General features: G+C 44.0%; 2 protein-coding genes across 2 annotated transcripts in view; one reads left to right on the forward strand and one right to left on the reverse strand.

The window, feature by feature from the left end:
- The window catches only part of FAM162A (family with sequence similarity 162 member A), a 24,910-nt gene extending 19,168 nt beyond the window's left edge, over nt 1-5,742 (reverse strand). The window contains exons 1-2 of the mRNA XM_024212054.3: nt 5,546-5,742; nt 1,967-2,098 (exon numbers count right to left, since the gene is read on the reverse strand). Of these exons, the coding sequence (XP_024067822.1) occupies nt 1,967-2,098; nt 5,546-5,564 (151 nt within the window). The 5' untranslated portion in view covers nt 5,565-5,742. The remainder of the gene's footprint in view (nt 1-1,966; nt 2,099-5,545) is intronic.
- A 13,882-nt stretch (nt 5,743-19,624) lies between these two features.
- Nucleotides 19,625-52,671, forward strand: CCDC58 (coiled-coil domain containing 58). Its single transcript, XM_024212074.2, has 5 exons — nt 19,625-19,698; nt 24,582-24,707; nt 26,271-26,417; nt 43,124-43,183; nt 52,380-52,671. The coding sequence occupies exons 1-5, from the start codon at nt 19,648-19,650 to the stop codon at nt 52,428-52,430; spliced, it is 435 nt and encodes a 144-aa protein (XP_024067842.2). The 5' UTR covers nt 19,625-19,647; the 3' UTR covers nt 52,431-52,671.
- Nucleotides 52,672-67,392: the final 14,721 nt, after the last annotated feature.

Below are 67,392 nucleotides of genomic sequence, written 5' to 3' on the forward strand. Positions count from 1 at the left end.
CTTTTGTAGCCGGCATCGCAAGATATTTATGTGCCAGATGCACTAAAGATTCATATGTCCCTTCATGCTTCAACCACCCTTCAAGAGGATGTGTGTCCATGCCAATGATGGGTTCTGCTCAATAACGATCCAAAACAGTGTGGACTAATGCATTTTCATTTTCATCATCTGAGTCAGATGCCACCAGTAGAAGGTTGATTTTCTTTTTTGGTGGTTCAGTTATGTAGTTTCCGCATCGCAGCATTGCTCTTTTAAGACTTCTCAAAGCATGCTCCACACCTCATCCCTCTCAGATTTTGGAAGGCGCTTCAGATTCTTAAACCTTGGGTTGAGTGCTGTAGCTATCTTTAGAAATCTCACATTGGTACCTTCTTTGTGTTTTGTCAAATCTGCAGTGAAAGTGTTCTTAAAATGAACATGTGCTGGGTCATCATCTGAGACTGCTAGAACGTGAAATATATGGCAGAATGCGGGTAAAACAGAGCAGGAGACAGACAATTCTCCACCAATGAATTCAATCACAAATTTAATTAACGCGTTTTTTTTTAAACGAGCTTCATCGGCATGGTAGCATGTCCTCTGGAATGGTGGTTGAAGCATGAAGGGGCATACAAATGTTTAGCATATCTGGCACGTAAATACCTTGCAATGCCAGCTACAAAAGTGCCATGCAAATGTCTGTTCTCACTTTCAGGGTGACACTGTAAATAAGAAGCAGGCAGCATTATGTCCTGTAAATGTAAACTTGTAAGTGTAAATGTAAATTTACAAAGTTCAACTTTCATGATAAAGAGATCGCACTACATTATTTGTATTAGGTGAATTGAAAAATACTATTTCTTTTGTTTTTTACTGTGCAAATATTTGTAATAAAAATAGTAATATAAAGTGAGCACTGTACAATTTGTATTCTGTGTGGTAATTGAAATAAATATATTAGAAAATGTAGAAAACACCCAAAAATATTTAAGTAAATGGTATTCTATTATTGTTTAATAGTGCAATTAATTGCACGATTAATTTTTTTAATCACTTGACAGCCCTACTTTTTACCCATTGGCACTGACAGTCAAGTCAATAATTGGTCTGTTGCAGTATAGATTATCCAGTATAGATTATCACTGTCCATTCTAATCTTAAAAATATAATCTGACACCAGACCTACCACTGACTTGAAAGAAAAAGGAATCCCATCTTTAAGGATGAACTAGGTCAGTGGCAAACTCAAAATGATCCTGCAGTGCAGAGACAGCATACTTCTAGTGGATCACTGCCTGCTGTGGGAAGGGCTCTGCTAAGGAATTCCCAACACTATCATAACACTCACAAATATAAAAACAGACTGACTGTGGGAGGAAGTGGTTAGTTATAGAATGCAACTGGGAGATTCTGAATGCATAAACAATCAAACAAGAATTTCTCTTAACCTACTAAGAATAGAAGGCTATCCCTAAAAAGAAAAAAAAAAAAAAATCTCTCCTTTGATTAGGAATACAGACAGTCTTGGATTTGACATGTAAGTTTAATGTCCTGTCTTTTGAATGGGAGGGAAAACTTAAGTCCTTTTCAAAAGAGCAGGGCCTTGCATTTGATTAAATTCTTGCTCAGTACATTCTGGCTACCTGCTGAAGTTTTCATTGTGCAAGAAATTTTTCACTTTCTGAACCAACTTGTTGGCTGGCATTGCTATGAGCTTCTGAACTACCACGTTCCTTCCCAGAGATAGCTGCATTTCAGAGTGATAATGATCCCTAGGTATGGTTTGAATGCTTGGTTGACACACAAATCACATTGTGAAGAGTATCCTTTAGAATGAATGTGCTATATAAACTATATAAATGTAAGACATTTGATCTATGTTCTCGATTTCATGATTGTTAAGCAGTTCTTTATACCTGTTCCTCAGTCTGGTAGCTACTCTAATAGGAACACTGATACGTTTGAATTTCAGAGAAAAAAAGCTTACCCCCTACTTCAGGCTTTTGTTTGCTCCCCTCCTGTGACTGACTGCAAAAACCTCTCTTGATCTTCAGATCCATTCCTTTAGTTGGTCTCAGAATTGAAGAAACATTCCTTTCCAACATCTTAGTAGCTCTGCCTAGAAAACAGAAGGAAGGGGCAGTAATGGGCTGAACACAATCCATAAGTAACTCAAAAAAATTCAAAGCAATCTGAGTAACCATGCAGATTTTAGAGTACTTAGAAGAGTTGAGCTTTAAATAGAAAACTCTTCTAAACTTTAATTACAGTAGACCTGGTTATCCATCACACAGATAGATTTTTAAAAAATACATGAACACATATGCAAGCACATGTGTTTATACAAGGAAATTAGAAAAAAATAAATAAAAATCTAATGTTTAAAGTCGGACAAAACTCTGGAGTTATAACAGAGACTGACAGAAGAAAAGAAAGTTTGACTTCACCTGAACTTGACCATAACCTTACACAAAACTGCAGCATGGAAGCAATTTCCTAAACACTAACCCTGTGTATCATGATTGCATGCAGTTAATGCTTTCAGACGCCTCACATTCAATCCAGGCAATGCTGCTTAAAGGAAGTGCACCAGGTTTTCACCAGGCTTGTCATACTCCAAAACTAAGTCAGAAACTTGAGGCAGAGGTAGCAATAGCAAAGCAGAAGTTTACAGTATTGAGACAGCTGCCTTATTGTGTAACAGAAGAAAATTCACATCTATAAAAAATAGGAATTATTTTAGGGAAGTTCTAGGGCCTGTGCTATACAGGAGGTCAGAGCACATGATCACAACAGTTCCTTCCAGCCTTAAAATCTATAAACTGTTAGAAAAGTTATAATGAGGAAAATTCAGGCACTAAAAATCCTGTGCAAGGCACCTTTAAAAAAAAGTTAGGCTTGTGCCCCTTTTTACTCCTTATGCTGGATTAGCAAGTAGGGTTTTTTCCCCAGTTTTTTTATTTTAAACCTTAGAATTACCTGGAATGTTAAGTCTAAACTTCCCTGGTTTTGCTGTAAGATCCCTGGGAGGACTCGGGAACGTTTACTGTGAACTGTGACTCCTTAAATGAAAGGGTAAGGGTGCTGAATCTTTAAAAAAGGCTTTGTTGACCCAACATGTTAGTCACTAAAGTTAAACAAGTGTTAAGGAGGGGAGGGGAAAACAACCCCCCTCCAAAATTTTAAGTGTGGCCAAAAAAATAAAAGGCAGCACGACTTTCATTTTCTTGGCTCTTGTGATGTCACCTTTCACTAGTCCTCTAGACATAACTCCTTCCAGCCACGACAGAACCTGAACATCTGAACACAACAGAACCAAAACAAGCAGAAAAACCCCTCCAAACTTAAAAAAAACAAAAAACAATCAAAAAAAAACTTTTTCAAGCCTTCATAAAGAAGCAAAAAAGGACACAAACCCATTCCCTTCTTTGCAAGTCCTTTAAGGCCACTGTGCTGTACTCTACAGTGTTGCCAAGCCTCACAGTATTTGGTGTTTTTCTTAAAACCCTAACACATGGAGTCAAGTGGTTACATGGAATCTCAGCTTTCACATTAATAAAAGTAAATTTTTAGCCTTCCTGTTACAGAGAGCTTGACACTTATGACCCAAGTATACCCTGAAGGTTCAAAAACTAGAAAGCAAATAAGAACCCAAAATGTATTTTTCATCTCATGATGTTAAGTAAATTTCATTATTTCTGAGGTTTAATTTATAATTACTGAATGCTTTGGTTTGGCAATATTGCTTTTGAACAAAGCAGAAACGAAAGCTGCAGTAACATTAAAGATCAAAAGCTAGAGAGTTAAAGTCTGAAATCACAGGGTTAAATTTGTGTACTGTTGTTAGGACACTTTAGCGAGGGTCCTATAGGCAAAAGGTTCATACACTGGTGAGGAAGAATAGTCTTGTGGTTATGGACTAGGATTTAGATGTGAGAATATGACTGAGTGCAAAACCTATTTCAGTTCAAGCCTGATGCCATGGATTTGCCAGCAACTGAAACTGAACAGCTCATTGAAATTTCCTGTGATCAAACTTATGCCTAACTTTCTCTCCTGAAGTTCTGGTTCACTGCCAAGAATGAATACCCTGCACTCTCAACATGCACCTTGATACTGAGGATGCCATTTGCTAGAACAAATTTGTGTGAAGCTGGATTCAGCGCACTTCTGTCCATCAAGTTTTGGTATCAATCTACCACTGGTGTCACATCGGAGATTAGATGTGCAATTTCTATCACACTGCTGGACTTCAAGAAGCTGTGTCGCAACATGCAAGTGCACGTGTCACATTAGAGCGCACTAAACATACTTAATGTGTAAATTCTTCAGTAACTAAGTTGTGACCCTAGACAGCAACAAAACAAGAAACAAGTAGGGCAGGTTTATGCTAGGAAATTTACTCATGTGTGAGAAAAATCCACGTTTAAGTTAAACCTACCTAACCCTCGATGTAGACAGCACTAGGTTAACGGGAGAATTCTCCTGTGGACCCAGCTGCCCTCTCTCAGGGAGATGGAATACCTACACCTACAGGAGAAACCTTCCTGTCATTAAAGGGAGTGTCTTCCCTGCAGGGGTGCAACTGTGCTGCTGCAGCATTTTAATTGTAGGCAACCCCATTTTTCAACTAAGGGCTTATGCAGGCAAAAAGTTAGGGACCCCCTGATCTATGCCACAAATCAAGAGAATAAGCTGTTAGTAGGATGATCTTTCATTGCAGTCATCAAAATAGGAGGATTGGTGAAAAAGGGATAGATTTTTACCTCTGAAGAGTGCAGGTCACATTTTCACTTCCAGTCCTTTTCATTAACCACACAGATTTTAAATGTTACACTGAAACACACACTACAAATATTTTATTACTAGCAGGGACATTTTAAAAATTGCTATTAATTAATTCCTAAATTTCACCACTTCCCATGACTGAGATTTAGGGCAGGTCTAACATCATCTAACACTTTGGAAGCAGCTAGGGACAATGGGTCAGGGAGTCAGAAACTAGGGTACAGCATGGGTGTGTGTGCAACATTTGCTAGACTATGCAACTAGGAAACAAATGAAGGAGGAGAGGTGAAACCCCATGGAATGAAGCTAGAAAGGGAAGATGGAAGGGATGTTACTTGTCTCCACCACTCTCTGATCCGAAGTACACTTGGCAAAGTTGGCTTTTCGGACCCTAGTTCAAGGGAGCCTCTGTCCTGAATATAACATGGGCCCATGAAGTCTGAATGCATCAAACTGAGTGACAGGTGCAGCCAGGCAATGAAAACTGGAACTAAAAGAGCAATCTGCTGTCTTGACCCTGCTTTCCCCTCACGCCCAAGTGCCAACGCCCGCCTAGGCCCCTGTGCCTCACATGCCGCGCCCCACGCTACCCCACGGGTCACGACTGGAGCGTATGGCTGCCCCTCCCCGGGCCTGAAACCCGCCACGTCGCGGTGTCTCTGCCCGAGGCCAGACTCTAACCCTCCACGGCCCGTAACACTTAACCCCCCGTCGGCCCGGCCCCGCGCCGCTCCCACTGCCCGGCACGGGGCCGCCCCCATCGCCCTCACTCACTCACCAGCGGCGGCGGCCCACATGGTGCTGGGCCCGGGCGTCTCCAACCTCCGTCCCTGCGGGGCCAAGTCTCTCGGGCGGGGCCGGGCCGGGGACTCTTCAATGTCACTAACCAGCTGCGACTCAGAGCGACGGGCCGGGGAAAGGGTCACTCCGCGCCGAGTCCCTCCGGACGATTTGCGGTTTTGCCCTCACTGAGCGAACATGCGCAGTAGCGTCCCTGGCTCTGCCCGCTGTCCCGCCCCCCCCCGTGCGGGGCGGAGTCTGTGCTGGGGGCGGGGTGAGAGCGCAGGGTAGTAAAGCAGCTGGAGGCAGGGGCAGGATGGCCCCAGGGGCCAAATCAGGTGCAGGGGAAGGAGTAGGGTTTTCAGCTGTCCATTCACACATACCCAAATACCCTTGCCCTGCCCCAGCCCTTTCCCACCTGTTCCCCAAGGCCCTGCCCCGCTCACTCCCTCCCCCTCCCTCTGTCACTCGCTCTCCCCCACCCTCACTCACTTTCACCAGGCTGGGGTGTGGAGCAGTGGGTGAGGGGTGCAGGCTCTGGGAGGCAGTTTGGATGCAGGAGGGAGTGACGGGTGTGGGCTGCCGCCGGGAGGCGTTTGTCTCCCGGGCGCTGTTGCAGCTGGGCTGTCAGGCTCCCTGCCTGCCCTGGCCCCTCGCTGCTCCTAGAAGGAGCTGGCATGTCCCTGCGGGCCTGTGGCCCCGGGGTAGGGGGATGATTCCACGCACTGCCTGGGCCTGCAAGCGCTGCCCCCGTAGCTCCCATTGGCCTCAGTTCCCGGACTTTTAGCAGCCTAAAATCTCCCAGTCTGCTTCAGTGGCTTCTGGGAGATAGGGCCTGATTCCGTGAGACTCTTGGCGAAACTGGGAGGGTTGGCAGCCCTAGGAAGGAGCTGGGAGAGAGGCGGTGGCGGCAGACGGGATAAAACTTTCCACAGGTGGGGTGAGCCACGGTCATGGGAGCTGAGAGCCATTGAACCAAACAGTAAACCTTGTACACGATGGTGGTGTGACAGGTTCGGTCACAGAGACCCCCTTGGGACTGTTATCTGATGTGCTGACATTGCCTCTGAGCCCGTTTTCCCTGTCAGCTTGGGACTCCAGAACCTTGCCTTGTTGAGCCAGACACGCTAGTCTGCTGCAGCACAGACCCAGATTTGGTCCACACCCCCAAAGCTGCAGACTTTAAACAAAAACTGCTCAGCAAGTACTCCTGTCTCCAGCACCCAGACACCCAGTTCCCAATGGGATCCAAACCCCAAAACTCTGTATAAAGCTTATAAACTCATAAATTGTCTGCCCTCTATAAAACTGATAGAGAGATATCATAGAATATCAGGATTGGAAGGGACCTCAGGAGGTCATCTAGTCCAACCCCCTGCTCAAAGCAGGACCAAATCCCAACTAAATCATCCCAGCCAGGGCTTTGTCAAGCCTGACCTTAAAAACCTCTAAGGAAGGAGATTCCACCACCTCCCTAGGTAACCCATTCCAGTGCTTCACCACCCTCCTAGTGAAAAAGTTTTTCCTAATATCCAACCTAGACCTTCCCCACTGCAACTTGAGACCATTACTCCTTGTTCTGTCATCAGGTACCACTGAGAACAGTCTAGATCCATCCTCTTTGTAACCCCCTTTCAGGTAGTTGAAAGCAGCTATCAAATCCCCTCTCATTCTTCTCTTCTGCAGACTAAACAATCCCAGTTCCCTCAGCCTCTCCTCATAAGTCATGTGCTCGAGACCCCTAATCATATTTGTTGCCCTCCACTGAACTCTTCCCAATTTTTCCACATCCTTCTTGTAGTGTGGGGCCCAAAACTGGACACAGTACTCCAGATGAGGCCTCACCAATGTCGAATAGAGGGGAACGATCACGTCCCTCGATCTGCTGGCAATGCCCCTACTTATACAGCCCAAAATGCCGTTAGCCTTCTTGGCAACAAGGGCACACTGTTGACTCATATCCAGCTTCTCATCGACTGTAACCCCTAGGTCCTTTTCTGCAGAACTGCTGCCTAGCCATTCGGTCCCTAGTCTGTAACAGTGAATGGGATTCTTCCGTCCTAAGTGCAGGACTCTGCACTTGTCCTTGTTGAACCTCATCAGGTTTCTTTTGGCCCAATCCTCTAATTTGTCTAGGTCCCTTTGTATCCTATCCCTACCCTCCAGCGTATCTACCACTCCTCCCAGTTTGGTGTCATCTGCAAACTTGCTGAGAGTGCAGTCCACGCCATCCTCCAGATCATTAATGAAGATATTGAACAAAACCGGCCCCAGGACTGACTCTTGGGGCACTCCGCTTGAAACGGGCTGCCAACTAGACATGGAGCTGTTGATCAATACCCGTTGAGTCCGACGATCTAGCCAGCTTTCTATCCACCGTATAGTCCATTCATCCAGCCCATACTTCTTTAACTTTCTGGCAAGAATACTGTGGGAGACCGTATCAAAAGCTTTGCTAAAGACAAGGAATAACACATCCACTGCTTTCCCCTCATCCACAGACCCAGTTATCTCCTCATAGAAGGCAATTAGGTTAGTCAGGCATGACTTGCCCTTGGTGAATCCATGCTGACTATTCCTGATCACTTTCCTCTTCTCTAAGTGCTTCAAAATTGATTCCTTGAGGACCTGCTCCATGATTTTTCCAGGGACTGAGGTGAGGCTGACTGGCCTGTAGTTCCCCGGATCCTCCTTCTTCCCTTTTTTAAAGATGGGCACTACATTAGCCTTTTTCCAGTCATTCGGGACCTCCCCCAATCGCCATGAGTTTTCAAAGATAATGGCCAATGGCTCCGCAATCACATCCGCCAACTCCTTTAGCACCCTCAGATGCAGCGCATCTGACCCCATGGACCTGTGCTCGTCCAGTTTTTCTAAATAGTCCCGAACCACTTCTTTCTCCACAGAGGGCTGGTCACCTTCTCCCCATACTGTGTTGACCACTGCAGCAGTCTGGGAGCTGACCTTGTTCGTGAAGACAGAGGCAAAGTACATTAGCTTTTTCCACATCCTCTGTCACTAGGTTGCCTCCCTCCTTCAGTAAGGGGCCCACACTTTCCTTGACTTTCTTCTTGCTGCTAACATACCTGTAGAAACCCTTCTTGTTACTCTTAACATCTCTTGCTAGCTGCAACTTCAAGTGTGATTTGGCCTTCCTGATTTCACTCCTGCATGCCTGAGCAATATTTTTATACTCCTCCCTGGTCATTTGTCCAACCTTCCACTTCTTGTAAGCTTCTTTTTTGCGTTTAAGATCAGCAAGGATTTCACTATTAAGCCAAGCTGGTCGCCTGCCATATTTACTATTCTTTCTACACAACGGGATGGTTTGTTCCTGCAACCTCAATAAGGATTCTTTATACAGCCAGCTCTCCTGGACTCCTTTCCCCCTCATGTTATTCTCCCAGGGGATCCTGCCCATCAGTTCCCTGAGGGAGTCAAAGTCTGCTTTTCTGAAATCCAGGGTCCGTATTCTGCTGCTCTCCTTTCTTCCTTGTGTCAGGATCCTGAACTTGACCACCTCATGGTCACTGCCTCCTAGGTTCCCATCCACTTTTGCTTCCCCTACTAATTCTTCCCGGTTTGTGAGCAGCAGGTCTAGAAGAGCTCTGCCCCTAGTTGGTTCCTCCAGCACTTGCACCAGGAAAGATATGCACAGCTGTTTGCTCCCCAAGGTATTAATCACTTACTCTGGGTTTACTAATAAACAAAAGTGATTTTATTAAGTATAAAAAGTAGGATTTAAGTGGTTTCAAGTAATAACAGACAGAACAAAGTAAGTTACCAAGTAAAATAAAACCAAACATGCAAATCTAAGCCTAATACATTTAAAAAACTGAATACAGGTAAATCTCATCCTCAGAGATGTTCCAATAAGCTTCTTTCACAGACTGGACTCCTTCCTAGTCTGGGCCCAATCCTTTCCCCGGTACAGTTCTTGTTAGCTCCAGCTCAGGTGGTAACTAGGGGATTTCTCATGACTGGCAGCCCCCTTTGTTCTGTTCCACCCGCTTTTATAGCTTTGGCACAAGGTGGGAATCTTTTGTCTCTCTGGGTTCCCACCCCTCCTTCTAAATGGAAAAGCACCAGGTTTAAGATGGATTCCAGTACAAGGTGACATGATCACATGTCCTGTGAGACCCCAGGCCTCCATTCTTTACAAACACAGGAAGGCTTACAAGTAAACAGAGCCATTTACAACCAATTGTCCTAGTTAATGGGAGCCATCAAGATTCCAAGCCACCATTAATGACCCACACTTTGCATAATTACAATAGGACTTCAGAGTAATACTTCATATTTCTAGCTTCAGATACAAGAATGATACATTCATACAAATAGGATGAACACACTCAACAGATTATAAGCTTTGTAATGATACCTTACAAGAGACCTTTTGCATAAAGCATATTCCAGTTACATTATATTTACACTCATAAGCATATTTCCATAAAACATGTGGAGTGCAACGTCACAGGTGGGAACCACTTCAAGCCAGGGGGTGCAGTAGCATCCCTAGTTCCAGCCCTTTGGCCATGGGTACTGGTTACAGAAACAGGGTCAGGTGGCAGAGGGGCTTTGATTTCCCCCCTCTCAGGAGGGTGCATCTCAGTACCTGCTTCCCAGGGCTGGAGTTGTAAATGCACCATGTCCTGCTTTGCTTCTCTATCTGAAATGAGAGACTGTGCTGGTAATAGAGATGGAATTTGGTGAGATATTTTACATGCACCTTCTAAAAAAGTATATAATTACCATAAGTGTTTTTTGCATCTGCGGACCATTTCTGTGGATAGTGGATCGGATGCGTATACAACCGCGCAGGGCTCTACTCACTGGCGGCACCTGTCCCGCGGCATCCAGCTCAGGCAGCCGTGGGATGGGGGCGTACAGCGCGCTCAGGGCCAGTGGCCAGCAGCAAGTGGCTGAGGCTGGGCAGGAGGCTGGGGTTGGGGCATCTAGCACCCGCTCGCTGTGCTGCTTCCTGTCCAGTGGCTCAGGCCCCTCAGGCAGCACCAGCATCCCCTCCATGGCCCAGCTCGGTAGTATCAGCCGCACTCCTGGCCCACTGGCTCCTGGGCAGCAGGGCCTGCCCCCGCCCATGGGGACTGGAGTGGGCATGGCTCCAGCACCCCACCCCTCTACCCCACTGTGACACTGATTGTGTCAGTAATACTGTTCCTTTGCCATCAGAGTTATTTGCATTTGAATCTCTGCAGCGCCTCCCCCACCCCATGTCCTTTATTCCCTCCCCTTTACTTACTAAGGGTTTGTCCACATAGGCACAGGAAAGGTGTAAAGTTAATGCACATAAATTACAACTCCTAAAGCCCATGTGGATGCACTCATTCAAAAGTAAGTGACTTAGTTTTGACAATGGCAGTCAGGGCAACCATAGAAGATTGCAGGAATCCTTTCCCAAAACACTGTAAATCATCAAGCTTTTGACCTGTCTTGAACATTTTTGTACAGTCCAAGTGTAACCCACATTTGATTTTTTTAGATCCAAAGAGAAGGAAGAAAGCAATGGAGCACTCATCTTAACTCTCCTGAGTGTTGCCCTGAGCAGAAAAGCCTTTACAGCATTTTACAGGTACAGTATCAATTTTGGCATGACAAAATTTCAATACATGGTTTATGGTTAAAATTTGATACAGGTTTGATTTAATTTGATAACAAGAGTTGTCAAATAAATAGGCCTAATCAACTTTATTAATCAAAGATGATTAGGCAAAGATTAAAACAACAAGGAGAAAGGAAGCACAATATGTTACCACTGATCTGGGAGACAGTTGTGCAGCTGGTCAACTGACTCAATCTGCCTCCATATATATTAATGTTGAGGGTTTCACCATTTCTTTGCATTATTTCTTATCCTTCTTATCTGTTACCTTTGACATATTTTGAAGACTTTTTGCTAGGCTTCACAGCCCCTGCAGTACACAGGACAAAGTTTGTAATTAGTTTATTATCCTGTTTTTGATCATATTCCAGAAGCCAGCAAAACCTTAGAGACATCCTTCACCAGTTATAGCTTGGTACAGAGGGCATGTTAGCTAAGCATCAGCAACATTGTTTGTATTGTCCTTGTTCTTTGGAATGTTTTTATAACTAACACTGACATGACAATTCTTCACATCTTCCCTTGGTTACACAGCTTAATGTAAGCAAAAGCATTTTGGAAGAGCTTAACATGAATAAAATAGGTATACAAAAATATGTGATATTGTATATAATATTGTATATCATATGGGCTTACACTATAAACCTTATAGACTTTATCTGGCTCCACACACATTTGCAAGATGAAAGATCTATAGCAGCCAAGCATAGCAGAATACCTAAAGGCTGGAGGGTTGAGTGTATTTCTCAAGCATTGTACTCTCCTGCGGTATACAGAGCAAGAGTTATGCAAAGGTACAGCACCTAATTATAGTATAGTTTCAGCATGAATGTGAAGAATTCTAAATATAATGTACTATACTTAACCATTACTAGTCACTTTCTTATTCTGGTTACATAACATCTCCTTTTTAAACACATTTATAGCTACAACAACCAAATTCCATGATTTGACTCATACATTTTGCTTCTGAGCTGAATGCATCTATTTTCTATTAGTTAGCATAAAGCAATTTACATTCCTTGTTAATGATTCTGTTTCTGAGAGCAGTTTTCCCAATATATTTTGTTTACATTAGTCAGTTTTACAAACCCTGATAAAGTCCATTTCTTATCTGGTAACTAACCTGCAGCAGTTAGCACTGTAAGAACTTTGCAGACTGAGTTTTTCCATTTTGCCTTTGGTCTGGCTGCAAACACCAGAGCCTTGGTTTATTTCAGTCAACAAATTTAAGGTGATCTCGCTTCTTCTCTCTGCCCTGCACTGGTCAAGGCATTTGTCATGACCAAGAGAATGAAGGCCTGATAGTATCATGGTAAATCCTGCTGGGCCCACAGAGGTTATTGGCCTACTTGTACAGTGAACAACTTCTATGAACAACGGATCTAGAGTGGTGGCACTCTTGTCCCATTAGAATGAATCAACTGATCCACATTTTTGGTGCTTCAAACTGTAAAGATTCCTCGAATCTCAGCTTATACTTGCTTGCTAACCACACATGATGTGAACCTTATCGTTTACTAACTATATGCTCCCAGGAAAATTTAATTTACAAACACAGCATTGTCTCTTACACCTTTCTACATTATGATGGAAATAAGAATGAGTCCATGATTGCAATATACAGAAAGGTCTGATAGGCTGTAATAAAATTATTTTCAGCTCACTTTAAACATTGAGATGTTGTGTCTCATCACATGTGCAAAGTGCGGGGCTATCACCTGATCCAGAAACATCCAGAAATAGGGTATAGCAGTTACTAGACATGCTCTGTATTTGTTTCTGAAGCTTTCATTGTAGGCAAGCCACCTGCACTGTCACATCCCATTTATTGACCTGATAGCTCAGCCAGTCAGGCCTCAGGGGGAAATTTTATCAATATATCTGCTTAAGATAGTCATGTGATATCAATGAAAGCACATGCACGTCTGCTGTGAGGGATGGGTTTGCTGACAACACTGAGAAGTGTTTTGAATAAAAGGAAGTCACTGACATTCTTATCAAGATCTGAAGAAGCCCGGTACGTACACTACATATTATGGCCACATTATAGAGACTTGGATTAGATTCACAGGTACATATAGGCACCTATAGATTGAGCTGCCTAAGTCCCAGTTTTAAGCTCCACTGGAATTCACAAAACTCTCAATGAATCCTGTAGGTGCCCAAACTCACTCAGTGCCTACAATTTCAGTGCAAAAGTTCCCTAGGTGCCTAAATTGCTGCCTCTGAACATGTGCACTGCTGCCTCACTCTAGGCATCTGGATGCCTATCTCCCGCCTAAGCCCCAGTGTGATTAACAATCGAGGGACAATAGGTGGACAAATGCCTATCTTGCATGAAAGGCCTAATCTGACAGGCATAGTCGGGGGCAGCCTACTGAATAGATCAGTTCCCATTCAAAATCTGTCCAGAAGAGGTGGTAGTGGTGGCAGTGTTATTGCCTATCTTATCATTTTTAGTGCAGTGGTTAGAGCACTCACTTGGGATTTGGGAGACCAGGGTTCATTCCCCCACGCTGGTAGAGGGGGAGAAAGAATTTGAACAGGGGTCTCCCACATCCTAGGTTAAGGCTCTAACCATTGGACTATAAATTATAAGGTGGGCACCACACCATCGCCTCCTCCTGTGGCCTAACTTATTCTCACAAGTGAAAATGTAGGCCTCTAAGCTGCCTGACTCCAGGAGAGGGGTTCCTAGTTGTGAATTGTTAGTGGAGACAAGCACCTTTAGGCAGGTCAGATTTAGGTGCCGAATTCTGTGAGGGAGAAGGGTTTGACATACTCCTCATATCAGCATTTCCCATTGGTTAGTTTAGGCTAGTATGCTGGTTTTTGTTAATCCCATTCTAAGGTGCCTATCTATTCCCATTCATTGCAAAGGGAGCCTAAGCCTAGGTGCCTAATTTAGGCTTTGTAAATTTCAGTGGTGTTCCACTGATTTTCTAGGTCCCTGAAAGTTAGGCATTGTGACGCTCGGCACCACAATGCCTATGTCCCTTTGAGAATCTAGCCCTGAGGCCTTTTCCTCACTGCTAAAAAAGGTGTTTTTTGTTTTTTTTTAACATCAGGGTAACTAACATGCAGGAGCTATTCTGAGATAAAAACACAGTGAGGATAAGGCACGTCTGTTTTAGTAGTGAGGAAAAGGCCTGAGAAAATGTCTCTGAAATAAGATTAGAGAGCAATGTACTCATATACGTGTGCCAAAGTACAAAAGTGCAAATTTTGTGTTGGGAACTTGTTCAATATGTGTAGCAGTAACAAAAGGGGGGGGGGGGAGACTGTATAAAGAACAATGGTAGATTTTCTGCCTAACTGCCTGTGAGTAAATGGTATTCATAAGTATTCCAAATACTGTTTACAACGCTTTACACTATTTTCAATGTTTTGTATGCATTATATGTTTGTTTACTATAGAAACTGGAATTTACAAAGGAAAAAGACTAATAAAGATGTGACTGGATCCCCAGGTTGCAGCCTGGAACTGTGGGACGGCTGAGCCCCCTTAATTCTCTCCAGCCTGGGTTGTCTCTCACAATGCCTCACTAGTGACCAGCATCAAACGCCTCCAGGCGCTGTTATCACTCAGCACAACAGCATGTGGAGCCCCACACCCAGCTAGATGGCATGAATGCTCCCAGAGCCACTCATGAATCACACAGAGAAAGGCACCAGAGCCAAATCCCCCCAGGTCTCCGAGCACTGTACCTCAGGAATATACCATCTTGCACTGATCAAGATGAGCAATGCAGATTTATTAATTGGTTCACCACTTCATCAATGGAAAGTGGACATACACCAGCCTTTGCAAACCTGAGCAGATTTGCCCACACTTCATACAAAAAGATAAACAATTAAACAAATGTATTGACTATAAAAGGTAGATTTTAAGTGCTATTAAGTGATAGGCAAAAAGTCAGAGTTAGTTACCAAAAGAAATAAAATATAACCATGCAGGCTAAGCTCTTAACCCTATTAGACTGGGCAACAACTAGATTAAGCAGTTTTTCTCACCCCACTGGATACTGCAGTCCTTAGTATACAGATCTGGGCCAATCTCCTCTGTTGTTGTCGTGTCTTCTTCTCAGTGTCTTAGCTGCTTGCAGCATAGGTGGGGGTAGGAGAAGGCCAAGCATGTGGCCACTGTGTCTGTTTTATATCCTTAGTCCATGTTCTTGGAAAACACAAGTCCAGGCATGTCTGAGGGCATTGCTGAGTCTCCAGGCAAAGTTGAGCAATTCCCCTGGTGTGGCCTCATGCAGGTGAGTCATTGCATTGTAGCTCCTTTGCTGAACAATGGTTGTTGATGGGTTGATTGATACTCCACCTGGGTGTTGGTTACTTTCCTTGCTGGGGAGCTAATATCTGGCTGGTTCCCCAACTTACAGCATGTTTTAGTGACAACCATACAACACAATTCTCATAACTTCATATGCATTAATGATACACATATATGGATAGAGAAATGACTTTCAGCAGATCATAACCTTTCCTCTGATACCTTACAAGCCATGCTTTATATGTAAGATCATGATTATATGAAAATGAGGAATATGGGGGTTCCAGGATGCTCCCTCAAGGTATAGAATGTCACAAAAGAGACAGCTCCTTCATTCAGGGTTTTACATACAATAACCCTCAGGTTTAACTCTGTAGAGTGCTTTTTCAAATGATAAAACTACCATTATTTGTGTCCAGATTTAAAATAGAGGTTTCACAGTGGTAGAAGATGTGATGGGGATGTCCCCATCTATCACAACTTGCTACCCTGTTGACCAGAGGATGGGGAAAGGTAGAGATAGCAAACTGTGCTGGGAGTACTCCCATCCGTCACAATTTACAACCCCCTGGACCAAGGAGATGGGGAAATGTAAGAGGTAGCAAACTGTGACAGGTGTGCTCTCATTTGTCACAACTTGCCACCCGGACTAGCAGATAAGGAAAGGCAGAGGATGGAGAAAGGTAAGAGCTAATTGTGATGTGGGTGTCCCCATCCATCACTGCTTGGTATCTTGTGGACCAAAGCATGGAGAAAAATAGAGGTAGCAAGTTATGACAAGTGTGTCCCATCCATCACAACTTGCTACCCCACCCATCGGATCAGGAAAGTCAGAGACAGCAAATCGTGACATAGCAGCAAAAGAGAATACCTAGATGCCAATAACTGCCACCAGCAGCAAATTGGGCAGGAGGGGAGAGAAATGAGGAGGGAGAAGGCCAGCCCCCTTCTTCCACATTTAGGCTATGTCTACACGAGAGAGCTCTCCAGTCAACTTAATTAATCCATCCCCAATGAGCGGCAGTAGCTATGTTGGCAGGAGAAGCTCTCCCACTGACACAACGCTGTCCACACCAGTGCTTATGTTGGTGTAACTTATGTCACTCAAGGGGATGGTTTATTAGCACCCCGGAGCCACATAAGTTATACTGATATAACCTGTAGTGTAGACATAGCCTAAACCACTTGTTTTCAACCTGTGGTCCAAAGACCCCTGGGTATCCGCAGACTATATCTAAGATTTCCAAAGCGGTCCACACCTCCATTCAAAAATGTTTAGGGGTCCACAAATGAAAAAAGGTTGAAAACCACTGCACTAAACAAACCTGCTGCAGTCCAGCCCCTGGTGCTGAAATGACAGAGACTCTAGTCCCCCGTTCTCCCAACTCAGAAGGGAGAGACTTTCATTCACTAGTGCCTGACACCTCTGTATCCTGTTGTCAGTCCTCTGAGCCTCCAGCCTCTTACATTTTATTTTCTCAAAAACTGTCACCCTTTCCCCACCTCTCAGAGTGCTGCTTTCACCGGTGTATGCAAATTCCCTTCGTGCTGTGTATTTGCAATGTGTGAGGTTTCTGTGCTGAGTTGCACTGCGTGTTGCAGCATACCCCTTGCAAAGATGCAGGGCCACAAGAGGAGTAGCCATCTGCATAAACGTGTGTTTGAAGGATCAGGAATGTAGACTGGGCCCACTAGAACATCAGGCAAGTTTCTAAATGTTTATTTATATTAGTCTATACAAACTATTAAGAGATGGGTGAAGAGCTGCAGGGGAGATGTTTGAATTCCCCCCCAACCCCTCCCCCATTTTTGTTACAATACACCCTCAATTCTTGTATTCCCTATGGATCAGTATGGACACATGGAACAAAGTACTACTCAAAGGCTGTGTGAAGCATAGGTGCTGAATCTATGGGTGCTCAGGGGCTTAAGCACCCATGGAAAAAAACAGTGGGTGCTCAGCACCCACCAGTAGAGCCCTGCGTATATACAAAAATGTGGATCTGCATCCACCAGAATCAACATGTGATCCGACCTGCTAGCCGTCTTTTATGTATATTCCCATACGCAGCAGCAAGACGTCTCACAATGGCTAGTGACAGAGAGGGTGGGAGGGAGTGGAGATGAGTGCATCAGAGGCGGGGTCTTGCAGGGAAGAGGTGGCGCAAGGGCGGGGACTGGATGTAAGGGGCGGTGCAGGGGTGGGGTCTCAAGAAGGGGCGGCGCAGAGGGGGGTTGGAGGGAAAGGGCAGCGCATCACGTGCTGCTCCTGAGAGCTCATGAGCGACGGCAGCAGCAGTGTGTGTTACATCACAGCGGGGTGGAGCCCCGCCCCAATCACCATGGCCAGGGGCGGGCCCTGCTGCCCAGCAGTCGGCGGGCTGGGAGCATGGCCTATGCTACTAGGCCATGGTGGGGACACTGGCAAGTAGAGCTCTGCTCGGTTGTATTCGCATCTGATCCACTATCCACAAAAATGGTCCATGGATATCTGTATCCACATGCATGGATATGAAGCAGATATTTCTGAATTTGCTGGAGATGCTTGGGCAGTGGTTCTCAAACTTTTGTACTGGTGACCCCTTTCACACAGCAAGCCCCTGAGTGTGACCCCCCCCATAAATATATTAAAAAGTGTTTAAATTTAACACCATTGTAAATGCTGGGGGCTAAGTGGGGTTTGGGGTGGAGGCTGACAGCTCATGACCCCCCATGTAATAACCTCACAACCCCCAGTTTGAGAACCCATGTGCTTGGGGGAGATGGAGGGAGAAGAGCGCTTCAGAGGAGGGGGTGGAGCAGGGGCAGGAAGAGGTGGAGTGAAGGTGGGGCCTTGGGGAAAGGGGTGGAGTGGGGGCAGGGCCTTGGGCTGAGCAGGGGTGGAGCACCATGGGGAAAAATAAAAGCACTTATGGTGTGAGGGCTTTGTTCTAAGCAATGATCACCATAATGCAAAGTGTTCTTCAACGGGGCTTCACAGGGGCCAGTGGCATAGCCAGGGGAGGGAACAGGGGGAGCGATCAGAAAAAAAGGCGCCACCTGCTGCGGCGCTTGTACTCACCCGGGTCTTCGGCGGCACCTTGGCAGCAGGACCTTCACTCACTCCATGGGGCTTCGGCAGCCAGGGCCGGCTCCAGGCACCAGCTTGTAAGGCAGGTGCTTGGGGCGGCCACTCCAGAGAGGGGCGGCACGTCCAGCTATTGGGCGGCAATTCGGTGGATGGTCCCTCACTCCGCCTCGGAGCGAAGGACCTCCCGCCAAATTGCCGCCGCAGATCGCGATTGCGGCTTTTTTTTTTTTGGCTGCTTGGGGCGGCCAAAACCCTGGAGCTGGCTCTGTCGGCGGCGGGTCCTTCAGTGCCGCCGAAGACACCCAGAGCTAGCGAAGGGCCCGCCACCGAAGACCTGGAGCGCTGCCCCGTCAGTAAAAGTGCCGCCGGGTGAGTAAAAGCACCGCAGTGGGTGGAACTTTTTTTTTGTGAGTGAATTAAAAAGGCGCCACCCGCTGCAGCGCTTTTACGCACCTGGCGGCACTTTTACTGACGGGGCAGCGCTCCAGATCTTTGGCAGTGGGCCCTTCACTAGCTCCGGGTGTCTTCAGCGGCACTGAAGGTCCCGCTGCCAAAGACCGTGCCACAGCGGGTGGCGTGTTTTTTTGTGAGTGAGTTAAAAAGGCGCCACTTTTGGGGAATGTGCTATGGGAGAGCGACCGCTCCCCCCCTCCCGGTTACACCACAGGGGTGCCCTGCACAGAGCAGTTTGCAGGACCACGCGGCTGTGCCCACCCCGGGACTTTTTGCTTAAGTTTCCCACGGGTGCCACCGCTCTTGCAGCTCCCCTGGCAGGGCAACGGGGGAGTGATGTGGCCACCAGCACTTTTAAGCACCAAGGTTCGCTCCTAAAACGGCTGAATGACACCCGCAGCCCCCTGGAGCCTACTTCCCATGAGCGCCCCCTTGCCCCCGTCACTGGCACTGACGCAGCCAACCAGCAGCGGAGCTAAACGCCCAGGCCGGCAGCCGGGGCTACGCTTCACGCAGCCTAACTCGCGCCTTTGCTCCTCCCGAGTCACGTCCCTACTCGCACCGCCCCGCGCGCTCTGCAAAGGCCGGCCTCGAGCGCTGCCAGCCAATCCCGTCAGACGCTCCACGCGTCACCCCCGCTGATTGGCCGGCGTCGGGGTCCCCGACCTCTCCAATATGGCGGCGCCCAGCGAAGTCCGCACCTGCGAGGACTTTGCCGAGTTCCAGGTACGAGCAGGGTCCGCTGGGGCCCCCTCCGTGGCCGGGCGCTGCGCCTGGTGTCAGCCGGGCCCCGGGGCTGGCGGGAGCGGGTTGGAGCAGCTGGCTGTGCTCACGCGGAGCCGGGGGACAAATGGCCTCTTCCCCGCCCCCCACCAGTCTCCGTCCGCGCGAGGCCGAGGGAGCGGCGGGGCCCTCCCAGGACCCTGACTGACAGTGGGGCGCGAGCTCCTGCTGCCCTGCGCAGAGGAGGGGAAACAAGGCAGGCGGGCGCCCCTCCCCCCTCCCAGCCGGGGAGCGTGGGGGACAAGGTCCCTCCTCCCATGCAGCCAGGCAGGAGCAAGGGGTGTTTCCCGAAGTTGGGGTGAGGTGGGGAGGCAAGTGTCCAGTGGGGCTCGGGGCCTTCTGCTTGTGGGGGAGGACTCGGGGGTGGTGAAAATTGCAGAGACTGGTCGGGCGTGGAGATGGGGAAGATTTTAAAGAAAGGAGTGTGAGGCGCGAGGTGGGTGCTTGGGCCATTGTCTTCACCTAACTCTCCTAGTGTAGATGCAATGTATACCAGCAAAAAGGTCATTTTGCTAGTACAGTTTATACCAGCCTCCTGTGCAAAATAAGCGATGCTGGCCAAAGCACTTTTTTGCCAGTATAAATGTATCTGTCTCAAGGGTTTTGCTGGTCTAGAAATGTTGCAAACCCTGCCTCCCCTCCACCTAACCAACTTTAATGTCCCAGGAAAACTCTTAAGTGTAGACCACTTGGGAGATGGTATCTGAGCTTTGGGCAGTCCCCAGAAGATATGGAACTGTGTACTGTCTGATGTATCCACAGTAGTTGTAGCCTTGTCAGTCCCAGGATATTACAGTGACAAGGTGGGTGAGGTAATATCTTTTATTGGACCAACCTCTGTTGGTGAGAGAGACAAACTTTTGAGCCACACAGAGCTCTGAGACCTGAAGATATTAGAAAAGATATTATCTCAGCCACCTTGTCTCTCTAAGACCATGTCTACACTACTGTGATAAGTCGACCTAAGTTATGCAACTCCAGCTATTTGAATAATGTAGCTGGAGTTGATGTACCTTAGGTTGACTTACTGCTGTGTCTACAGCATGCTGGGTCGATGGGAGATGCTCTCCCGTTAACTTAATTTCCACTTCTCGTTCCTGTGGAGTACTGGAGTCGATGGGAGAGCTATCTGTGGTTGATTTAGCGGGTCTTCACTAGCCCCTCTAAATCGACCCCTGGTTCATCAATCGCAGCAGCGTGGGGGTAAGAGTAGACACATCCTATCTGCCTCATGGTTCATTTAACTTCTGTGCAATTGACCCAAAAGGCCAAGACCCCTTCATAGATTCATAGACTTTAAGGTCAGAAGGGACCGTTATGATCATCTAGTCTGACACAATGCAGGCCACAGAATCTCACCCACCCACTCCTGTAACAAACCCCTAACCTATGTCTGAGTTATTGAAGTTCTCAAATTGTGGTTTAAAGACCTCAAGATGCAGAGAATCCTCCAGCAAGTGACGTGTGCCCCACGCTGTAGAGGAAGGCGAAAAATCTCCAGGCCCTTTGCCAATCTGCCCTGGAGGAACATTCCGTCCTGACCCCAAATATGGTGATCAGTTAAACCCTGAGCATGTGGGCAAGACTCACCAGCCAGCACCCAGGAAAGAATTCTATGTAGTAACTCCGATCCCACCCCATCTAACATCCCATCACAGACCATCGGGCCTATTTACCTGCTAATAATCAAAGATCAATTAATTGCTAAAATTAGGCTATCCCATCATACCGTCCCCTCCATAAACTTATCAAGCTTAGTCTTGAAACCAGATATGTCTTTTGCCCCCACTACTCCCCATGGAAGGCTGTTCCAGAACTTCACTCCTCTAATGATTAGAAACCTTTGTCTAATTTCAAGTCTAAACTTCCTAATGTCCAGTTTATATCCATTTGTTCTTGTGTCCACATTGGTACTAAGCTTAAATAATTCCTCTCCTTCCCTGATATTTATCCCTCTGATATATTTATAAAGAGCAATCATATCTCCCCTCAGCCTTCTTTTGGTTAGGCTAAACAAGCCAAGCTCTTTGAGTCTCCTTTCATAAGACAGGTTTTCCATTCCTCGGATCATTCTAGTAGCCCTTCTCAGTACCTGTTTCAGTTTGAATTCATCCTTCTTAAACATGGGAGACCAGAACTGCACACAATATTCCAGATAAGGTCTCACCAGTGCCTTATATAATGGTACTAACACCTCCTTTTCTTTACTGGAAATACCTCGCCTGATGCATCCCAAGACCACATTAGCTTTTTTCATGGCCATATCACATTGGCGGCTCATAGTCACCGTGTGATCAACCAATACTCTGAGGTCCTTCTCCTCCTCTGTTACTTCCAACTGATGTGTCCCCAATTTATAACCAAAATTCTTGTTACTAATCCCTAAATGCATGACCTTGCACTTTTCACTATTAAATTTCAGCCTATTACTATTACTCCAGTTTACAAGGTCATCCAGATCTTTCTGTATGATATCCCGGTCCTTCTCTGTATTAGCAATACCTCCCAGCTTTGTGTCATCCGCAAACTTTATTAGCACATTCCCACTTTTTGTGCCAAAGTCAGTAATAAAAAGATTAAATAAGATTGGTCCCAAAACCGATCCCTGAGGAACTCCACTAGTAACCTCCTTCCAGCCGGACAGTTCACCTTTCAGTATGACCCGTTGTAGTCTCCCCTTTAACCAGTTCCTTATTCACCTTTCAGTTTTCATATTGATCCCCATCTTTTCCAATTTAGCTAATAATTCCCCATGTGGAACCATATCAAATGCCTTACTGAAATCGAGGTAAATTAGATCCACTGCATTTCCTTTGTCTAAAAAATCTATTATCTTCTCAAAGAAGGAGATCAGGTTGGTTTGGCACGATCTACCTTCTGTAAAACCATGTTGTATTTTGTCCCAATTACCATTGACCTCAATGTCCTTAACTACTTTCTCCTTCAAAATTTTTTCCAAGACCTTGCATACTACAGATGTCAAACTAACAGGCCTATAGTTACTCGGATCACTTTTTTTCCTTTCTTAAAAATAGGAACTATGTTAGCAATCCTCCAGTCGTATGGTACAACCCCTAAGTTTACTGATTCATTAAAAAGTCTTGCTAATGGGCTTGCAATTTCATGTGCCAGTTCCTTTAAGTTCCTTCTTCCCTAGTTCGTCTGATGCTTGCTGTCAGTGCACAGATAGTTGTTTATCTGGCTTTATATTTTTATATCCTATGTGCTTGCTAGGCAATATGTCCTTAAAGTCTGGTTTGGCATTCATATTCACACACCTGGAACTAGATTTTTGTATGCAAACTCTCCGTAGTTTTAAGCAAAATATTCATAATTCCCCTTCCCAGTCTTTCACTTGTTATAATTGGATATTTGAGACGTTAAATGTAATCCAATTTTTAGATTTCAGGTGTAGGCAGGTATGATAGAAGTGCACTAATACAATAGTATTACAATCAAAAAGGAAAGAATTAAGGCAACTGTATGTTTGATATTGCTGAAGTACATAGATATTTGTCTTGAAGAAACAGTAGGCTCGCATGTGTTCTCAAAGTATTTCGTAGTGGAAGAACTTCTTCTCTAGACTACAACATATTTATCTCTCTTTCAAATTATGCTATTGTGCTGCCTCTATTCTCAAAATGCTCTGTATATTTTCCAGAAAAAGAACAAACAGCAAACGTTTCCAGCAAATATATCTAATATGATTGTCCATTGGCAGTGCTTTCTTCTTTGGTTGAAGTTATGAGAGTGTTTTGTTTTATTTAACTAGAGAAAACAAATGAATAGATTCTTCACTGCCTCACTTACCTGATCTGTTGCATGTGCAACCGTGTAAAGGTGTATCCTAAGTTAAAAGAATTGCTGTTAAAATATTAGCAGCACATCACAGTACTTCCATGTTAGATTTCATGTGGGTTTTTTACATTTAGAATAATTTAATATAAAATACAAAATGCGACTGACTTATGCTAGAAAAAGTCCAGGGGCTACGTTCTGCATGATTCTCTGGCTATGGAATTTGCAGTTTTTCTAAGATGCTACAGAATTCAGTGGGGTTTTTTGTTTTTTGCTGTGGGATTTGACATTCTGCTGCACTTAGATGCCCCAAATTGTGTTTACTTATTTGCATTACCATAGTGTTTAGGAGCCCCAGTCATGGACTAGGACCCCATTTTGCTAGGACTGTGCAAATACAGAACAAGATGGCCCCTTCCCCAAAGAGCTTTCTTTGCCTCTGGTCTGTGACTTTTTTTTAGCTATCTCTTGCTCTTCAGCTTTCCTCAAAAGGTGGAGTTAATTGGATTACAGCATGTGCTCCCTACACTGTCCTATGGAGCTAGGCAGCAGGGCTTTGAGAGTCATAGATGGGTATCCAGCTTGCAGCCAATGAGTAGGAAAACCAGAAGTGTTGGCCAGCCACCCTGAGCTGCCTCAGGGACAGCATAATAGCTGATTCCGGAAAGATGAGGTGCTGCTGTAACCAGCTACAAGCACCTCCCTGGCGCACACATTGGGGGGGAACGAGGGTCTTATGCAAGATACCTGCAGAGCAGGGGAGTGGAGCTGGGCAGCCTAGAGAACAAAGTGAAAATACTCAAAGGATGTAGAATATCTTTGCCTGTGGCCCATACTCAAAACAATATTCATCTTTAAAAAATTCAGTAATGACTGTTTCATGGATGACACCTTTTTGGTTTTTTGGGTTTTTTTGCTATGTTCTCCAGGCCACACAGCTATTAAAATTTAAAAATTGCTTAATTGTACAGTTCCTCTAATTTCCCTGTTGTTCAGGTATAAGCAAGGATTTTTATTTTTACATACAGGAATTGCTCAGGGTGATGCGGACAATTGATGACAGAATAGTCCATGAATTAAATACTACACTTCCAACAGCTTCCTTTGCAGGGAAAGTCGATGCCAACCAAACCTGTAAAGAGCTCTACCAGTCTGTAAGTGTACCTATTTCATTATAGCCTTTTTCAACCAATTCCTGATGCTTTATTAAATGTAGTGTCCAGAAACACAAGATCACCCATTCCCCAGCTTGTTACAAATTGCTGGCACAGCAGATACTCCAATATACATCCACGACTGGCCTACTTGACTTTTTATATAGCCAGTCCCCACACACGTAATGGCTGCTTTACGACAGATACCCATATGCAGAGGGTTTTTTTGCTCCATTGTAGCATTCCTGCAGGATGTACTACTGACCTTAGTATGTGTTAGACAGCTCATCCATTACTCTATCTAAATAGCAGGGCTAACACATTTCTGCAGTACTTTCAAAGCAGTCTACTTCTATAAAGTTAAGGTCTTCACCTTTTTCTTTGTCTGATACTATTTGTTAAATTCAGTTACTTGGTATTCTGAACAACATTGCTTGCCAGGATATAGATTAAAGAGTCAAAACTGATTCTTATGGGATCACAGATAATTGATTCTAAAGATTATAACAGCAGCCACCAGATCCGAAACCTTTCTATCATAGAAACTCCTCCCTGGAGCAGTTGAGCCTAGCCTATAAGGTGGTAGGATGCGGGTGGGAATCAGGCTTAGCACAAAGTAAAGGCTTGTGTACATGTACAAGCAGCACCACTGTAGCACTTTAGTGAAGACTCTACTACGCCGATGGGAGAGCTTCCGCTGTCAGCGTAGTTAATCCACCTCCATGAGAGGCATTAGCCTTGTTGACAGGAGAAATTCTACTGTTGACATAGCGCTGTCTACACTGGGGGTTAGGTAAATATGACTACTTCACTCAAGGGTGTGGATGTATACCGATGTAAGTTTGTAGCATAGACCTGACCTAAGGAAACAACAAAGCAATAGGGTGTGTCAATGAGAAGCAGCCCCTTTGAAAGATGTGACGTGTCGACTTTGTGTAATGGTGTAGCCCACCTATCTCTCTTGTCCCACGCTCAATCTACTTCCTGTAAGCATTGAGGAATTTCAATTGTTGGTACTGAGTGGGGAATATTATATCCATGAGATTTTTCTTTTTTCTTAAGGAAGCAATTGGAATCGCTTTAGTATCTTTCTTGTCTTTCCCTGCTAGGGTTGTGCTCTTCTAGCACCTGCTCCATAGGTTGCTGTGTACCCTGCAGTGTGAACCCCTGATAGCATGGCGCCAGCCTAGAAAGACCAATATAGTTATACTATTGCAATTCAATTTCCCCACCTACCTTAGAATTGGAAATAAGATGTTGTATGCAGCTCAGCTGCCAGTTTGTGGGGATTGGGATCCACTTCTGAGAGAAGGAAGGGTTATTCTCTCCTTGTAATGTATGGAAATGGGGACCTGTCCCATAGGCAGAAGTATAGGAGAGCAGTTGTGGCAAGACTGCTCTATCAACAAGGAGAGTTATTATTGTAGCTGTACTGTGAGACTCAACACAACCTTTTTTTTTTTTTTTTTTTTAAACTTGTTTTTGTAATTTAGAGGCTTTTTCTTCCCATGGGCCATTGAACTAGTTAATCTGACTTTTTTTTTCTTCTTCTTCTCCAATTAGCTGAGGGAAGCTCATGCCAGCAGAGAGAAAATAATCAAAAGCTGTATTGCTCAGACTTCCAATGTAGTAAAAACTCTCCGAGAAGAGAGGGAGAAGGCCCAGGATGACGTAGCATTATTAAAGCAGCTCAGGCAAGAGCAGACAAAGGTGAGTGGTAGCACTTCCTGGAATCCCTTCAGGGAGAAGGGGAGGGTTGGTGTTTCAGCTAATTGATTATTTCCATCGTGAAGATCTGTTGTCCTGTACTGAATTCTAGCTCATATAACTCAAGTTTGGCTACTTGTTGGCTTGGTTGGTGAGAGGATTCCCTTCAGTCCACAAGACAGAACTGTCCACACTTTTAATCTATAATCTGTTGTGACAACAGGTAAAATAAACACAATTCATTCACCAAATCATAGACTCTGATCTTAACCAAATAACAGCCATTAACAGGCAGTGAATGTCCCTCACTTAAAAAAGGAAAGAGAAGCAAACCTTTGTTAAAGATGTACTGACAGGGCCTCATAACTAGGGCCCTACCAAATTCGTGGTCCATTTTGGTCAATTTCACAGTCACAGGATTTTAAAAATCATAAATTTCATGATTTCAGCTGTTTAAATCTAAAATGTCATGGTGTTGTAATTGTAGGGATCCTGACCCAAAAAGGAGTTCGGGAGCAGGGGGGTGTCACAAGGTTATTGTGGGGGGGGTTGCGGTACTGCTACCCTTACTTCTGTGCTGCTGCTGGCGATAGTGCTGCCTTCAGAGCTGGGTAGCTGGAGAGCAGCGGCTGCTGGCTGGGAGCCTAGCTCTGAAGGCCGAGCCACCGCCAGCAGCAGCACAGAAGTAACAGTGGTATGGTATTGCCACCCTTACTTCTGTGCTGCTGCTGGCAGGGCACTGCCTTCAGAGCTGGGCACCTGGCCAACAGCCGCCGCTCTCCGGTTGCCCAACTTTGAAGGCAGTGCAGAAGTAAGGGTGGAAATACTGTGGGACCCCTCCCCCCCCTCAAAAAAACCCCCCCAACAACAAACAAACAAACCTTGTGACCCACCTGCAACTCTTTTTGGGTCAGGAAAAATGCGTCACAGACCGTGAAATCTGGTCTCCCCTGTGAAATCTGTGTAGAATAGGGTAAAAGCACACAAAAGACCAGATTTCACGCAGGGAGACCAGATTTCACGGTCTGTGATGCATTTTTCATGGCCGTGAATTTGATAGGGTCCTACTCATAACCTTTCAAAACTTGTGCCTGCTGAAAATGAAGATCTTGGAGAATCAGGGAAATAAACAAAATGCAAACACTAGCAAATATGGCAATACACAATTTAGTTAACATTTCAGAACCTCAACTCTGTTCCCTTGATCTCTGCCACAAGGGGTGCTTCAGAGAGGTGGCCCTACCAACCCCTCACTCAGTTTAACGAGAGCTCAAACTATTGTTCCTAGTGAGGTCTGCCAACCTACGCTTAGTCAATGGTGATGCAAAAATACAGTGAGGATGGAAGTGTATAAACTGGAGTGCTGATATTGGGGTTTGTGTGAGGTGCTGAGAAACTGGCAGTTTTCATTAGACTGGGCAAAGTTAATGTTATATTACTATTGCAATCACCCAAGGGGCAGAGTTTAAGGTTGTGTGTGGTATGGAAAGCATTACTATGACTGTACAATTCCTTCTTATAACACTTCCTGAATTTTGGAGGTGTCAGTTTGAAGGGTCTGGGGCACTGCCAGGCAATTGTAACTCCCCTTTAACCAAGTTTTTATTAATGTTCCTTGTTTTGTGAGGAGGTAGGGTAGTGGTGGGGGCATTATGGGAAGGCTTTGGGGCCACATGTCACCACCCCTCAGGTACCAGCTGTGCCTTCCTTCAGGCACCTCATACAACCAGTAGTACTGGAGGGGCCACAGAGAGAGACGGTTGTAGCTGATCAACTGTGAGGAACACATACACCAACTTGGAGGTAGCATGGGAAGGGAAGGGGACCTCCTGAGTCCCTACTCCATTTCAGAGACTAGCATGGGGGGAACAGGTTTTGCATACGTCTCCACTGCTCTGCAAGCCTCAAATGCTGTAAAGTGCCCTATTGAACTCAATGGGTGTTCACTTCCTCACTTGACCCATCTCAGTGCTATGTACCTGCACGAGAGCCTACCTTTCTCAATTCCCTACTCCCTTTTCAGCACAGTGTGCCTGTGGCATGAACTGAGTGTCCCTATTAGTTCCTGATGCAGGCTGGATCTGTTGTTCCTATTGGTGCCCAACAGGAGTTCACTGAGCCTTGTTTGGCCCATAACTGATTTCATAGAATATCAAGGTTGGAAGGGACCTCAGGAGGTCATCTAGTCCAACCCCCTGCTCAAAGCAGGACCTATTCCCAACTAAATCATCCCAGCCAGGGCTTTGTCAAGCTGGGCCTTAAAAACCTCCAAGGAAGGAGATTCCACCACCTCCCTAGGTAAAGCATTCCAGTGCTTCACCACCCTCCTAGTGAAATAGTGTTTCCTAATATCCAACCTAGATCTCCCTCACTGCAACTTGAGACCATTGCTCCTTGTTCTGTCATCTGCCACCACTGAGAACAGCCGAGCTCCATCCTCTTTGGAACCCCCCCTCAGGTAGTTGAAAGCAGCTATCAAATCCCCCCTCATTCTTCTCTTCTGGAGACTAAACAATCCCAGTTCCCTCAGCCTCTCCTCATAAGTCATGTGCTCCAGACCCCTAATCATTTTTGTTGCCCTCCGCTGGACTCTTTCCAATATTTCCACATCCTTCTTGTAGTGTGGGGCCCAAATCTGGACACAGTACTCCAGATGAGGCCTCACCAATGTCGAATAAAGGGGAACGATCACATTCCTTGATCTGCTGGCAATGCCCCTACTTATACAGCCCAAAATGCCATTAGCCTTCTTGGCAACAAGAGCACACTGTTGACTCATATCCAGCTTCTCGTCCACTGTAACCCCTAGGTCCTTTTCTGCAGAACTGCTACCTAGCCATTCGGTCCCTAGTCTGTAGCAGTGCATAGGATTCTTCCGTCCTAAGTGCAGGACTCTGCACTTGTCCTTGTTGAACCTCATCAGGTCTCTTTTGGCCCAATCCTACAATTTGTCTAGGTCCCTCTGTATCTGATCCCTACCCTCCAGCGTATCTACCACGCCTCCCAGTTTAGTGTCATCTGCAAACTTGCTGAGAGTGCAGTCCACACCATCCTCCAGATCATTAATAAAGATATTAAACAAAACCGGCCCCAGGACCGACCCTTGGGGCACTCCGCTTGAAACCGGCTGCCAACTAGACATGGAGCCATTGATCACTACCCGTTGAGCCCGACAATCTAGCCAGATTTCTATCCACCTTACAGTCCATTCATCCAGCCCATACTTCTTTAACTTGGCGGCAAGAATACTGTGGGAGACCGTATAAAAAGCTTTGCTAAAGTCAAGGATTTGTCTTAGCCAGGACTCTTACATTGACCTCTCTGGTGTCCTTGTCAACGTGACAGCAAGTTCCTCCTGTATCAGCCATACTGGGTTTCATATCTCAGCACAGTACTGCCACAGCCTGCCAAACTATTCTTGGGCTGATGTGTAGATAGTGCTAGAGATACACTTCTGTGGTGTTGCGCTTCCTCAAAATTCATACACCACTCACACTTCCAAAAGGAGTCCCGTTGTGGCCCCAGACAGCAAGAAGGGAAGTGCTAATTGTCACCGCTCACGAATCTTCTGAGGAGAGGGTTTAAATTCATGGTCCTTGGGTTAAAGGGTGAGCATCTGTTTCCCAAGCAACCAAATGTTACTCAGTGTGTCACTGACAAAAGTGTTCCCTAGTAAACAATAGCTTGAAGAGGGGTGAATTGTCTGTAAACCTTTGTCTCTCTAAGGCAGATACTCTGTTACCAAAAGATGCTTGCCAGAACCTGGTGTACCCACCTGGAAAACGAGAATGAGAATATAACTTTTTTTGAAATACTGGTTTTCAAAACTGGTTATCGTTGAATAGTTGATCTGAGGAACTGTCCAGTGATGTGTCTTAATGAGGATCACAGCCATAACGTTTTCCCTGTCTGTGTGGGGGGGAAAAAAAACAAAGTTATAGGAATTTATAAATGTTAAAAGCAGCTTTTTAGGGGTATGCATATGTCAGAAATACTTTGACCAAATCATCCCAAATTTTCACCACAAAAGTCTACTCTAGGACCCAGTGGGGCCAGTTTGAACCAATCTGAATTTTGAAATACTGCTTGTACATAAAATTTTGCTGCAGCCTTTCTCCCTCCCTTTTAGGAAGCTCCCTCGTGAATGCTGTTTTGTTGGTTGGAACTGCCATTCATCGTACTCTTTAGAAAAGAATGAAAGTCGAATACGTTCTGAATTATTATGTTTTGAAGCTGGCTCTTGGCGCAGCACACTAAGGGTACGTCAACACAGCAAAAAAGCTAAAAAAAACAAAAATGAGAAAACCCCGCATTATTGAGTGTCAGATCCTGATGTGGGCTCACACTGCAGGGCTAAATAGCATCATATATGTTCGGGCTCAGGCTGGAGGCTGGGTTCCAAGACGCTACCCCCTCAGCGAGATTCACAGCCTGGGTTCCAGCCTGAGCCCAAATGTATACGCTGCTATTTTTAGCCCTAAAATGCAAGCCCTGCACGCTCGAGTCAGTTGATCCAGTCTCCAAGACTTGCTGATGTGGGTTTGTTTTTCCCCCTCCCACTGTGTAGGCATACCATAAATGAGCTCAGGGGTAGTCCACATATATAAGCTTTTTTTTTTTTTTTTAAGGCCAGGAGGGACCCTTGTGGTCACATAGGCTGGCTTCCTGTATAACACAGGGCAGAGAACTTCCTTGAACTAAGTCCTGCTTCGAGTCTAATAGCTGTGGTTGAACTAGATCATGTCAATTTGAATCCAATCTTGATTTAAAATACTTCAAGTAACGTAGAATCCACCACAGCCCTTGTTAAGTTGTTCCAATGCTTAGTTGTCCTAAAAATGGGTGCCTTATTTCAAATCTGAATTTATCTAGCTTCAATTTCAAACCACTGGATCTTTGTCTGCTAGATTGAAGAGTCCTCTTATCAAATTTATGTTCACCATGTAGCTACTTGTAGATTGATCAAGTTAAGGAATAACTTTATCTATGATAAACTTAATAGATTGAGCTCCTTGAGACATGTTTTTCAATCCTTAGATCATTCTCATGGCTCTTTTCTCAATCGTCTCCAAGTTTTCAAAATCCTTCTTGAAGTGTGGACACACTACATTATCTCTATTGTTTTGAATTGATGCAACTTCTAATGGAATAATCTCCCTACTCCTTCTCAAGATTCCTCTGTTTTATACATCCAAGGATTACCTTAGCCCTCTTAGCCACAGTGGCAAATTGGAGCTCATGTTCTTCTGGTTATCCACCATGACCTCCAAATCCTTCTCAGAGTCCCTGTTTCCCATGATAAGAGTTCTTCATCCTGTAAGTATTGCCAGCATTCTTTGTTCCTAGATATGACTTCACATTTGGACCTACTGAAACACATTTTGTTTGATTGTGCCCAGATTACTAAATGGTGCTGATTGCTCTGTATCTGTGACCTGTGGTCCTATTTACCATTGCCCCAGTTTTTGTGTCCTCTGCACACTATCATAAACATTTTGTTTTCTTCCTGGTCATGTGCTAAAAATGTTAAAAGTTTAGGACCAATAACCAGTCCCTGTGGGACCCCACTCAAAATATATGTGCATGAATCTGTTTACAGTTACATTTTGAGACCTATCAATTAGTCAGGTTTTAATCCATTTAATGTATACTGTGTTGATTTTGTATCTTTCTAGTTTCTTAATCAAACTGTCTTGTAGTACCAAGTCAAATGCCTTACAGAAGTCTGTTACATCAACACCATTATCTTTATCATCCATACTTGTAATCTTATAAAAAAAAAAAAATCAAGTTAGATTAATAGTCTCTTTTCCATAAACCCATGTTGATTGGCATTAATTATAAATTGAGTCCCATGTCAGATGTTCCATTATTTTGCCTGGGCTCGATGTTAAGTTGACAGGACTAAAATTACCCAGGTCATCCAAGTACTCTTAAAACACTAGCTTTCTTCCAGTCTTATGGAACTTCCCCAGTGTTTCAAGAATGTTGATTTTCAATAATTAGTAGTCCAAAGAACTCATTGGATGGCTCTTGTAAGACTCTTGGATGCACTTTCTCCAAACTCGTTGACTTTAAACAAGTCTAGCTTTAGTAGTTGCTGTTTAACATTATCCTTGGGTAGTTTTTGATATCTCATGGCAATGAGGTCCACAGTTAATTATACATTATTTAAAGATTTTTTTCCTTTTATAGTGGTTGCCTTTGTTTCACCGAATGTCTGGTTATTATTATGGTGGAGTTGTAGTGAAGCCATAGTTAAGGTTGTGTGAGAGAATTGTGTTTAACCAGAAAAAAGAACGGTAAATGTTTTATTCTGGGGAGAGGAGTGTAGGAGAGTCTCTTCCATTTTCTTTGCAGTTAGAATTTGTAGGGAAATAAGCAACTTTAAAATATTTTGGGAATAAAAACAGATGGGTTTGAAGCTGGGTCCCTGATTTTTCACTATTTCTCAAACACTTTTGCAAAGAGTATATACGGAGACTGTACACTGTACTTCCAGTGTTGATTACTGTATATCTGTGGGGTACACAAATATCACTTTCCTATGTTTTTCATTTTGGAATTTCTATGAAAAGATTTTAATCAATAGCTGATTTGAGTGTCATCAGTTTTGAAAACACTGTAACTATAATGACCTTCTTTGCTAGGTAGCACTTTTTTCAAAAGAGCAAATTTGCCGGATTACAATGGTTGTATTTAATATTGATGCTTTTCCATAGGCAAATGCTCAGTATAGCAGCTATGTTCACTATTGCAAAAAAATGTAAGGCACTGTTTGCTTTTTATTTATCTCCAGTTTACATAGTTTTTGAGTAACATAAGGGAATTCATATAGAAAAAACTTAATTTAAAGTTAATGTTCTGTTTTACTTGAGTAGCATTTCCTCAAATTTTGAAAAGCTAGTATATACACAGTCAGGGTCTACAATCGCGCTGTTGCTACCTACAACAATCTTTTACTTACTATTATCCTCCTTCCACATTAACACGCAAGGCTTGATAAACTGCCGTGCAGCCTTAACTCCAGCATATCATCAGAGTTTAAGGCCAGAAGGAACCACCAGATCATCTAGTCTGATGGACTGTGATATACAGGCAACTAAACATCATCCAGCAACCTCCATACTAAGCCCAACAACCAGAATAGATCAAAGTGTAGTACAAGCCTCAGAAGACTAACCTATTGTGTGCCACAGGCAGAGAACATGAAGGACCAAGGTGCACCAATGCCCAAGGCATTAGGCATGAGGCAGGCTCTGTCCCCTGAGGCATAAATGTAGCTGCCTGCCTGCCTGCCTATGTTTCTTCATTGCAACAAAGCAGTCTCATCTGCCAGTTCTTTCAGTATTCAGGGATGGAAATTATCCACCCTCCCAATTTGAGCAAATTAAGATCTAAATCTTCCGCCTGTCATGTGGTAATCTTTGCCTCTCTACGCATTTTCATCAGCCATCCTGCCTTCATGTGTGTGTTCTGTACTTTCACCTTTATTCAATATTGAGGCAAAGTATTCATTTAGTTTTAGGGCCATACTGAGATTATCTCTTATCTCTACCCCATCCACACTGCATAGTGGCCCTTCCTCATCCTTCCTTTTCTCTTTTTATTATAGAACTACAAACTAGAGATGTAAAAGTTTTTAACCGATTAACCAGTTAACCAATAAGCATCAGTCTTACTGGTTTCAGTTAACAATTAAACTCCACTGCTGCACGGGGCAGCGGAGCCCCACGTAAAATGTGGGAGTGCTGCAGCACCCCCCACACCTGCAGTTCCCTGCTTATGTGAACTCCTTAATGATTAACCATTTAACTGGTAGTAACTGTGTAACCTATTAAAATTATATTTTTAAACCCTGTTTACATTCCTACTACAAACCTCTTACTATTAATTTCCTTTGCAAGGTCTAGCTCAGCTTGATTTTAACAATTCTAAATTTATTCCTACATTTTTCTGACCTCCAAGGCATATAGTTGTCTTTGAGCGCTCCCATTTTCCTTTCCCTGTATGTTCCGTGTTTATTCCTAATATTCTTTATGAGGTGGTAATTGAAATTAGGTGTGGAGCTCTTTCCTACAAGTGTATTCCCTTGTATGGGTTTGTAAATTCCCAGATAGTTTTTGCACCTTTGATTTAAAGAAATTCCAAGTGTTCTGAGTGCTAGTCCGTGAGCACTTCGGTCCCACTGACTTCTTGAATTAATTCCCTTTTATTACTCAGTCTGCCCTTTTGAAACCAAAAATCCTAGTCACCAACCTTGTTTAGATTATCCTTCCACTGAATTTAAACTGAAGAAATTTGTGATCACTCAATTCAAGGTTATTTCCAATGACCAGCTCTTATATAATGTCCTCACTACTTAACAAAACCAAGACTAAAATTGAATCACCTCTTGTTGGTTCAGTGACTATTTAGTGAAGAAATCTGTCATCTATGACGTCCAGATATACAGGTATAACTGGACTGTATCATTGTGAATATCATTTATTCTCCAATATAAGGACACGTTAAAATATAACTCCTTTTGAGGTGCGTCCCTTGGAATTTTCTTTCAACTTAATGTGTCCTCTGGTCTATATGGTTGGTGATTTAGTGACGGCCAGCTAGTGCACTGTAGATTTGCAGCCTGGCTTGCTGTAAACTATGAAACAGGACTTGTCTATGCAATTTAAATAAGGCTACTCAGTAGTTTTTCAAGCTTTGCATGTCTACAGTATGGTGTAGATGGAGGATAGTAATAGATTGTTATAGGCACTCAAACTGTGAGCACAAACCTGGAGACTCTTTATTGATAAAGACTACAGGTGTACCTCATATTGAATAAAATGTTTAACTGTCTTAACTGTAGCTCCTTGAGATGATTGCCTGTATGAATTCATACTTTAGAAAATTCCCTCAATTTTCTAGCTAGCATTGTCATTTGTGGCTGTACATTTATACTCACAGCCTTATGTTTGAGCCCAACGGCGTCAAAGGGAATGAAAGTGCAAATTTGTCACTCATTTCCTTCTGAAAAATACAATGCACAGCCTGAATAGTGGTTCGTTTTAAGAACACTTTCACTTCAGATTTGACAAAACACAAAGAAGGTACCAATGTGAGATTTCTAAAGATAGCTACAGCACTCGACCCAAGGTTTAAGAATCTGAAGTGCCTTCCAAAATCTGATTGGGACGGGGTGTGGGAGCATGGTTTCAGAAGTCTTAAAAGAGCAACACTCCGATGCAGAAACTACAGAATCCGAACCACCAAAAAAGAAAATAAACCTTCTGCTGGTGGCAAATGACTCAGATGATGAAATGAACATGCGTTGGTCGGGATTGCTCTGGATCGTTATCGAGCAGAACCCATCATCAGCATGTCTTCTGGAATGGTCGCTGAAGCATGAAGGGACATATGCATGTTTAGCATATCTGGCACGTAAATACCTTGCAATGCCAGCTACAAAAGTGCCATGCGAATGCCTGTTTTCACTTTTTCAGGTGACATTGTAAATAAGAAGTGGGCAGCATTATCTCCTGTAAATGTAAACAAACTTGTTTGTCTTAGGACTGAGTGGACTTGTAGGCTCTAAAGTTTTACATAGTTTTGTTTTTGAGTGCAGTTATGTAACAAAAAAATTTACATATTGCACTACAGTACTTGTATGAGGTGAATTTATTATGAGTACATTTATTCTTAAAGTAAAATTATTACAGAGAAAACAATTTTAAAAAACCTAAATGCTTGCCTATAAGCTTACCAGAGACCACCCTTTGACTCCAAGAAGGGGTTTGGCTGGTGAACAGTACTTCAAATCCCACCAAAGGGGTTTTCCTATGGTTACAAGTTCATTATCACCTTGGCTCAGAACAAGCACCCACTGAATCTGAGGGTCACTCTTTCATCCAGTTTGGGCCTCTGGTCTGGTTCCCATGCAACAAGTGATCAGCAGACAAGCTTTCCCCTCAGGATGCAACTTCAAAAGGATGGGTCCAGAGGTGAGAAGTTGCCTTTCCCACCTCCCAGGTATTTCCTAGGAATCCCACTTAACTTTGTCTAGCACATTGTTTCAAATAGTCTTTTGTAGCTCTTCCCAAGGTTTACATTAGTGAGGTCTCCTCTTTAGAGACATTGCGTACAATTCCATAATACACAAACATTTGCATTTTAAATACAAAGAACTCCTAAGATGCTTAAACTTAATTCAATATGGTTTTTACAGGATACTGCAGGAAATTGCTGTATCTGAAATCCTGTTCCAGAGGAAGCAGGGATCTGGATTCTGGTGGATGGCACTTTTCTGGCCTGGGGTCAGTCAATGTGCTTTTCCTCTAGTGGCTCTTATTCCCAGGATCTCAGGAAGACTAGACTAACGGAACTCCAGTCTTACTGATTATTCCAACTTGGGCATGTGAATTTTAAGTTTTTTGGCTCTAGCATTGGAATCTCTGGTGCTTGTTATCTGTCCTTCCTGATCTACTATCCAAGATCAAAGAGAAGTCTTCCATCTAGATCTGAAATCATTGAGCCTGGCAGCATGGATGTTGGCTTGTTAAAGCAACTTGGACAGCAATTATTCCCTGGAAGTGCAACTTAATTCCCCTTACATAGAAGATTTATACTTTGAAATGGTAAAATTTTTCAGGCTGGGTGTTTTGTGAAGACTTTAATCCTTATCAGTCCACCATGTTGTTAATTCTAGATAATTTGTTATATCTTGAACAATCTAGAATTTTTTTTGAGTAATGTGAAAGTTCATCTGGCATTCAAGAATACCTCTATTTGTACATCCTACTTTGAAAGGCTTTTCATAGATTGAGGTCAGAAGGGACCATTGTGATCATCTAGTTTGCCCCCTGTATGATATAGGCCATAGAACCTTCCCCAACATAATTCCTAGAGCGTACCTTTTGGAAGAACATCCAATATGAGCACCTGGGGAAGGGAGGTTATTCATAACTCTGAACAAAACATTATGGTTGTTCTTTCAAAAGTTTACAACTGAACATTGACTTAATACAACTTTGAATCTTTTCTATGCAGAAGAAAAATGCTGCTTTTAACCATCTTAATTTAAATGAAACAAGCACAGAAACAGTTTCCTTTATCTTATGAATTTTTTTTTTTTTTTTTTTACTTTTTCTTTGTCTTTAGTAGTGTATGTCTAACACTGTACTGAGCTGTATTTGCTTTTTTTGGTCTCTGCTGCTGCCTGATGTGTATTTCCAGTTCCAAATGATGTGTGGGGTTGACCGGTCAGTTTGTAACTCTGGTGTTCGTAAATCTGAGGTTCTACTGTATTAAATATTTTCATGTGTTTCCACCTGTTCGTGAACAGCCACCTTGGGATTTGAATTAAGTACTTAAAAAGGGAATCTGTTTGATCCTTGGACATAATGTTTGTGGTATCATCTCTCCTTAAAGATTATGGGTAAGATTCTTGAAAAATCAGAGTTTAAGGTTAGGCTCTTCAGGAGAGCTTTTTCTAGGGCACAAATGGCAGCTTGGTGCCAAAGTCCCCTACCATTGACTTTTCGGTGGGAGTTTGGCACTTAACTGCCATTTGTGCCTTAGAAAATCTCTACCTTTAAATCCTTAGACTCAAGCAAGAGATCTGATTTTTAAAATTGCAGAGTGGCATCTCCCACTGACATGCTTAGCACTTTTAAAAATCAGGTCTCTTGGTATCTAAATAAAGATGTAAAGCCCAGCTTCAGAGACCCATTTCTGAAAATGTTGACCAGTAGCTACAACATCAGCTTGAAGTGTTTGAGATACAAAGCCTGATGGCTGACCCCACACAACATTTTTTCATAATGTTAACAGGTTTTTATATTGCCATGCTAATTTTTTATAAAGATCTGTGATTTGAATTTCAGCCAGTCTATTCATTCACCTATGGGTTTTCCTCAAATCACATTCATTACCAAAAGAAACAAAAAGTCTGGATGTCAAGGACACTTGATTATTATCTAGCCAGGACAAATCTTTGCTCAAGCTGCCTAGAGTGCTTGTAGCATGTAGTTCAAATCTAGAGACTAAATGTTCACTGCCAAGGTATTACTTTTCACTAGATATAAGGCAGCTTCAACTGTATGTCTTTTAAGTGTGTCTTTGGAAGGCTACTTCTTGCAGCTGCATTTGACCATTTACACAGTATTACTCTTTGGTTTGGACTCCTGAAGCCAGTGTCCAATTCTGGAAAGCAGTCCTCTGATCTCTGTTCTAGATAGAGCTGATAATACATATAGTTTCACCTCTTTATTCTAGAAGTTTTAGTAGCCTATAATTTTGTCAAACTTTTAGGTCTATGGGGCTGAAATATTTTTTCTCTGCCTTAGACTGAATTTTCTTTCAGAAAATTTCAGCAAAAATTACTCCGCTACTTCTACAGATAAGGTTAGGGGAAAATAGAGAGCTTTGCTAATAATTTTTTCTAACCATTTCCTTGAAGAGCTAGAGTGCCCCCTATAATTTAAGACCGAGACTCAAAATTTAGTAGGAAGTCCCAGTGCTGGGGTCAGAGAGGTGTCTTTTGCTGTCCCCGTGAAAATAAAACCTGGTAGGGCCAAGTCATAAGCTTTTGAAAATCCAAGTTTGTGCATGCCTTTAACTGTGCTGAGCTTGGTGACTGAGTGAAGCAAGGCCGCACGCTCATTTCAGTGGCAGTTTTCTTTGTAACACTAAGTTTTGAACACTGCCTTTGATCACTGGGGTAGAGCATGTGTTCTAGTACCAACTCTGAGTGGTATTAATTATGTATTCTTTGACCCTTTTTATTGAGTAAGGCATTATACCTCTGTCCTGTGAGGGAGTCTTATCTCCCGTTTCACAAGGGAAGCAACCGAGTTGTTGCCCAAGCTCACTTCTGGCAGAGCTGGGGGTAAAACAGCATCTCTAATCGCGCAGACCCAAGACACATTAATTTAGTCACACTGCCTTTCAGAGTAAGTGTCCCAAATCTCTGCTGTCTAACTGCTAGAACAAATTCCCTTTCAGAGCCAGGTATCCTGATCCCCCAAGATTCCGTTGTGTAGAAAACAGATGTATAAGCCAGTGGCAAAGTGTTTTTCCTCGGCCTCTTGTGGCTGGTCTACTAATATTTAATGCTATTAGTGTCACTCCTTTAGCTCGAGTGGTTGTGTTATGAACCTATAGGACCTAGGTTCAGACCCTGCTGATGTTATGTGGAGGAGTCAGTATGGTGCCACACACTAGAAAAAAGAAAATCCTTCTAAACAATCTAGAAATTACACAGAATTAAAGAATATTACTGTTGGAGTGCTTGATCTTGCAAAGTTAGGAAACACCAGAATTAACATGGCCTGTGCAACTTTAATTTGCTCCTGGGTGGTGAAAACCTATTTTAAAAAATTAGAATTTGAGATTTAAATTTACTAGAATCTATTAGAGACAAGGTGGGTGCACTAATATTTTTTATTGGATCAACTTCTGTTGATGAGAGAGGCAAGCTTTTGAGCTACATGGAGCTGCTCTTCTTCAGTGATGGTATGTGTGACTTGGGGTGCCCAGGGCTGAGAGTCACCTTATTACATTACTCCGTCCAGTGAGGAGATGCTGGTGCTTAACTCTGTGTCTGCTCCCTGAGAACACCACCCTATTAGCCACCTAAACAATCTCCTCAGGGCAATGCTAGCCTTCATTGCTTTGCAGGCTAACAATAGGTGCATCTCAGTTCCTGAGCGCCTTTGAAGCATTCCCCTGTGATATCCAGTCCCTGTCTCTGGCTACTTACAGGAATACCAGGTTTGCTATCCTTAAGGGACAGTGTACAGATCTGTCAAGGCTGATTCCTCATTCTGGCACTTCAAGTGCAGGAGGTGGGGGGCCCCCAAGAACTCTAAAAATTAATACTTGCCACTCCAGGCTTGTATTAAACTTCCAAGGTTACAGCTTCTATGACCTTGGATTGGTAGATGCTGCTGTGACGGGTTGGATCACAGAAAACCAGTTGGGAACTGCCAACTGATGTGCTGAGACTACCTCTGCCCCTGTTTTCCCTGTCAGCTTGGGATTTCAGAACCTTGCCTGGTTTGAGCCAGACAGGCTTGCCTGCTGCAAACACAGTCTGAATTATGTCCCACAAACTGCAGGCTTAACTGAAAACAGCTTAAGAAGTGTTCCTGTCTCCAAACCCCAGATGCCTAGTTCCCAAAGGGGTACAACCCCCAAATAAATCCATGTCATCCTCCATAAAGCTTATACAGGGTAAACTCATAAATTGTTCGCCCTCTATAACACTGATAGAGAGATGCACAGCTGTTTTTCCCCCCTGCCCCTAGATATTAATACTTTGGGTTAATTAATAAGTAAAAAGTGATTTTATTAAATACAGAAAGTAGGATTGAAGTGGTTCCAAGTACTAACAGACAGAACAAAGTGAATTACCAAGCAAAATAAAATAAAACAAAACACGCAAGTCTAAACCTAATACAGTAATAAAACTGAATACAGATAAAATCTCACCCTCAGCGATGTTTCAATAAGCTTCTAGCACATTCTGGACACCTTCCTAATCTGGGCACAGTCCTTTTCCCCTGGTACGCCCATTGTTATGGTTCAGGTGCTAGCTAGGGGATTTCTCATGACTACAGCTGCCTTTGTTCTGTTCCACCCCCTTATATATCTTTTGCATAAGGCGGGAATCTTTTGTCCCTCTCTGGGTTCCCACCCCGTCCTTCTAAATGGAAAAGCACCAGGTTAAAGATGGATTCTAGTTCAGGTGACATGATCACATGTCACTGTAAGACTTCAAGCCCTCATTTCTCCCAGCCTGACTCACAGGAAGGCCTACAAGCAAACAGCCATCCACAGTCAATTGTCCTGGTTGATGGGAGCCATCAAGATTCCAAACCACCATTAGTGGCCCACACTTTGCAGAACTACAATAGGACCTCAGAGTTATATTTCATATTTCTAGTTTCAGATACAAGAATGATACTTTTATACAAATAGGATGACCGCACTAAGTAGAGCATAATGATACCTTACAAGAGAGCTTTTGCATGAAGCATATTCCAGTTACATTATATTCACACTCCTTAGCATACTTTCATAGAGTGCAATGTCACAGCTGCCACCACCCACGTGCAAAATCCCTTTGAGAACCCAGGAAGGCGCACTTGGGAATTCCTTCCTGTGGGGTACCCTCAAGCCCTTTCACCCCCCCTCCAGAGAAGAGCTGAGAAAGAAAAAGAAGAAAAAAAAGGAAATCAGCTGTTGCCACCAGCTAATTAAACAACGTGCACAAACCTCTTAAGACACACAGATCCAATTCTGTTCTTAAAAAGAGGTACATTTTATTAATAAAAAAAATGAAAATACATCTATGAACGTAGGCTTTTGCTAGATTTAAAAAACAAACAACTACAAGGATTAAGCATCAAGAATAGCTCCCTTGAGGTCCAGCTTAAAAGTTACAAGCAAAACAAAAGCATGTGGGGTTAGCACAGAGGAGTCCACAAGCCATAAAGAAATAAAAGGGATAAACCTAATTGCATCTTCCTAGACATTTCCTGATCTACTTACATATCTGGAGTTTTAGATGAGTAGTTTCTAGGTATGATATGGATGATTTTTCATACCTGGTCTAAGCTTCTCACAGCATAACTGCTCCCTGTCTGCCTCTTCCGGAGAACAACAACAACAGACAGACAAAAGGGGAGTCTTGTTTCCCCCAATTTTAAAAAGTTCTAGACTTCCGATTGGCTCTTTTGGCCAGGTGCCCATTCACTTCCTTTTACCTTTGCGTAGCAGTGAGACTTTTTAACCCTTTACAGGTAGAGCAATTAGAGAACAACTACGGGCTGGCTGGGTGTCCATAAAAGGGAGATACCCTCCCCCCTTCATTTATCACAATACCAGTTTGTTTGAGTCATCTGAGGTTCCGTTCCTATATGTCACATCACAGCACTGAGATATTTATTGTGAAAACAATCAAATTTATTGTGAAGGGTTAAGAGATAATGGAAAGAGGAAGGTTATGTATAAAAAAATCTGTACACACTTTCTAGCGACTAAACTTGAACAGCATAACCGTCTGCCTAAAAGCCATCTTATCTTGCCTAAATGTCCTTTGCAGTGCTTCCAACCAGGGCAGATTTTCATGAATGTAATCAGACTGGCTAGTTACTTCCTCAGGTACAGGATAAAGAGCTGGCTTTTTGCCTTCTCTTTGTATCACTCAAAATTCATGTTTTGTCCCCAGAGTCGGGATGACCCCCAGGATATTCCTTGGTGTGGACTTTGTATGAAAACAGGGCTTCCGTTGTGTTGGCTTACAGTGCTTACTGTACACTTGTACTGAGAGGCAGACACTTGAATATGCATCCTTTGTCTGGCAGAAACCTGTTTGTCAACCTTACCTTGATTCAGACATTTTTAGGAACATATTGAAAATGTCTGTGGGTGTGTGTACGTACACACACAGTATTTATACATACATCTCACACTGATACTAATGACCAGCATGACCCCAGCTTTTATTGAAGACTTCACATGACATTTTTTATAGATAGATATTATGAAAGCAGTGTGCTAGTGTACTGAGTTTGTCGGGAGTTACTGTTACAGAACAGTGAACCCTTTGCCAGTTGGCATTGAGGGGTTTTTAGGGTCACATTGTGTGACTTGCCAAGACTGTGGGGGCCTGTTCTTAATATCTGATTCTGAATGGTGTCTGTCTTCTCTCACACTTCTTGCAGTTGAAGCTGATGCAGTCTGAGTTGAATGTGGAAGAAGTAGTAAACGACAGAAGCTGGAAGGTACAGAACAGTCATTGTTTTATTAAGAATGTGATGTTATCTGTTTAAACCGATGTGTGACCATAATGCATTGGAGTGTTATGGAGGCGTGAATAGGGGATTAGGGGAGAAATAAGGTAGGCAGTTCTAGGGAACTGGCTCCAAGTCCACACTTTCACACACCCCTCCCCCCCCCCGCAGTCATTAATTTACAGATAAAGAACCCTTCAACTAAACTGCGAAGGAAAGATAAAAACAGGCTGAAAGGTGTGCATGAGAGAGATGGGCTTTGAAGTACTTCACCTGCAGGTTACCTATTCTAATCTGATTCGGGTTTGTTGTGACTAAAAGTTGTTTCCCTATGCTTGGTGGTTTCTGTGAAGTGAGTTGGTGTACCTCAGGGTATGTCTACACTACGAGAGTAGTTCGATTTTACTTAAATCGAATATGTGGAATCGATATTACAAAATCGAACGTGTGTGTCCACACTAAGGACAGTAATTCGACTTTGTGAGTCCACAGTAACGGGGAAAGCGTCGACATTGGAAGCGGTGCACTGTGGGCAGCTATCCCACATTCCCGCAGTCCCCGCTGCCCATTGGAATTCTGGGTCGAGCCGCCAATGCCTTCTGGGTAAAAAAATGTGTCGAGGGTGCTTTTGGGTAACTGTCGTCATCCGTCCGTCACTCCCGCCCTCCCTCCCTGAAAGCGCCGGCGGGAAATCATTTCGCGCACTTTTCTGGTCAGTGACAGCGCGGATGTCACAGCACTGCGAGCATGGAGCCCGCTGCGACCATCGCTGCAGTTATGGCCGTTGTCAACACCTCGCAGCTTATCATCCACCTTTCCCAGAGGCAGATGCAGAGAAATCAGGCGAGGAGGCTACGGCAGCGTGGTGAGGGCCTGAAGTCTGAGACTGGCACAGACCTGTCAGAAAGCACAGGACCCAGCGCCGAGGACATCACGGTGGCAATGGGTCATGTTGATGTTGTGGAACGGCGATTCTGGGCCCGGGAAACAAGCACGGACTGGTGGGACCGCATAGTGCTGCAGGTCTGGGATGAATCACAGTGGCTGCGAAACTTTCGCATGCGGAAGGGGACTTTCCTGGAACCTTGTGAGGTGCTGTCCCCTGCCCTGAAGCGCAATGACACCCGGATGCGAGCAGCCCTGACTGTCCAGAAGCGAGTGGCCATAGCCCTCTGGAAGCTTGCAACGCCAGACAGCTACTGGTCAGTCGCGAACCACTTTGGCGTGGGCAAATCTACCGTGGGGGTTGCTGTGATGCAAGTAGCCAACGCAATCGTTGAGGTACTGCTCTCAAAGGTAGTGACCCTGGGAAATGCGCAGGTCATCATAGATGGCTTCGCCGCGATGGGATTCCCAAACTGCAGTGGGGCTATAGATGGAACTCACATCCCTATCCTGGGACCGGACCACCAGGCCAGCCAGTACATTAACAGAAAGGGCTACTTTTCAATGGTGCTGCAAGCACTGGTGGACCATAGGGGACGTTTTACAAACATCAACGTCGGATGGCCGGGCAAGGTTCATGACGCTCGTGTTTTCAGGAACTCTGGTCTGTTTAGACGGCTGCAGGAAGGTATTTATTTCCCGGACCACAAAATAACTCTTGGGGATGTGGAGATGCCGATAGTCATCCTCGGGGATGCAGCCTACCCGCTAATGCCCTGACTCATGAAGCCCTATACTGGCACCCTGGACACTGAAAAAGAACTCTTCAACTACTGTCTGAGCAAGTGCAGAATGGTGGTGGAGTGTGCTTTTGGCCGTCTCAAGGGGAGATGGAGAAGCTTACTGACTCGCTGTGATCTCAGCGAAACCAATATCCCCATTGTTATTGCAGCTTGCTGTGTGCTCCACAATCTCTGTGAGAGCAAGGGGGAGACCTTTATGGCGGGGTGGGAGGTTGAGGCAAATAGCCTGGCTGCTGAGTACGCCCAGCCAGACAGCCGGGCGATTAGAAGAGCCCAGCGGGACACGCTGTGCATCCGGGAGGCTTTGAAAGCTAGGTTCCTGAGTGAGCAGGGTAACCTGTGACTTTTAAGTTTGTGTACAGAGAAGCTGTACCTGCCCCCGTTTCTTTACCCACTAAATGTTCAGTATCCTCTCCAGTTACATACCCCGTTCCCCCCCTTCCAACACACGTTTAAAAATAAAAGCACTTCAATTTTGTTAATGAACACCATTTTCTTTATTACTGTTTTCGCGGGAATGTTTTAAACCTGGGACGCAGACTGTGGTGGGGAGCGGGTGTAGTGTGGTGATGCAAATGACGCTTCTAAACTCCAGGAATGACAGGCTCCGCAGTGGTGGACTGGTTGTTTCAACGGAGCCTGCCACCCCTCCTGATCGGGACTGTGTGTGTGTGTGGGGGCTATGTGACTTTGTGGCAGGGGGAGCACGGTTACAGATCCCCTGCTGCGTGGCTCTGTGATCCAGGATAAGGACCGCTGCATAAGATCTGTAACTGCCCTCCCCCGCCACAAAGTCACAGAGCAACACCCCCCCCCCACACACAGAACATGAAAACCACCTCCCAGACTGACCAGGGTAACTAGTGACTGCACTGTGTATGTGCCCTGCTGCTGAACCTGCCCCCGCCTCTGTACCCTGCTAAAGGTGACTGTCCTGTCCAATTACCAACCCCCTTCCCCCCCTTCAGACAGACTCTCCTCCAAAAGAACATGATGGAAACAGTAATTAACAGAAACGTATTTTTTATTAGCAACTACACATGAAACTGGGGGGTGAAACTTGGACGGGGGCTTGTGTGAGGCGGGAAGGAAAGGACTTGTCAAATTTTGGGGAATGAGAGCCTTCTAGTACTAGAACAGTCTGCAGGGGTGGAGTGAGAGTTTTCACGGACTCTGCCGCCCCTCCTTCTTTGGACTTTGGGTGAGGGGGGTATGGGACTTGGTGGCGGGGGAGGGCGGTTACAGATAGACTGCAGCGGGGCTCTGTCCTCCTGCCTCCGGTCCTGCAGAACATCCACAAGGCGCCGGAGCGTGTCCGTTTGCTCCCTCATTAGTCCAAGCAGCGTTTGAGTCGCCTGCTGGTGTTCCTGCCGCCACCTCTCCTCCCGTTCCATGTGTGCTCGGTGCATTTGGGACAAGTTATCCCTCCACTGGGTCTGCTGTGCTGCCTGGGCTCGGGAGCAGCCCATAAGTTCCGAGAACATGTCCTCCCGTGTCCTCTTCTTCCTACGCCTAATCTGCGCTAGCCTCTGGGAGTGTGATGCCAGGCTAGGTTGTGAGACAGTCACAGCTGTGGCTGTGGGAATGGGAAAAAGGGAGTGAATTCCTCAGAAAGATAAATGTAGTTGTGAACAAAGAACATAGTCTTTCTCTGTGAACAAGACCATGCACAGCACCTATCACATGCGCACTCAGGACAAGGTCGAATTTTCGGCCTTCGCATTCAGTGCCTGGGTTCTTGCAGTGCAGATCTGAGAAGCGGGGCAGGACACCTGAATTTGTGTAGCAGGCCGACATGGTAAGCCATAGTCTTGTGGCTGCTTAAAACTTTAATAGTAGCACTGGCCTCCTTTCACATTGAAAGCAATGCCAGTCCCTGCTGCCAGCAATCCGGCAAGCATGAACTCTGCCCCTGTCCCACCCCGTCGCGGCTGTCCCAGGGAAAGATCCCTGTATGCTGCCCCTCTCCCGCCTCCACCATGTGGCTGTAAACTGGCAGTTACAGTTCTGTAAAGGAACGGGCAAGCAGTCCCAATACTAACATTCCCCTACCTAATTCAAAGCAGGTCACCATGAGCAACATCACCCTGATGAGGATCTCAGACACGGAAAAAGAAAGAATGCTTCGGGAAAGCCTGCAAAGACCAGGGCCGTATGCCGCCATGCTCTGCAGGGCAATGATCCCGGAGTACTTGATTGTCTCCTGGCGCGGAAACGTTTCATACCACAGAGGACCCAATAAGGCCGCTCTCCCCAGGAACCTGATGCAAAGGCTTTCCCATTACCTCCAGGAGAGCTTCGTGGAGATGTCCCAGGAGGATTTCTGCTCTATCCCCGGACATATAGACCGCATTTTACTGTAGCTGCACTGGCAGGGACTAAACAGTAGAGTGGCTTGGGCAGAACAATCATGCGAAACCGGACATTGGTAGATTTTTTTTCAATAGTTGCACTGCCCAGGACTGAAACGTTAAGCGCCTAGGGCAAAGTAATCATGAAAAACCCATTGTTGTTATTGTTAATATTCCTGTTCTGTTAAAAATAAATGTTTAGATGTTTAAAACACTTACTGGCTGATCCTTCCCCTGATTCTGTGTCCGGGTTAACGGCTGGGGACGGTTGGTAGGGGATCTCTGTAAGGGTGATGAAGAGATCCTGGCTGTCGGGGAAATCAGTGTTGTAAGCGCTGTCGACTGCCTCGTCCTCCTCATCTCCTTCCTCATCTTCCCCGTCCGCTAACAGGTCCGAGGAACCGGCCGTGGACAATATCCCATCCTCAGAGTCCACGGTCAGTGGTGGGGTAGTGGTGGCGGCTGCACCTAGGATGGAATGCAGTGCCTCGTAGAAACGGGATGTCTGGGGCTGGGATCCGGAGCATCCGTTTGCCTCTTTGGTCTTCTGGTAGCCTTGTCTCAGCTCCTTGATTTTAACGCTGCACTGCGTTGCATCCCGGCTGTATCCTCTCTCTGCCATGGCTTTAGAGATCTTCTCGTAGATCTTTGCATTCCGTCTTTTGGAGCGCAGCTCGGAAAGCACGGACTCATCGCCCCACACAGCGATCAGATCCAAGACTTCCCGATCAGTCCATGCTGGGGCCCTCTTTCTATTCTGAGATTGCACGGCCATCTCTGCTGGAGAGCTCTGCATCGTTGCCAGTGCTGCTGAGCTCGCCACGATGTCCAAACAGGAAATGAGATTCAAACTAGCCAGACAGGAAAAGGAATTCAAATTTTCCCGGGGCTTTTCCTGTGTGGCTGGTCAGAGCATCCGAGCTCGGACTGCTGTCCAGAGCGTCAACAGAGTGGTGCACTGTGGGATAGCTCCCGGAGCTATTAGCGTCGATTTCCATCCACACCTAGCCTAATTCGACATGGCCATGTCGAATTTAGCGCTACTCCCCTCGTTGGTGAGGAGTACAGAAGTCGAATTTAAGAGACCTCTATGTCGAACTAAATAGCTTCGTGGTGTGGACGGGTGCAGAGTTACTTTGATGTAACGGCGCTAAATTCGACATAAACTCCTAGTGTAGGCCAGGCCTCAGTGTAGCTCTTGGGGGATAAGTATCTGTTTCACAAACACCACCACATTTGGCATTATTTGGCCTTCTTGTGAGCCAGCTCCGCTGGAGATACCTAGGACTGAGTGGGCCAGGAAGATTGAACTCCCTTCTACCTCTGGAAGGAGCTTCTGCGTGTCAGGATGGAGGCACCCTGGTGCAGTGAGGCACTGTGTAGGAGGGAAGTTCTGCTGCCCTTACCAGTTTTGTGGAAAATAGTCCTTCAATTTCTGGGGTTGTTAATCTAGCACCAAGATCGTTTTAAAGCCAAGTGCTAGAACTTCTGGGCATCTCACTCCTAAGATCCTCTTCTAGTTTCAAATAGGGTAGAAAGCTTTCTTTGTCAAGTAATCCAGCCTCATGCCTCATTCCAGTATTCCCTAAAGAAAGGGGATTGATTCTTGACTAATACCGATATCAGACCAGGCTGCATTATGCTGTCTGCTCTGGTACTCTGAGTCAAGTGCCATGCATCCTGTCTAAGTAAGCTCTGACCAGTAAGAGTTGTATCTCATTTTTAAATTCTGAAACTCCCAAGATGTAAAAAAGAGGGATGCACAGCACAAGATACATAAAAAAGATACAGATTTGCTCTTGTTTGGTGCAGATGAGAATAGGTGATAAGAAACCAGGACTCTGGGATTTTATCCCCACTGCTGCGAGTGTCTTGCTGTATGACTGAGTAAATCTAATTTCCTTCTGCTTTAGTCTCTCTGGGACATCAAAGTACTGTAGTCTTGTAAAATGCTTTGAACCCATTGATTGAATTAGAGATTGTTCATCTATTATGCAGTTGTGCAGCATTACAAATTGCTGCCTAATTGCCCAGTTTTGTAAGTGACTGTTAAATTGTGTACCAGAATAGAAACTGTCATTTAAAAAAAAAAAAAAAGGTATGTAGCCCTTATGGCAGAAAAGTAAACTTCAAAATGCAAATTAACACTAACCAGTACCATAGATGGTTGCAAAATAGGGTTTGTTTGTTTCTTTAAAAGTGAAATTGTTTTCACTTCAGAATATTTTTCAGAAATGTTTCATGTTTTTGTCCAAAAAACATTACCAAAACTGTCACTGCATTTTTGTTTCCTGCAAATTACGCTCTTGGTAAATAAGCCATTCTGATAACTTTTTTTTTAATTGACTTTAATTTTTTGTTTTTAAGTTGCATTTGACAAACTTCATTCAAACAGTTTTACCCAATACACTGATCTGTGCCTCAGTTTGCTGACAGCCTGAAATAGTATCTTTGAGGAGGTATGAATTGCTCCCATTCATATCAATGGGAAGCTAACTCTGAAACAAAATAGAACTCTGAAACCAATAGTAGGCACAGCATTTTCACAGAAGTGTGATTATTTTTAATTGAGTGAAAGCTGCTGTTCGGACTAATTATCTTGACCTCAATCACCTCAAATTGGCAGTTACTAAGAAAAGTTACTATGTCTCTGGGGAACTTGGAAAGTTGGTGTGGCTTAGCAGAAAAAGAGTCCTGTTTTATGGGAGTGTTTACTAGTAGAGTTGAATCTGGTTTATACCACCCATCTAGCCATCAAGGGCTACATTCACAAAGAAACTTAGGTGCCTAAGTCCAAAATTTAGGTGCCACTGAAAACCCCTGCTAAGCTGCCACCTAACCCTGGAGTCACCTAAAAATCACTCAGAGCCTACATTTCTGCCGTTAGGTGCATCAGGGACTTGAAGTTTCTTCCTCTGGGCATGTACACGGCTGCCTCAGTCTTGGTGCCCAGGCTCCTATCTCATGCTGAAGCCCCAGCAGGATCCTCACACCAGGTGAAACTAGGCATTACCCTGCCTGTCTTGCCTGCATGGCCCAATCTGGTAGGTGTTCTCAGAGCACGCTGAACTGCACACAAAATGGGAGGGGAGGCGAGCACTCACCTGAGAGGTGGGAGCTGCATGTTCAAATCTCTTATCAGGCAGAGCAGGTATTGAACAGATCTTGGAAAGTAGAATCTGAAGCTGTGCACTTTGCAAACTTACAATTTTTTGCTGAGGTTGGTGGCAGGCCCTAAAGATCCTTTCCCCCACTAGGAGCTCAATCCAGAGAGCATGGGACTGTGAAAAGGGACAACTCTGAAACAGTTTTAAGTACCTCTATAAAATGAGCCATAATTAGCTGAACACTAAATACCCTCAAAAAGAACAGGAGTACTTGTGGCACCTTAGAGACTAACAAATTTATTTGTTAGTCTCTAAGGTGCCACAAGTACTCCTGTTCTTTTTGCGGATACTGACTAACACGGCTGCTACTCTGAAACCTGTCACTAAATACCCTAACCCTCTAGTTGGTGGTAAGAATATGTGTGATGCCTGCATTACAGCTCATGCTATTTTAGGGTATGTCTACACTGCCCATATTACAGCAGCACTACTGCGGCAGTGCTGTGACGTGGGCAGCACAGCCACGCTTTATCGCCGGGGGACAACTATCCTGGCGATAAAAAATAACCACCGTGAACGAGGGGTGGTAGCTTTGTGCTCCCGGCGATAAAACGGTTTCTAGACTGGCGCTTTTCAGTGCTAAAACTTTTGTCACTTGCGGGTGTTTTTTCACACCCCTGAATGGCTAAAGTTTTAGTGCTGAAAGTGGCAATGTAGATATAGCCTTAGATCAGGGGTCGGCAACGTTCGGCACGCGGCTCGCCAGGGTAAGCGGCAGGTTCGGCTGATCGCGGCCCCCACTGGCCGCGGTTCACCATCCCGGGCCAATGGAGGCGGCGAGAAGCGGTGCGGGCGAGCGTTGGCCCGGGATGGCGAACCGCGGCCAGTGGGGGCCGCGATCGGCTGAACCTGCCGCATCAGCAGGTAAATAAAACTGGCCCGGCCCGCCAGGGTGCTTACCCTGGCGAGCCACGTGCCGAACGTTGCCGACCCCTGCCTTAGATCTTAAAAGGTAAGAGTCAGGTCTGGTTATTACTTAAGAAATCTCCATGATAAACCATATTATTGCAGGAAGAGGTATTGAGTCTGAATCAATACTGAGCCAGCACCCCACCTTGATTCTAGGTGGTGCGCTTGCCATTTTTCAGGGCTTGTCTGCACACAAACTGGTAACGAAATAACTAAACCAGTTTTAAGTTGTCTCTTTAGTTATTTTGGTGCATAAGCATTATTTCTGATTGAGTGTTTTATTTCAAGCTAACTTAAATTGATTTCTATACTTGCTTATCCCAATGAGCTCCAATTGTTAATTTCTTGTATGAGTCCTTGAATTAGGAGAAATGAAGGTCATCGAGGTTACTAGTTTTATTTACCAGATTCTACCCAAGCATGTTGCTGAAGGTGCGTGCTGCAGGTGCTAGTATGTGCTGCTGAAGGGCAGACTGCTATGAAGTAGTCAAAATTATTTTTATCCAAAAACATTGAATTGATTGCAAACTGTATACAATAACTCTACAAAGCTTTTACAGACTGGTGTGACCCATAAATGTAGTTTGCTTTTCACCCTCCACTGTAATGCCCCACCTCTGGTGTGCAACATGGCATCTGTTGAGCAGCACAGTGATACAACACAACAGATTAGCTCAGAAAGTAAATAGTTGTATTCAGTTAAAATGCCAAAGTGAATTTAGACTGACAGAATGTAGTACGCCAGAGCTTTTCCTTTGTGAAACGTGCCACAGGTTAGTGACCACAAATGGTTAGGATCTTAATTTTGTCTCATGTAAAAGTGAGCACCTCTAGTACTATGCAGTCTCTTTGCACCAGGCTGCAAGTATTCGAATACTTACCTGCAGGGAAGGTGAATAGGCCAAGGATCTCCGAGAGTGGTAATGATCATTAATGCTGCAAGGTCAGTCGTCAGTCATAGTTTTGACATGTGCACTGTAGAAAGGGAGAATTGCCAGTTCTGGCTCCAGCTTCTGTTGTGTGGAGGATGTTTATTACAAGGAATGACTCCCTTTTTATTTTGGTCTCCTAGGTATTTAATGAGCGCTGCAGAATTCACTACAAGCCTCCAAAGAGCCAATGATGCAAGGATGCTTCCCCTGAAGTTTTTCTACAATCATGAGAGCAAAGCTGAAGAGAAATGGGGCAAGCTGTGAGGGACCTTGCCAGAACCAGGAGAACCCAGTCTCATTTTGTTTTCAGACTCACCTAGTTAAAATCTCACATTCAGCTGATTCTCCTAATTAAGAGAAACCAACTCCTATTTTGTACAAAATGTGAAAAACGAATACATTTTATAACTATTAAAAAAAATTCAGATGGAATGAGATACTACCACTTTCTTGAGTTCTCCAACCCACAGCAGCCCTGAAGGGGAAGAGATAATAGAGAATTGCTCCCTCTGTTGTTGCACCAGGAAGGTCTTCCTGTATTACTGCTTTCACCTTTAGCATGGTGACATGTGTTGTGTGTGACCTGACATGGTAAAAAAAAAAAAAAAAAAAAATTATAATTGGAATGAGTTTAGTGCTTATGAAAGTAGGAGGCTTTGTCTTGAACCATTTACCACAGGCAATAGTTCTGTAAGGTTATACACAGACACAGCTTTGCCAGTACACTTCAGTCCTGACCTGCAGACCCCCTATATACCATTCCTCGCCCCCCAATCTGGATATTTAATATCCTCTAATGTAGTTCTGGGTTTCTTTTTGAGCAGACACTGCTAACTGGAATAAACTGCATGATGGCTTTGTGATAGGATTTGGGGGTCTCATTCCTGTCCCCTTCTCAACAATGACATTTTAACAGTGATCACCGATAAAAGTGTTAATGCCAAACCCCCTTTCTGAAGCATCTTTGAAACCAGTTTGATGAGCACACCAGTGCGGTAGGAGTTGGTAAGAGAAGAACTGCATCTGTAGACTTTAAATGTGCTTATTTGTGGTATCAGTGAAACTGGCCATAGTGTTTAGCACCTAAACTTTGCTTGGAAGATGAGCATCCTGTATAAGCAGCTCAGAACAGTGGGTGTCGTTGTGGCTTTCATTAACTCACACACAGTGTAACTCGCACAAGTTAGGCTATTGGGTATTCTGGGGTGGGTGTCTGTCTTTCCTGGTAGAGCTGTTCCACTTTGTAGAAATTAAATATTCATTGAAAGCGAGAGTAACTTCGTAACCTGGTGGCTATAGTATTCACTGGGTTGAGGGAGACTTTGGTTCACATCCCTGCTACAAGTCAGGGAAGTGGAGATTTGAATCTGGGTCTTGAAGCTTGGTCCCCAGGCAGTCCTCAGACTGGACCACCATCCAAGTAGCTCACTGGGACCAGCAGGGAGCATGGGCTGGTGGAGCCTAGCTTACCAGAGACATGGCCCATGAAGGTCCTTGTGACAGAGTGCTGGGCAACACCATCTGAGCCAGCAGTCTGGTCACTGCAGCTCCAATTAAAGACTGCAGAATAAACCTCGTTAAGAAGAGCTGTGCCTAATTGTTGGGTGGAGGGGAGCTGGAAGGCTAATTAAGTCATTAGGCCGAGGATACAAACGAGCACAGGAAGGAAGTAGGAGGGGAGAAGCAGGCAGTGAGAGGGATTGTTCTTCCTTGCTTGCCTCAGGAGCTGAGGGCTCCCTATGACTGTAGGCATATGGCTGTATGGTGCACAAGGGTGGTGGAAACCAACATTGTAAACAAACTGCAGAGGACTCAAGCAGAGGCAGGAGTGAGTGGGCCCTGCCACAGTCCTGATGGGAGGAAATGTTCAGCCTCTCAGATTGGCTCAAATCACTATTTAAGCCCAAAGGGGGCACAGAAAGTTATTTGGTTGCCTCCTTGACGGTCTTCCAGGCAGACTTACCCTGGTCTGGCCCTGGGCTGGGCTGGTAGGTGGGTAGAGAGTGGCTGTGCCCTGGAGATGGGAAAAGCAGGATTAATAGCACAGAAATCACTCTAGAATGTGAGGGAGAAGAAACTAGGAATGAGAATGGATGCAAATTAGAAGACGAGAACAGATACATCTGAAGAAGCAGCAGGAACAAAGAGTAGGGTGGGAAACCACAATGTTGCCAGTGTCAAATCGCTGAATAAGGAATTAAAGATAGGTGACTAATCCCTTGAAGATAGTTGAATTGATGAAGAGAAGTAGTGGGGCTATATTAAGAGCTAGAAGATTACAGGGTGGAGATTTGTTGGTGCAGTGTGCCAGTAAAGAACTGGTTGAAAAACTGCTGAACACTAAAATTCTAGGAAAAATGAAAGTAAGTTGCCAGCCACCCAAATGCATGATGGTCATGAGAAGAGTAATATAAGGTGTCCCACTGGAAATGACTGAAGATTAAATAAATAAAAAAAACTATAGATGGGGACCAGGTGTTATTCAATAAGCAATTAATTTGTTGCTGGGGGTAAACTATCCACAGCTGTGAAAATAACATGTAAAGCAAGGACTTTACGTGGCAGGATAAAGCTAGGATATCAGATGTTTTGGTCTAAACCATGTATTCCACCCCCTTTGAGATTTTTAGGAGTGTCAAAAGTTTGGATATGTGACAAATGTGGTAGAGGTAAAACAAGGTGTGGTGGTAAATGTGGAGGGGAGAATTCATATGAAAACTGTAGGAAGAGCAGAGCTAAAATGTATCAACTGTGGGAACAACACAGTACAGTGTATGGAGGATATATGGTACCTAAACAGGCTAGGGAGTTATGAAGAACAAGAATTATCAACAAGATATCTTGACTTACACAGAAGCTAAAAGCTGCTAAAAAGTATTTAAAGAGACAATTGAGGAAGGAGGAGAAAACCAGCAAGGGAAGGTACGTTTACTACAACAATGTCACAAAAGGTATGCTATATAATATGAGAAATAGAGAAAGATATATTTCTTGAAGAGAGAAATTAGTAGCATTTATGGTAGAAGTAATAAACTGCACTTCACAAGCAGAAAGAACAGAAAGAATAAAGATTGTAATTAGGGCTGTCAAGCAATTAAAAAAATTAATCGTGTGATTAACAGTGCAATTAGTTGCAATTAAATTTTTTAAACAATAATAGAATACCATTTATTTAAATAGTTTTGGATATTTTCTACATTTTCAAATATATTGATTTCAGTTACAACACAGAATACAAAGTGTACAGTGCTCACTATATTATTTTTGATTACAAATATTTGCACTGTAAATAAAATAAATAGTATTTTTTGATGCATTACAGTACTTGTATTAGGTGAAATCTCTTTATCATGAAAGTTGAACTTACAAATGTAGAATTATATACAAAAAATAACTGCACTCAAAACAGTGTAAAACTTAAGAGCCTACAAATCCACTCAGTCCTACTTCTTGTTCAGCCAGTCACTCAAACAAGTTTGTTTACATTTGCAGGAGATAATGCTACCCACTTCTTGTTTACACCTGAAAGTAAGAACAGGTGTTTGCATGGCACTATTGTAGCTGGCATCGCAAGATATTTATGTGCCAGATGCAATAAAGATTCATATGTCCCTTCATGTTTCAACCACCATTCCAGAGGATATGTGTCCATGCTGATAATTGATTCTGCTCAATAACGATCCAAAGGGGTGTGGACTGATGCACGTTCATTTTCATTATCTGAGTCAGATGTCATCAGCAGAAGAAGGCTGATTTTCTTTTTTGGTGGTTCAAGTTCTGTACATTCCACATTGGAACGTTGCTCTTTTAATTCTTCTGAAACCGTGTTCCACACCTCGTCCCTCTCAGATTTTGGAAGGCACTTCAGATTCTTAAACCTTGGGTTGAGTGCTGTAGCTATCTTTAGAAATCTCACATTGGTACCTTCTTTGTGTTTTGTCAAATCTGCACTGAAAGTGTTCTTAAGATGAACAACGTGCTGGATCATCATCCGAGACTGCTATAACATGAAATATATGGCAGTATGCGGGTAAAACAGCAGGAGACATGCAATTCTCCTCCAAGAAGTCCAGTCACAAATTTAATTAGCTCTTTTTTTTAAACGAGCATCATCAGCATGGAAGCATGTCCTCTGGAATGGTGGTCGAAGCATGAAGGGGCATATAAACGTTTAGCATATCTGGCACGTAAATACCTTGCAATGCCAGCTACAAAAGTGCCATGTTCTCACGTTTGGGTGACATTGTAAATAAGAAGAGGGCAGTATTATCTCCCATAAATGTAAACAAACTTGTTTGGCTGAGCAATTGCCTGAATAAGAAATAGGACTGAGTGGACTTGTAGGCTCTAAAGTTGTACATTGTTCTGTTTTTGAGTGCAGTTATGTAACAAAAAAACAAAATATACATTTGTAAGTTGCACTTTCATGATAAAGAGATTGCACTACAGTACTTGTATAAGGTGAATTGAAAAATACTATTTCTTTTATCATTTTACACTGCAAATATTTGTAATAAAAAGAATATAAAGTGAGCACTGCACACTTCTGTACACACAATACATTGTGTTGTAATTGAAATCTATATATTTGAAAAACATCCACAAATATTGAATACATTTCAATTGGTATTCTTTTGTTTAACAGTGCGATTAAAAGTGTGACTAATTGTGATTAATTTTTTAAATCGTGATTACTTTTTTTTAGTTAATCGTGAGTAACTGCGATTAATCGACAGCCCTAATTATAATAAAAGCAGCAGAAAATTATGTGCATGCTAGTAATTTGGCAATAGAGCACATTCATGCATTTCTGAGGGAGGACAGTTGTGGTTTAACTAATATGGTACTAACTTTTTGTTGTTGTTGGAATGCGCAAAGCCCAATAAACCATGGTCAGGAACTAACAAAAACTATTTTTTAAATGGAGGACAAACCTGATGTTATCTGTATACAGGAAACATGATTAATGGAATAGCTGTCTCTCAAAGTCCCAGGATATAGTACTGTCAAATATGATAGAGAAATATGAATGGGGAGTGTGTATATTTATAAGGGAAAATCTAAGTTATATTGAAATGAATGTAAAGAAACTCAGTTTTGATTATAGTGCTGTTGAAATTCCAAAGCAGAATAAAATGATCTATAATATTTACAACCCCTGTAATCAAGTCCAGTCCCCTGCACTGAGGCAGGACCAAGGAAATCTAGACCATCCCTGACAAATGCTTGTCTGACCTGTTTTTGAAAACCTCTAGTGATTGGAGATTCCACAGCTTCCCTTGGAAGCCTATTCCAGAGTATAACTGCCCTTATATTTAGAAAGTTTCTTTTCTTATATCTAACCTCAAACTCCCCTGCTGCAGATTAAACTCATTACTTCCTGTTCTGCCCTCAGTGGACATGGAGAACAATTAATCACAGTCCTCTTTATAACAGCCCTTATCATATTTGAAGACTGTTATCAGTCTTGCTGGGAGCTGGAAGGGGGACACCACTCACATGGGGGGCAGGAGGCGGGGATATAACAGCAGTGTCCCCAGCCCCAGGGAAGGTAGAGACTCTTGTATTCATTTAGGTGGAATAAATGAGCCCAAAGAGTCAAAGGTGTTAACATGATCCTAAACCTGTCCAGCATTAAAGTTTTAAACAAGGCTCAGGGTTTGGTATATATAGAGACTTCAGCCTGCTTAGTACGATGGCAAACACATTAGGAAACTCATGACAATTTATTAATTGAAACATCCGAAAGGAAAAGAATCAAAGCAAGGCAAAACCCACTGAAACTGAAATTGAGTGATTGATGGGTTTTGACTAAGTTTGTGTTGTATAAAGTCTTTTTAGAGAGGTTGAATATTAGTATCTTATTGTGCCAGACAGCTTTCCTTGATAGGGAAGAAAGGATTAGTTCTGTTGTTCAATTTTAGAATTGGGAATCATAGTCACTTTCCTGTTTTTGACAAAACAGACACATACAGAGGGAAAAAAGATCAGATAGTAAAAGATGGGGGAAATACAGCTTTTGTTGACATTGCCGGGATACAGGGCAGTAGTCCGTTCCGGACAGATGCTTTGCATTGGCAGGTTGGCTACAACATTTGTTGCTCCAGATTCTGGTACACAGCCCTGGTCAGGGACATCATGCTCTAGAACAGTGCTTCTCAAGCTATCTGATGTGGGGGACCGGCAATTTTTTTCCCCAATGTGCCAGGGATCGGTGCCATATTATTACCCTATTTGATGCTCTTATGAGGAAACTCACCGCGGACCGGCAGCTGATGGCTCGCGGACCGGCACTGGTCCACGGACCCACCACTTTGAGAAGCACTGCTCTAGAACTCTCTTTGCCCACAGTGCTCATGTGCTATGTTTGCAAATGTAGCACTTTCTCTTTGCTAGGGCAAAAACTGGGTTTAAGTCAGGAATAACAAACAGGAGCTACCTACACCTGGCCTACACTCAAAACACTGAGTCTACGCCACACAAACCAGCCCAGACTTTCTAAATACACCTCTACCTCGATATAACGCTGTCCTCGGGAGCCAAAAAATCTTACTGCATTATAGGTGAAACCACGTTATATCAAACTTGCTTTGATCCGCCGGAGTGCACAGCCCCTCCCCCCCCCGAGCACTGCGTTACCGTGTTATATCAGAATTCGTGTTATATCGGGTCGCGTTATATCAGGGTAGAAGTGTATCACTACTCCTTCAGCCTTGCCCTGAGGATTCCTTCTGTGATGGTGCCTTCCCTTACCACCCCTAAGCCCTGGAGACCACTGTCATGTAGGCCACCAGACTGCTGACAATCCCCATGGCAAGAAGACATCCTTGTCTGTGCTGTTCAACATATTTATTAATGATCTGGAAAAGGGAGTAAACAATGAAGTGGCAAAGTTTGCAGCTACTACAAAAATGTTCAAGATTGCAGTTAGTTTTGGGCTTAGCTAAGAGCTACAAAGGGATCTCACAAAACTGGGTGACTGGGCAACAAAATGGCAGATGAAATTCAGCATTGATAAGTGCAAAGTAGTGCCCATTGGAAAACAATCTGAACTACACATATATAATGATGGGGTCTAAATTAGCTATTACAACTCGAGCGGTCTTGGCGTCACCGAGGATAGTTCTCTGGAAACTTCAGCTCAGTGTGCCAGCTGTGGTCAAAATGACTAACAGAATGTTAGGAATTATTAAGAAAGGGATAGAAAATAAGACAGAAAATATCACAATGTCACTATATAAAATCCATACCTTGCATACTGTGTCCAGTTCTGATTGCCCCATCTCAAAAAGGATATGGTGGAACTGGCAAAGATTCAGAGGAGGACAACAAATATACCAAGGGTATGGAATGACTTACATATGAGGAGAGACTAAAAAGATTAGGGCTGTTCATCTTAGGAAAGAGATGACTAAGGGGGGGGATATGATAAAGGTCTGTAAAATCACAGGTAAGTATGACTGGTTTCCAGCTATACACTTGTAAGTGTTCAGTGAAGCCTGGAGCCTTGGCATGAGCTTGCGCCTAGCCTGCTAGCATCACAACCACCACCTTTACAGAGATATAAGGCACTGGTTTTTAGCTCTGGTAGACTGAATGATATGAGACCTTGAAATTGTAACATTATCTGTGGAAAAATACCTAAAAATTAAAACTAAAAAAAAAAATCCTAGAGTGACTCATATTAAATGAGGACATTGATATAATAGGCATCACAGAAACTTGGTGGAATGAGGATAATCAATGGGACACAGTAATACCAGGGTACAAAATATATTGTAAGGACAGAACAGGTCATGCGGGTGGGGGAGTGGCACTATATGTGAAAGAAAGTGAAGAGTCAAATGAGGTAAAAATCTTAAATGAACCAAACTGTACAATAGAATCTCTATGGATAGTAATTCCATGCTGAAGAATAAGAATATAGCAGTAGGGATATCCTATCGAGCACCTGACCAGGATGGTGACTGAAATGTTCAGGGAGATTAGAGAGGGTATAAAAATAAAAAAACTCAGTTATAATGGGGGATTTCAACTATCCCCATTGTGATGGGTTGCCCATCCCCCCTTCTGGGATTCCACCCGTTCCACCAGCCCAGGCTCCCTCACCCTGTCCTGCTGCACACACAGGTAGGGACACACCCAGCTGTAGAATCACACACAGTCTGCAATCAGCTCTGTGTGGGAAGAATCAGCTCGGGGATTGCCCAGCACTCAGGTGCACACACCCTCTTAAGTGTAAACCCAAAATTATATGGTCTTGTGCTCTACAGAGATCTATACAGCATAAGCTCATGAAATTCACTCCCCCTCCCAATGTGGAGGAAGATATGCACAGTTTTTTGCCCCGCCGGAATAGCACAAACGGGGTTTTAGAATAAACAAAAAACCAAGTAGTTTATTAAATACAAAAGGTAGATTTAAAGTGATTAGAAGGGATTAGAATCAGAACAAAGCAGATTACTGAGCAAATAAAACAAAACATGCAAACTAAGCTTAATATACTAAAAATACTGGCTACAAATAATAACCTTTCACCATAAATGTTTTAAGCAGGTTGCAGAGTTTCTTGAAGATAAACTGCATGGCTTGCAGCTTAAATCTCCAGGTATTCCTTTCACAGGCAAGATTTTTCTCACCTGGGCTCAGTCCCTACCCCCCTAATGTTCCCCCAGCTTAGTTGCTTTGTTTCTTCAGGTGTTTTAAACAGTCTTCCTTCTTGGGTGGGGAGGCATTGGACAAGAACCAAGATTAACTCACTCCCCAGCTTTAAATAGGATTTACATAGGGCGGGAACCCTTTGTTTCCTAGTTTGATGCCCACCCTCTTCCAGTGGAAAAATACCAGCAGCTCACGATGATATCCTGTACCAGGTGGCATGATCACATGACCTTGTAGCGTTAAAGCAGCATCCCAGGAAGCTTCTCAGGAAGATGGGAGATTACGATCTGAAAGCTAGAAGCCTCTGGTAATTGGCAGAGCCTTAATGAGTGGGCGGGGCAGTTATACAGGCCAGGGCTTTATAAAGCAGCGCACAAGTGACCAGGGGCTGCTAACAGGGAGTTTGGCAAGGGAGTTCTCCAGGTGAAGAAGGAGCAAATACAGGACCCTTGGGGTTAGTGACTGTTTCTAGTGTGTGTTTGTTTGTGTTTGGGGGTTACTTGCTGTGTGCTGAGCTTGTGTTTGTCAGTCTGTCTGTTTGTTTGTTTGGTTGTTTGAAGGACTGTATGCTGTGGCTGGCAGTTGGAAGCTATGAGCTTCAAAGGAAGGTCTGAAAGCTAGAAGCCTCCGGTAATTGGCTGAGCCTTAATCAGTGGGTGGGGCATTCACACAGGCCAGGGCTTTATAAAGCAGCGCACAAGTGACCAGAGAGCTCTTGCGAACAGGGGCTGCTAACAGGGAGTTTTGCAAGGGCGTTTAGGAAGGGGGTGAGGGTCCCTTGCTGGTTCTATCTGTTTTCTCTTTATTCCCCTTAAAACATATAAACCAAACTACATTTGAGACTTCTTGCTTTAAACAACCCTTTCATTAACTAGGAGACAATGCAGGCAGAAGCCCAGCTGCAGAGTGGGGGCTATCCAGTTTATTGCACTGGGTGCAGCATGTATGATTACCTGCCCTGTGGGCGATGCAAGGAGCTCCTGGCCCTCCGAGACCGTGTACAGGCTTTGGAGGCCAGGGTGGCGGAACTGGAGGAACTAAGGGAGGCAGAGAGGTATGTTGATGAGGCTTTCTGGGACACTGTAGAATTGTCCCACCTCCGGTCAGACAGCCCCTGCGCTGTTGAGGAGGATGAAAGGCCCAGGGAAGCAGAGCAGTCAATGGGAGCAGAGGGAAACCTTCCCATAGTTGGGACCCTCCTTCCAGATGATGTTGGGGTTGCCTCTCGCACTGAGGTTACCTCTCCGGGGGAGGGAACTCCAGTTGCTAGGAAAAGGCAGGTGTTAATAATGGGAGTTTCGATCATTAGAAACGTAGATAGCTGGGTTTGTGATGACCGGGAGAACCATATGGTGACTTGCCTGCCTGGTGCGAAGGTTGCGGATCTCTCGAGGCATCTAGACAGACTTATGTGTAGTGCTGGGGAGGAGCCGGTGGTTGTGGTACATGTAGGTACCAATGAAATAAGGAAGGGTAGGAGAGATGTCCTGGAGGCCAAATTTAAGCTGCTAGGGAAGAGCCTGTAATCCAGGACTTCTATGGTGACATTCTCAGAAATGCTCCCAGTTCCACGTGCAGGGCCAGTTAGGCAGGCAGAGCTTCAGAGTCTCAATGCGTGGATGAGATGGTGGTGTAGGGAGGAGCGGTTTACATTCATTAGGTACTGGGGAAATTTTTGGGATGGGGGGAGCCTATACAGGAGAGATGGGCTCCACCTAAACCAGACTGCTGGCACTAAACATTAAAAAGGTTGTAGAGCAGTTTTTAAACTAGGAAATGGGGGAAAGCCGACTGCTGCAGAGGAGCATGTGGATTGGACAGAGACTTCTCTTAGGGGAGAGTCTAATGATAGAGAATCTCTAGGTTATAGTCAGGAGCAGAGGATAAAGTAGGGGCCAGAACAGATGATAAACATTCACATAAAAAAGAATCTGACACATCAAAAAAGGGCAGACAAATAAACAGTGACAAGTTTTTAAAGTGCTTGTACACAAATGCTAGAAGTCTAAATAATAAGATGGGTGAACTAGAGTGCCTTGTGATAAAGGAGGATTTGATATAATAGGCATCACAGAAACCTGGTGGACTGAGAGCAATCAATGGGACACAATCATTCTGGGTACAAAATATATCAGAAGGACAGAACAGGTCGTGCAGGGGGCGGAGTGACACTATATGTGAAAGAAAATGTAGAATCAAATGAATTAAAAATCTTAAGTGAATCCACGTGTTCCATAGAATCTCTATGGATAGAAATTTCATGCTCTAATAAGAATATAACATTAGGGATCTATTATAGACCACCTGACCAGGACAGTGATAGTGATGATGAAATGCTAAGGGAAATTAGAGAGACTATCAAAATTAAGAACTCAGTAATAGTGGGGGGATTTCAATTATCCCCATATTGACTGGGAACATTTCACTTCAGGACGAAATGCAGAGATAAAATTTCTCAATACTTTAAATGACTGCTTCATGGAGCAGCTGGTACGGGAACCCACAAGGGAGGCAACTCTAGATTTAGTCCTGAGTGGAGCGCAGAAGCTGGTCCAAGAGGTAACTATAACAGGACTGCTTGGAAATAGTGACCACAATACAATAGCATTCAACATCCCTGTGGTGGGAAGAACATCTCAACAGCCCAACACTGAGGCATTTAATTTCAAAAGGGGGAACTATGCAAAAATGAGGGGGCTAGTTAAACAGAAGTTAAAAGGTACCGTGACTAAAGTGAAATCCCTGCAAGCTGCATGGGCGCTTTTTAAAGACACCATAATAGAGGCCCAACTTCAATGTATACTCCAAATTAAGAAACACAGTAAAAGAACTAAGAAAGAGCCACTGTGGCTTAACAACCATGTAAAAGAAGCAGTGAGAGATAAAAAGACTTCCTTTAAAAAGTGGAAGTCAAATCCTAGTGAGGCAAATAGAAAGGAGCATAAACACTGCCAAATCAAGTGCAAGAATGTAATAAGAAAAGCCAAAGAGGAGTTTGAAGAACGGCTAGCCAAAAACTCCAAAGGTAATAACAAAATGTTTAAGTACATCAGAAGCAGGAAGCCTGTTAAACAACCAGTGGGGCCCCTTGATGATCGAGATACAAAAGGAGTGCTTAAAAATGATAAAGTAATTGCGGAGAAACTAAATGGATTCTTTGCTTCAGTCTTCACGGCTGAGGATGTTAGGGAGATTCCCAAACTTGAGCTGGCTTTTGTAGGTGACCAATCTGTGACAGTTCCTCAGATTTAAGTGTCACTAGAGGAGGTTTTGGAATTAATTGATAAACTTAACATTAACAAGTCACCGGGACCAGATGGCATTCACCCAAGAGTTCTGAAAACTGAAATGTGAAGTTGCAGAACTATTAACTAAGATTTGTAACCTGTCCTTTAAATCGGCTTCTGTACCCAATGACTGGAAGTTAGCTAATGTAACACCAATATTTAAAAAGAGCTCTAGAGGTGATCCTGGCAATTACAGACTGGTAAGTCTAACGTCGGTACCAGGCAAATTAGTCGAAACAATAGTTAAAAATTGTTTCGGGGGGAGGGATAGCTCAGTGGTTTGAGCATTGGCCTGCTAAACCCAGGGTTGTGAGTTCAATCCCTGAGGGGGCCACTTAGGGATCTGGGGCAAAAATCAGTACTTGGTCCTGCTAGTGAAGGCAGGGGGCTGGACTTGATGACCTTTCAAGGTCCCTTCCAGTTCTAGGAGATAGGATATCTCCATTAATTTTTATTATTTTTTTTATTTAAAATAAAATTGTCAGACGCATAGAAAAACATAAACTGTTGAGCAATAGTCAACATGGTTTCTGTAAAGGGAAATCGTGTCTTACTAATCTATTAGAGTTCTTTGAAGGGGTCAACAAACATGTGGACAAGGGGGATCCAGTGGACATAGTGTACTTCCAGAAAGCCTTTGACAAGGTCCCTCACCAAAGGCTCTTACGTAAATTAAGCTGTCATGGGATAAAAGGGAAGGTCCTTTCATGGACTAAGAACTGGTTAAAAGACAGGGAACAAAGGGTAGGAATTAATGGTAAATTCTCAGAATGGAGAGGGGTAACTAGTGGTGTTCCCCAAGGGTCAGTCCTCGGATCGATCCTATTCAACTTATTCATAAATGATCTGGAGAAAAGGGTAAACAGTGAGGTGGCAAAATTTGCAGATGATACTAAACTGCTCAAGATAGTTAAGACCAAAGCAGACTGTGAAGAACTTCAAAAAGATCTCACAAAATTAAGTGATTGAGCAACAAAATGGCAAATGAAATTTAATGTGGATAAATATAAAGTAATGCACATTGGAAAAAATAACCTCAACTATACATACAATATGATGGGGGGGGCTAATTTAGCTACAACAAGTCAGGAAAAAGATCTTGGAGTCATCATGGATAGTTCTCTGAAGATGTCCACGCAGTGTGCAGAGGTGGTCAAAAAAGCAAACCAGATGTTAGGAATCATTAAAAAGGGGCTAGAGAATAAGACTGAATGTATTATTGCTCTTATATAAATCAATGGTATGCCCACATCTCAAATACTGCATACAGATGTGGTCTCCTCATCTCAAAAAAGATATACTGGCACTAGAAAAGGTTCAGAAAAGGGCAACTAAAATGATGAGGGGTTTGGAACGGGTGAGATTAAGAGGAGAGATTAAAGAGGCTAGGACTCTTCAGCTTGGAAAAGAGGAGACTAAGGGGGGATATGATAGAGGTATATAAAATCATGAGTGATGTGGAGAAAGTGGATAAGGAAAAGTTATTTACTTATTCCCATAATACAAGAACTCGGGGTCACCAAATGAAATTAATAGGCAGCAGGTTTATTCATAGGTTCATAGATTCTAGGACTGGAAGGGACCTCCAGAGGTCATTGAGTCCAGTCCTCTGCCCGCATGGCAGGACCAAATACTGTCTAGACCATCCCTGATAGACATTTATCTAACCTACTCTTAAATATCTCCAGAGATGGAGATTCCACAACCTCCCTAGGCAATTTATTCCAGTGTTTAACCACCCTGACAGTTAGGAACTCTTTCCTAATGTCCAACCTAGACCTCCCTTGCTGCAGTTTAAGCCCATTGCTTCTTGCTCTATCCTTAGAGGCTAAGGTGAACAAGTTTTCTTCCTCCTCCTTATGACACCCTTTTAGATACCTGAAAACTGCTATCATGTCCCCTCTCAGTCTTCTCTTTTTCAAACTAAACAAACCCAATTCTTTCAGCCTTCCTTAACAGGTCATGTTCTCAAGAGCTTTAATCATTCTTGTTGCTCTTCTCTGGACCCTCTCCAATTTCTTCACATCTTTCTTGAAATGCGGTGCCCAGAACTGGACACAATACTCCAGCTGAGGCCTAACCAGTGCAGAGTAGAGCGGAAGAATGACTTCTTGTGTCTTGCTCACAACACACCTGTTAATACATCCCAGAATCATGTTTGCTTTTTTTGCAACAGCATCACACTGACTCATATTTCGCTTGTGGTCCACTATAACCCCTAGATCCCTTTCTGCCGTACTTCTTCCTAGACAGTCTCTTCCCATTCTGTATGTGTGAAACTGATTTTTTTCTTCCTAAGTGGAGCACTTTGCATTTGTCTGTTAAACTTCATCCTGTTTAACTCAGACCATTTCTCCAATTTGTCCAGATCATTTTGAATTATGACCCTGTCCTCCAAAGCAGTTGCAATCCCTCCCAGTTTGGTATCATCCGCAAACTACTTAAGCGTACTTTCTATGCCAATATCTAAGTCGTTAAGGAAGATATTGAACAGAGCTGGTCCCAAAACAGACCCCTGTGGAACCCCACTTGTCATGCCTTTCCAGCAGGATTGGGAACCATTAATAACAACTCTGAGTACGGTTATCCAGCCAGTTATGCACCCACCTTATAGTAGCCCCATCTAAATTGTATTTGCCTAGTTTATCGATAAGAATATCATGTGAGACCGTATCACATGCCTTACTAAAGTCTAGGTATACCACATCCACAGCTTCTCCCTTATCCACAAGACTTGTTATCCTATCAAAGAAAGCTATCAGATTGGTTTGACACGATTTGTTCTTTACAAATCCATGCTGGCTGTTCCCTATCACCTTACCACCTTCCAAGTGTTTGCAGATTTCCTTAATTACTTGCTCCATTATCTTCCCTGGCACAGAAGTTAAACTAACTGGTCTGTAGTTTCCTGGGTTGTTTTTATTTCCCTTTTTATAGATGGGCACTATATTTGTCCTTTTCCAGTCTTCTGGAATCTCTCCCGTCTCCCATGATTTTCCAAAGATAATAGCTAGAGGCTCAGATACCTCCTCTATTAGCTCCTTGAGTATTCTAGGATGCATTTCATCAGGACCTGGTGACTTGCAGGCATATAACTTTTCTAAGTGATTTTTAACTTGTTCGTTTTTTTTTATCTGCTAAACCTACCCCCTTCCCATTAGCATTCACTATGTTAGGCATTCCTTCAGACTTCTCGGTGAAGACC

Source organism: Terrapene carolina, unplaced genomic scaffold (assembly GCF_002925995.2).
Source record: "Terrapene carolina triunguis isolate 2854851 unplaced genomic scaffold, T_m_triunguis-2.0 Scaffold740, whole genome shotgun sequence".
NCBI lineage: Eukaryota > Metazoa > Chordata > Testudines > Emydidae > Terrapene > Terrapene triunguis.

Coding starts and splice junctions, on each gene's coding strand:
- CCDC58 (XM_024212074.2), top strand. CDS start 19,648: ATGGCGGCGCCCAGCGAAGTCCGCACCTGCGAGGACTTTGCCGAGTTC. Junction 26,418..43,123: donor TCAGGCAAGAGCAGACAAAG/GTGAGTGGTAGC, acceptor CACTTCTTGCAG/TTGAAGCTGATGCAGTCTGA. Junction 43,184..52,379: donor TAAACGACAGAAGCTGGAAG/GTACAGAACAGT, acceptor TTGGTCTCCTAG/GTATTTAATGAGCGCTGCAG.